We start from the raw sequence: 67,807 nt of genomic DNA on the forward strand, positions 1-67,807 counted from the left end.
AAAGTAAGGATCAGGTGGAAGATGGGACTAAAAGTCTCAACCTCGCCCAATTAAGTTGATAAGTGACTAAATAATTTTATATCATTGTTAAAAATCCTTTGTAAATAGGCCAAAAGTTTTGTTTTCAGAATAGTTCTTAATAAATAAAAAGTAAAAATTTTTCTTTATCGTTTTGCTCAAGCACTTTCATTTTTATAAATTCTTAATAACAAACTTCACTCAAGATAGCCTTAAAATAAAAATGGTCAATTAGGAAAGCTTATATTCTCCTAGAAGAAAACTTTCAAAACGAATATTATCGTAATGGCCTCCATCCAGTGCGCAACTGTATGATGAGGATTAATAAATGATTAATTTTGGACGATACCTTTGAATGAAAAGAGACCGACCATCAGTTGATGAAAATTATGCTACTCTTCAGAAAGGCTGCCAGCAATCTTCGACTGCTTTCTTTAGCTTGCAAAAGATATTTGTCTTGAAGTATTTCTTTTAGTAGTTTCTGTATCTTTTGACTATTTTATATTAATAAGTAAAAATTTCTTCAGGTAACTTCATTATTTCGAAAAAAGAGTTTCGTCCATTCTGTGCAAGCATAATCCTGAAAATTTAGTTTAATTTTTTTAATCTATCTTTATTGAAGTTTCATAGCTGAGGTTTTTACATATGCTAAACGTTTCATTAAATTACATGTGAGTTCGTTTGATCGTGAATTTTTATCCACCTGATTTATTGTAGAAATTTTTTGATTTGTGATGTTGGATAGAGCGTTGGACTACTGACAGGAAGGGCCAATTTCAATTCCCGAGAAAGGCTCTCTGGGCACCTGCAGCTCCACCCAAGCAATGTGATTTTTCGGGTACCAGGTCTTCCTGGGAAACCATAACCGGCACAGGGAAAGGAACTGGCCCCCCTACCCTGATGTGTGAATTTCACACGCCGTATAGGGCTTAGTACTGGGTGAAATCTATCATTATCTACCAAAACGACCTTCGGGTTGATTACTGTGTTTATTGTTTCCATAATATGTAAAATATATATGGTAAAAGTTTTATTGATAAGAACCAATATTGCGTCAGTGCGTAGCAAGTTGAAATATCATCAGTTCGCGTAAGCTTGCTTCTGGTAATGAAAAATGCTTTCTACTAAGGTGTTTCTTCCAATTGTGGAACAGGAAAAAGTCATATGGGGCTAACTATAGGTCATAAGAAGTCTAAGAAACACACTTTACGTTGATCTTAGAGAGATGTTCACGAATTAATGGTAGTTTACACGGAGTTCACTCCGCAGAAGGATGTCCTCTGTGCCATTTTTCGGTTAGAAGAGTCTGGGGGGCACTCAGTTGAATTGTCAATGTATATGATAGTGCTTTTAATGTTGTTCGACGATTTTCTCTCGCAATTGCATGAGTGGTGATAATATATTGACTTCCGTAAAGGCTAGTTGGTGGAGCTCCGGGTCAATCTTCCTTTTGAAATATAATGCCTTCTTCCTTTGAACCTTTTAAATCCTCCCCTTAAGACTTAAGATAAGACTTTCTTTAATAGCCCTGCATCATTATATATACCTTGAATAGCGATTTTTACCACAAGAAAGCAAAATTTAAATGCAGTTTAATACCCGTAAAGTTTTAACCCCATCGTTTTCATAGGCTAACTGAACATGTATCATGCAATTTAATAAAACAAATTTTTCGCAGGAAAAATTACACGAACAAAAATGTATTGTCGTTCTTCATTGAATATTTCTTGTAAACAAGTAATAACAGTGCGTAGTGTTTGAATGGTACCATTTTATTTAATTTACAAAGGTAATGAGTTGATAATTAATATAATTTCGTTGAAATTACCTGAGAAGTAATTCTTGGTGAAGAGAGATATTTCAATTTTAAATATTTCAGTTAGGGCCTAGAATCTGATAGTCGGCAGCAAACCCATATAGGATTCAGTTGCATATTTTACAAAAGAAAAATATTTATTGAATCTAAAAAATTCGTAGTTTTTTAGAGGAATCATTTTAATATTCAAACGTTTCAAAAGGGTTTCAATTTAATGCACTGCCCATATGTTGTTCAAATTATGAAAACCAAACGTGCATAAATTTTTTTAAAATCATTGTTTATAACCTTAAATGCTTAAAAATTAAAAATAAAACTCCGAATTAATTATATTAGTCTTGGAAAAACCTGCGGATTCTATGAATGTCTTAAAATTCTACTTCTTTGATTAAAATGTTAATACCGATGCCATGAATTTTTGGTGTCCGTTATTGCAATACTTTCTTAAAAGAGATATATCACGTAGTGATTTATAAATGATAAAAATGTTTCAATGAAATAACTTCTCGTCCGCACCACTATTGGTACCCTATTGGTTATTAGTGAACTATTTCATAGATATTGGAGAGGTTCAAATTTTCATAACAATGAGTTACCCTCGAAAGAATTTGGGTCGAAAAAAATTGAAAAATATGGCCTGTAGGGTGTCAGTAAGAAAACGGAGATGTAGTAATACGAGGGTCATCCGGAAAGTAGTACCCGTTCGTGCCGCATGAAGTGCTGACGACGCGAGTAGCCGCTGGACGAGGTCAGATAGCTTCAGTGGCTTGTCTGCCTTCTCTGAGCCAAGTTGCGTGACGCTAGCATTGCCTGTGTTGTTTCTGTGATTGTTTACAATGTTTAAAAAAATTGAGAACGCCGCCAGTTGTGAAGTGAGGGCAGTGATTAAATTCCTCAATGCAAGAAACGTTCGCCCATGTGATATTCATCGCCAATTAAAGGAGGTGTATGGAGACAATGTAATGGACGAGTCGTCTGTTCGGCGGTGGTGTCGCAACTTCAACATGGGGAGGGGGAACACACACGACGATGAGCGTTCGGGGAGACCGTCTGTCATTACAGACCAACTGGTGAGCTCAGTTGACGAATTCGTGAGGAACGATCGGCGCGTCACAATTGATGACATCTGTGAGCATTTTCCCAATGTTTCTCGAACAATTGTTCATGAAATTGTTAAACACCATCTGCATTATGCAAAAATTTGTGCAAGATGGGTCCCTCGCGTATCTCAATGAGCTGGCGGCGAAGGACTATGCAGCAGGAATACAGAAACTTGTCACACGTTATGACAAATGCCTTAATTTGCTTGGAGATTATGTTGAGAAGTAGTTTAAAGTATTCTCTTTCAAATAAAATTTTTTATGTTTGTTAATATTTACTTTTGTGTCTTTATTTCACGAACGGGTACTACTTTCCGGATGACCCTCGTATTTTAGGTATTTCATATTACCATTCACAATTTTTAAGAAAAATAATTTATCAGTACCTTCCAAATAATGACGCGTATTGAAAGCGATAATTTTACAAATGTAAGGACTGCATTTATCTGCATACATAGCCTGTTTTTTGTGTATTTCGAGAGAAAGTAAATTATTATTACGAACCAATTGCTTCTGGTATATACACGTCATTTAAAGGATTCTATTCATTCATTTCTAATTCATTTCCTGAGTATTTAGACATTTTGTACATTAGCTTAACTCACTCTTTCAGCGGGATAGTTTAAAGGAGCTGTTTATAAGAATATATATATATATATATATATATAATTTAAATCAATATACTTAACCGCATTCACTCGGGTAATTTTCCCTGTTGTCATAGGCCATTTTAAGATTAAAAAGATATGTGAAGAAAGACTTCTGATCAATCAGATTCACTTTTTCCCTTCTTATTTTATTATTATTAGTGTTATTGTTACAATTATTTTTTAGTCAAACCAATGAAATCAGGTTTTGGGCGGACACTAAATTAACATGGCTATGTTTGTTACCTTCACCTACCACAGCACAACCTGAGGCTACTTAAATTTCAATTCAATTTTCACATACTTCCTCACCCCCTTCATTCCAGCAAACATCTCCATCCATTATCTTACCCCTTCCTTGTTTGCATGATATTCTCCCCAACATCAAAGTATTCAATATTCCATTGCCAACCAAAATGCTTTGCACCCATTTCTCCTGCCTATTTATAATGTCTTCCTGCTGGTACCTCTCCTAGCACCACACCTAGCACTTCTTTGTTTGTTTTCCATCTGCCCATTTCACCTCTTTCATCCTTATTAAACTTCATCAGAAAAGTCTCTAAATCTACGACTTTTTTCTTATTTCAATGAATAAGTTTACGCACCGTTCAAAGCTGCACTCAAGTTTTTACGTTTATTTTCTTAACATTCATACTCAACGTCCCTGTCATCAACTCCCTCCTCTCGGTGAAAACTTCTTTGCCTAAAGAAATTTTGCTGCCCTAATATCTATCTTGGCCTAATGTCTACCTTGGTCCTAATGACTATCTTGGTCTTAAACACTTCTAAGATTGTTAAACTCTTTTACCTGCTCTAATTTTAGCCCAAAACACTAAACGTTAAACTTAACATTCTTCCATCTCAAAATTCTCCTATTTTTTTGGTTACTATGATGGTTATTACCGTATTGTTAAATATTACCCTCGATCTCTTCCCTGATTGAATTACAGGTATGTATGAACTATTTCTTCTCCTTATGTTAACAGTGTTGTCAGCTTAGTCCAAGCACTCGGTCTAGGTCTTTGAAGTTACTTAAGCATCATTTTACAAGGGATTAATGGTCATTTAAGAGCTTAGATCTAATACTTACTACAATTGGTTTCCTTTCAACATAGGATAGATATATTTCTTTGCCACAAATGAAAGACCTCATTGTAAATACTTTGTGTTTTGGTTATTTAATTATATTTTTGTAGAGCTACCCGCACGGTAATTTGGATTTGGAAAACATTTTATCAACAGAAAATAATAACCCGTTCCTTGCTAATGCTTATTTAGACACTGTTTCAATAAAAACTCGGTACCAACATCATCCCAAATCATCTCCCAATTTATAAATTTGAAATAACAGTTGGAATAGTTACTCGGGGGAATCCAGTCACGTGTTCAGTTGCCCACTTGGTGAAGTTAATACTCAACCCAATGCAAACTAAAAAGAAGGCGATTAATCATTGGATTTCCTCTTTATATCCTCGTGGCTTTGCATGAAATCTTTTGCTGGTTGGCATCACGCGCACATGCTCCACATTTGGCGTCCATGGCGCATTTGATGGGGTCTCCGGCGATCCCGTGCATTTGTTTGAAAACTGTAAAAGCCGGGGACGCCATTGTGGAGCAACCAACGTCACCTGAATGCGCACGGCAAGCGCACAATTGGAGGGAGCTCTGACGAGAGAAAGAGACCGATTTGCGGTCGAATTAATTGTTTCCTGCGGTGCGTGTGACATCTTTTTCACTTTTGCACGGTTACGAGCAAGCAGCGGTGCTGCTAAACAAAAGATTTTAAAGTAAAATCTTTTGCCGAGAGATAAATTTAGCATAAGGCTTTTTTTATCGTCTTTTTTTAGATATAATAGTAAGTGACCGACATAAGAATGTAAAAATATCATTGCAATGCATAAAAAAACTCTCTCTTAACCATCCCCTGAAGTGGTAAAATAGTTCAAAATAAAGTAGTTTACCCGTGAAACACATAATATTTTCTCAAACAAAATTGATCACCTTTGAAATAAATGCCAACTATCGTTGGCAGGATGAAATTTGTTGCCCTCGTGGATACAAAGGAAAATAGAAATTTAGAATTTCTAGAAACTGCGGGATTTTCCGCCACTGTTACTTTTAGTGGAGTTGGTCAAAGCAAATGATTTTTACACTCTGAAATTGTTGCATAGAAGTTTTGAATTGGGATAAAGGTATCATAGAAAAGCTTCGTATCAAGCAATTCCTTTCAAAGTTTCGCGACGTTTTCTCTACCAGATTTCGTAGATGTCTGATTAAATATACTTTTAAACCCCAAGTCTGAGCCATGCATTGCTTGCTGTTATTTCTATTTGAATAGACATTTTTTTCAACATTTTCCTCAAAACAGAACATTCGCTGGTTAACTTAAATTTTTGAATAGCTCCAATTTCATTAATTGTTTTTAAGATTATGTTTAAGTCATAAGTTTTCAATGAACTATTAATGAACATATTTAATATGTTGTTTCATTGATAACTTAATGTGTAATAAATATGTTTTACAGGTGTACTTTAATGGACTCCAGTATTGCGTCAGCGGAAGCCGTAGCAAGTTGAAATACATTTAGTCTGAAGAGGTGTCCTTCTGACATCTACATATTAAAAATACTCTGCCAGCTGTCACAATGACGTGTGGTAGGGGGTGTTAAGTCACCAGAAATACTACATCTAATACAACGACTCCACAGCCGCAATGCATTCCTTGCTCAGTGTAAATGGAACGAGAAAGGGGCGTCGGGGCATAATTCATGCAATATTCCTTACTGACTACACTAAAAACACAATTAAGAAATCCCATTAAAAATGGTGAACTAATATACGAGGGTTACTATTTATATTTTCGGCCTGATAATGAAAACAGTAATTGTTGTTGAAAATGGCTTTAATATTTTTCGAATTTTGCTCCATGATAATCAATACACTTTTGCATCAACTCGAACTAATTTTCGTAACACGTTTCCACTCCGATTGAGATACCTCCAAAACATTGTTTTGGAATGAATCATCGACTTCTTCAGGCGCCGAAAAACGTCTATCGCGCAATTTTTTCTTGATAAACGGGAATTAAAAGAAGTCATTCGGTGCTAAATCATGGCTGTACGGAGGATGACCCATCAATTCGACGTTTCGGCCAGTCAAATAGGTAGTTATTTCAGCCGATTTGTGAGAGCTTCATGATGAAGAATGATCCTTCGTTGTCGATTCTTTTTCCGCATTTCACCAAGCACTTCTGGCAAGCAAATGCTCCTGCATCATTCATAATCCACGGTTGTACGTTGCCCTAACGGTACATCTGCCAAATGTCAAGATATTTCCAAGAAACAGACAATCATTTGCTTCGATGTGCTTCGTGCACGAATCACTTTTGTCGGATTTGGCTCGTCTTGGAAGACCCCATTCAGTGGATTGCTGTTTTGTCTCGGGCTCATACGCATAGATTCAAGATTTGTCACCTGTGTAGATGTTATACACAGCTTTTGATGCACCACGATTGTATTTCTTGAGCATTTCTTTGCACCAATTGATACGAGCATCATTTTGAGCTTTTGTCAAATATATGCCGGATCCAGCGCGAACAAATTTTTTTCGCAGCTAAATGCTCATGCAATATCTTACTGATGCTCGTCATACTAATCCCCAAAGATGCCTGAATTTCAATATAAATAATATGACGATCATTATTTACCAGCTCTTGCACAGCATCAATGTGTTCTGGCAGAAAAACTGATTTTGGACGGCCTTCACGACTTTCGTCGCTGAGCGAACGGCGGCCATATTGGAATTCGTTATACAAGCGTTTCACAGTGGCAAAAGATGAGGCATTACTGTCAAAAGTGGAAGTAAGTTGAATGATATTCCTGTCTTTATAATCTACGTCGAAAGTCGTAAAAAGTCATCGCACGAATGTGTTAACAAGTTAACTCCATTTTTTCGCTGAGACAAAATGTTTGAGTCACTGTAAGCAACACAAGTTATGATCATTCGACAAAATGTTCTGAAAATAGCGTTAAAAAAGTAAAACTTTCAGATGAAAATGTCAGATGGCGCTAAAGGCACTTAGTGTTCTCAAGGCTCAACATATGCAAATAGCAATGCTCGTGCAATGAAGTCACCAACTATCAGGTAACGTTCCACACGAGCAGGGCGGACAATTGATATCCTATATTGACATCTGACCTTGAAACACGCTTTCCACGAAGATTTTCTGCATATTAGGGATCTGGGAAAATACATGTAGCATAGGTCTCAACTTAAGGGAGGAAAATTAAAACCTTCACATTGAGGTGTACAAGGTAATTGTGATTTCTGAGTTGTGTGTTGCAGAACCCATTGGGCATAAACATGTCTCACGTGAAATTTTTCTGTTACCAGCTATTGGTTAGCACAAGGTGAAATGTTCGTTGTTATTAATATTGGACAATCTTACCTGGAAACGGCAGCAAGGGTATTACTGTCAACTTCCATAAGATCAGTCATTGGAGCAGCGGGTCCACCTTCTTATAAAATTAAATGTCTTCCCCCTTTGAACATTTCCAACTTATTTATAGCGCAACTACAGAAAATATCCGATTCTCTATAAACCTCAGGTAGCATAAGGTAGGCCTTGGCAGAAAATTTGTTTACACAGAAGTAAAAATTATATTGAGCATTGCGTGTTACCTGCATATTCGCCATAAGAGAATTGAAAATATTTTAAACCGCAACGACTGCTGCTGGCGAAATACCAGAATAGAGTAAATAAAAATTTAATCACGTGCGCATGGTTGGAAAAGCTTATAATGAGGCACAAATTAAAAATTTTGGATAGTAAATTACATGGTTAAAAAATTCTCCTTCAGTGTAACACGTCTTTTTTGAATGCCATGATCATGTTGTGTTCAAAGTTTATCTACCCGTGAAAGTAGGCAACCCTTCTTACGTCTATGTATAGATGAAGTTTACTCTACAGGATTCATCGAATTCGATGACTAGCCGCCAAAGTTAGCGTGAATACAAATATAAAATTGCACGCCGTCAATGAGCTGGTTTTAAATCATATATCCTGCCCTTAGTTCGTATCTTGGCGAACAGATAAGGCAAAAGGCTTATTGTTTCTGTCGAATGCTAGGAGATGCCATTAGAATTGCCAGTAAATCCCAATAGAATTGAATTAAAGTTATGCTTGCAGGAGTGAAAATAATCAATTGGCGCCTTCTTTTTGGCGGAAAAAGGGTGTTACTCTTTGGCCATTAGCAGGTACGAGACGTGTATGACTCACTACGTCAAATTTCCTTACCTTCACCTGGAATTTTGTGAAAATTCTTCAACAGTATTATTGTTAAAATTTATCTCAAGTGTTGGACTGTAGCGGAAAGGAGATGTGTTACTCAGAAAATCTAAGGAATAATGAAACGTTTCATTGGAAAAATGTATGTTTCTTACTTTTTAACCCACTTAATAAAACATGCGTACCAGTATATTTTTATAAACGCTGGTACACTCTTATAATAATTAAAAATAATTCCTGTCCGCTCGAAGTAAATTTTGTTGAACAACCAAAGCCTAGTTTATTCAAATTCCGAAAGTCATTAATTGCTTACATGGTTGTAATCTATCTATGCATGAGATGGCATTGTGCAAAACAAAATATATGTTCAGTTCGAGCACGTACAATTAAGTAATTCACATACCCCAACATATGAATGTGAATAAATATTAATGTTGGTTTTCTAAAAATGGTGTTACAGTAGTTAAGAAATATCTGATCGAATAATTTGCCTTTATTAAAGATAAAAGCTAATTAGCAGTAACCGCAATTGAATAATGTAATCGAAACTTAAAAATGTTATAAATTTCACTTTCCATAGAAAATAATTTTCATGTTGCTGTAACCTAGTTGCTAATTGTGGCTCTGATACATATTTTCCCTCCAATGAGCTACCCTTCTTGCAATTTCCACCCAAAAGTTTCCAAAATTTCGGCCTAGACAAATTGGAAGATTGTGTATCAATCCAGAGCGGATCTAACCGAGATTAAAAATCGTGATTTCCTCGCTGTCTACGCGTCCAACCTGCATCTTGCACGTGACCTCGCGAGGGTTTTAAGAAACCCATTCCAGCACCCCTTTTAGACCACCCCTCCCCTTTGAGGAACCTCATTCTAACCGCATCGTCTCCCTTTTCTTCCGACCAGGGAGAGGCGCTTTGCCGCCGCTGGGGCGATTCCAGCGGAGACCACAGCGACCGCCCCTGGGCCCGCATCGTGAGCCGAGCGGAGGGCCAGAGGAGAGCGGTGCGGATCCCTTGAGGAGGAGAGAGAGGTCCACGCCGCCCGAAGGGGGAGAGGAGTCATCCTCGGTGGCGGGAGAGTGCAAAGGGAAGGGAAGGAATTGAAAGAAGTGGTTCCCGACCACCCTCCCAGGAATATTTCTTCCCCCGCCCCCATACCCCGTGGACGCTCGAGGGGTTGTTGCGGGAGGAGGAGGGGAGGGAGGGAAAGGAGAAGGAGGAGGGGGGTGAGTGAGTGAGTGAGCAAGAGCGGAGCAGAGGCGGAGGAGGAGGGAGGGGGGAGGTTTAGCGGAGCGGGCCGAAAGGGGAGGGAGAGGGGGAACCCCGAGTGTGGTTGGGGGTGGGGCGGAGGGAGGGAGGGCCCCCGGGGTCGGGGGGTGGGGGGCGGGGCCCGGTTGGCTCGCGTGGAATGAACGCGAGCAACTTTAGCCTGGGCGGGGGCGATGACGGGGCGGGCGGGGCGGCGGAGGGCGGCGGAGGGGGGCACTACTCCGTGCAGGGGACCGTGCTCATCGCCATCGTCGCCGGCGCCCTTAGCGTCGTGACGGTCGCCGGCAACTCCATGGTCATGATCTCCTTCAAGATAGACAAGCAGCTGCAGACGATTAGCAACTACTTTTTGTTCAGGTGAGACCCTTCCCCGTGCTCACAAGATCGCAACCGCACCTCCGGAATGGCAAATGGCTGCTAAGTGTTTTGCTACATTTATTTATTTAGGAAAAGATTACAAGTTGTCAGTTTTCAAGGTGGCAACATATATTCAATTTACTTTTATGAATAAAATTTCACATTACGTTTAATTTTACATGTATTACATCTATGAATTAAATTTTACATGCACATTTTTATTTCTTTGCAATGTTTCACGATAGTGAGTGGTTGTACCCAACGATCGAGTAAAGCGGTTAATTTAAAGTTATGTGCGCCACGGCTGCATGCATTATATTGATCCAAAAATGGGCCATAACACCTTAAATTTTCATTACTTTTCACCGCGATTTCTTCTTCAAATAAAATTCTGAAAATCTTCATAAAAATTCGAGTTAGTAAAGGAGGATAATATAAAATTAATATTATTATTTCACTACCAATATAAGATTTAACGGCTGGTCACAGGTCATGTCTTAAGATAAAAACTAAAGCGTTGACCAAGTAAAGATTTACATCCATATCGTAGCAGGACGAAAAAATTTACTCCGACCTCTATTTACGATCAAATCTTTAACAATTACAAAAGGAAAGAAGAGGGGATGAGATTAAATTAAAATTGTAAATGAAAAATGAAAATTCAATTGGAGGATTATTCTATTCTTCTATTGAAAATTGTGAGTCGGAATTGAAAACTCATTGAATCCTACACACATGTAGCATTTCCTAGGTTATACCAAGTTTAACTAAAGTCATCATTGAAAAGTTATTATTTTATCCATTAGACAGTAATTTTGAATTGCTTTAAATAAATAAACTTAATTTGTTATCACCAAACAATAAGAGCCCTCTTAAAAGTAACTGTTCGGTAATTAGAATCCATTTTATTAGTAACTGCTTTATAGTGGATATAATTTTGAACCTTTTGCTGTTATCACATTAGAACCTCTCTTTATATGAAAATATAACCTATTACACAATGCAATAATATGCTGACTACCGAATAATATGATAACCATTCAACTTTCATTTTAATTTTACAGATAATATTATGATCAATTCAAATCGTCACCGGCAACATATTCCATGTTTATGTGGCCATATCTTGCATGCATTCTTTCAACCCGGAATGTTTGATTTGAGCAAGATTACTAAATGCACATGTATGTCAACATTAATTGAGTCAATCTGCTTTTGCATAATCTTCATAGGTTACAATAGCCTCATTTTGTTTCATCTAGATTTAATTAAAAGATATCCACAACATATTCGAATGCATCTTTTTTTCTTTTTTATCTTGAAAATTATAATGATGTTCGTATTTCAAAGCATATTTGCTTGTATATGATCTCATATTATCATTAATTCATGCTTTAATGCATTTTTTTGTAAGTGATCTCATATTATCAGCAATTCTCTTTTGAATGATCTTGTGCAAAGAGAGTAGTATAGTTATATTCTTATAATAATGCTTGATAGTAATGGTCAATACTTATTTTATTCTTTGCCGCTACCATAAATATAAATGGATTTTTAATACTTTAAATATTATCAATTAATGCAATGATAATTAAAACTATGATAATCGTCAATAATTTTTGGGGCATTCATGTTGTCTCATTCATGTCTTTCAGCTAATGGATTCAATTTTAAACGCTACATTTTTTCCCACTGATTCCACTAATCAACCTACCTTTAGAACACCATTAGTGAAGAAAAGGTGATCTTCGTGCAGTGAATATTTGCTAACATACCATTGTCAGCATTATATAATTTTATAAAAACAATTTTTTTCATTGATTTGTGAACCGCTGAACATAAAATTTACTTAAAACATAATCCATCAATATCAAGTTATTCCTTGTTTATTCACCTTTTTATCCATCTAGAGTTTAAAAATCTTATACGTTACTCTGAGAATATGTAAGAGGTTTTGTTAATATTTAGGTAAGCTAAAGTTTGAAAAAGAATCCTTTTATAGAATAAATCTTTATAAATTACGTCAGTCACCACAGCACCCTGAAAGACTTTTGACCAACTATTCAGTAATTTCTGTCATTGAATTCCTTGCGAAAAGAGGATATGAAAGGTAAATAAAAGACGGTTCACGAGGGCAAACGAAAGAGTAGGGAGAAAAACTAAACAAAGGTACTTGAAAAGAACCCATATCCAATTGTTCACCGTAGTTCAACTAATAGCACATAAAAAAATAACGTCCACTGAACCGCAAGCCCTATTTCTAGGATAAATAACCAGTTTTTGGGGCAACAATGGGTCGCTCGTTCATTTCTCTTTCCTTGCTTTGTCCAGAGTTTGGCCCCGGAAAAAATAATAAGCCAACCTTCCGCTATTTCCTCCTCTTTGCCTCCCACTCCTCTCTGACCTTCCAAGAATCGATTTTTAAACATGAAATGAACATTAATTCCGAAGGATATCGAGAAGAAAATCACTTCATTCTTTTGTTTTGATTGGGGTCGCGGGTAAATGGACCAAATACGAGACCCTCAGTCTCCCTGTCCAGTCAGCAACAATCTCGAAGGAATTCGTCCTATGATGGGTGAATTCAAAAAATATCCAAATTATAAATGAATGAATTAGGAATGCATTCTACATTAAGGCGGTTTTTATTTAGTACTGAACGAGAATTTTTTATTTCAAAATTATTGACTAAAATATAGTACTTACTCAAATTGAAAGGATAAACGAGAGTAAAAATTTTATACAAGATATTATAAGCTGACTTAAAAAAAATAAAACGGACAGAAACTGCCTCAAATACATATTACGTATTATGGCTACAAAAATTTGCAAATAGGTGTATATTTTCAAGGAATACATTTACTGCAGTAGTAGTAGTATTTAGGAGAGGCGACCAACAGCTGAGGATATTTGCGCCATTAGGGATGACAGGAAAGGATGAAGGGTGGAGAGAAACCCGGCTTCAGCGTCAGCCTACTCTTGTCAAAAGGTACCAAGGAGTCCGCCGTTTAACGTCCCATCCGACGGATGTCGTACTCACTCAAAGTACTCTTCACAAAGCACCTCAAGATGGGATCGGGATACCACTGAAAAATATTCAACACCGCCACGATTTAAACCCAGGCCTTCTGGGAGGGAAGCCAGTACGATAGCCACCGCACCATCTCGATCTCCATATACACTTTCATAATAAATGAGATAATACGAGAACTCAAAGTTGAGCAATTTACGAATTCCCCATCAATACATAAGTCAGCTGGTGTATTTTCTTGTCATTGTTTTCTAACTGTTTTAAATGTATTGATACCGTACTGAGATCCTGAATAACTTTTCTTGGGGTGCGTGAATATTGGCCTTTTTAAAAGCATACTTGTCCTTTTAAAATATATGAAATGTATACATAAGTTCTGTTATAAATTTTTTCGCATGTTACTTCTGATGTAAGCTACATTTCTTGTCAACAAGTCATAGTAATAGTTAATCAATACGTAACAAGAGACGAGTTCATTATGCTCAGCAAAATAATATCGGTCGCAGAGTTAAATATAAGCTGGAAAAGTGTTAGGTTTTTTGCCTTCCCGTGTTTGGGATCCCTAATTTAATTGGGTTAATAGGTAATAAATGTGTTCCATGTGAAAAATAAGGTTTAATTAACTAACATTTATCACTTTGATATCGAAGAAGGTTAACCTTTTATCCCACAGTTTGGCCGTCGCGGATATGGGCATCGGGTTGATATCGATGCCGCTGTTCACCGTCTACACCTTAATGGGCCACTGGCCCCTCGGCCCCCATATATGTGACACGTGGTTGGCCCTGGATTACCTCGCTTCCAACGCTTCCGTGCTCAACCTCCTCATTATCTCCTTCGATAGGTAAGCCCACACTGTAGCGTATTAGTGGTGTACTTCCATTTCTGGCCTCATTAACTCCTTACTCTTTATTTAAACATATGTCATTGGCCTTGATAACTCCTAGATAAGTGTAAAAATAATGTGTATTCACATGCTAACAATTCTAATAAAATGTGAAAAAGATTGTAATTGTTAAGGGGGCCAAAATTGTTAATTAAAGGAAATGCATTTACAAAAAATAATGGAATTTTATTCAAATGCTTACGCTAAATTTTTAAATATAATACTTGAAAAATGCTTTCTAAGAGGGAATTATACTATATTTGTGTCCTGAATTGCCTAACTCTTAATATTCTTTCATAGGTTTTGCAATATTTTAGCGTTTTTCGATGATTGATCTCTTATGCATCAATGTAAATTTAACAGTATTTCGATAACCTGTGTCATTTCCTGGCCCTATTATTTTATGCCTTATCCTCTACAGAGCACAAAACTACTTATTATACTCTAGAGCTAGAGGATTTGATTTCCAATCGCTGAAATTAAAGATAATTTGTGTCTCCGGGAGCAATTATATCAGCGTCAAAACATTTGGCTAAGCAAAAAAAAAACACCTCTCACTCACGTTAAATTTCATAAAAAATCCTTAAATTTGATATACTATCTCAGCGATCAGCGACCCAAACCGAAGAATATACTAAATTCTAAAAAATTATGTGATTCCTTGCATTTAAGCGGACTTTTATTTATCGTTTTGAATGATTGTCTCCACAATTTATTTTGGGTTTTTAGTAATTTCTGTAGTAAGTGCATCAAATTTGTCATAAAAGTGAAGCCATCTTGTCCATCGTCATCTTTATCAGTAATTAGATGGTGGCATTTTATTTCTGCAAGCCATTCTACATCGCTTTTCTCCAATTCATTCAATTCATCAAATTAAGCCTCATTAGCTCCTTATGTATTCATCAACTTTTTTAAAGTTTTACAATCATAATAAAATAGAGAATTCATGTGTAAAGACGTGATAACATATAGGTCTCTGAGTGGATCACAAGGAAGTGTAGGAGAGGAAACACTAAATTTTAATTGTTAATCTTATAGTATTTTTTATTACATAATATTTGATCTTACTTTGCAGAGAAATTTGTTTTTCGTCATTTAAAATGTGATTATTAATATCCTGATGATGCTTTAATCATCAAAAGGTAGATCGGTCATACTTCAATTAATTGTAGTATAAAATCATACCATAAAAGTTGAAAATCACGTTGTTTTTTTAACTAATTCCAGTAGTTCAGAGACAGAACCGCGCCCTAAATTAGATAATATTAATTTTTAGGGGCAGTAGGTATTTAAAATTAGTTTCGGGCATTTAAGTAATATTTATTTTAATTTTTACTAAAGCCAAAAATATTCCCAAAGATGGAGGAGGGCGTTGCCTTCAATACCGTTCCTCCTGGTTACGCTTCTACGATTAACAATGTAGATCGATTAATATGAATATCTTTCATCTCATAGCGTCTAATGCTCTAATAGTATTAGACACGGTAGATTACATACTTACATGGTCACCCGAAGCGGCAACACCATTATCAAATAATACCAATATCACGTGGCCTATGGTCATTGGTAAAATACAGGCGTTGGAAACTCCGGAAAATAATTAGTATATACCAGTTTACGCATTTATATAATAGCAGGGTACGACGAATTCACTGGTTTCTATTACGAAATTTAGTGAATAAAGACGACACATCAGAACTTTCTAATGTACCCGAGTCTATCGCCAAAAATGCTGATACACTAGAGATAAAAAATGATACAACCGCTAAGCGTAGCGCAAAATTTAGTTATAACATTATTCCTATTAATTATTTTAAAGTCAGTGTCATCTTTGAAAGCCGTTATGGTAAACGATATTAAATTCTTTTTGAGGCGATTCAGGTGATTGAGAATCGTATTTTTGGCTCAAAATAACTTTGTAAGCTGGCTAGTTTTACTTGAAACAAAAAATGTCACGCAACCGAGTTCGTATCGCATTTTTATTGTCCCCAAATATTGAAGACTCGCTCTTACCTTTCCTTACTCTGCGGATGCAGTTTAATGGAAAGCCGTCTCAATGACTGACGGACTTCGTTGCCCATTACAGGTACTTCTCCGTGACGCGGCCGTTGACCTACCGTGCCAAGCGGACCACCGCGAGGGCCGCCCTGATGATAGGCTGTGCCTGGGGCATCTCCCTTCTCCTGTGGCCCCCTTGGATCTACTCGTGGCCCTACATCGAGGGCGAGAGGACGATACCGGACACTGAGTGCTACATTCAGTTCATCGAAACGAATCACTACATCACGTTCGGCACGGCGATAGCCGCGTTCTACGTCCCCGTGTCCGTGATGATATTCCTGTACTGGCGCATCTGGCGGGAGACGGAGAAGCGGCAGAAGGACCTGCCCAACCTGCAGGCGGGGAAGGGCGGAGGAGGCGGCGGGGGCGGTGGAGGCGGCGGGGGCGGGGGTGGTGGAGGAGGCGGCGGGGGCGACCGGGGCGAGGGCTGCAGCCGCAGGTCCAACTCGAGGTGAGCGAGGACGCGCGGGGTGGCGTGGCACACATCCTTCTCCACAAATGTGCATGCGTTCGACATAAATACACAGTATTTACACCCCTACGGACTTCACTTGGCGGAGCAATGCCATGATCAAGTCAACAAAGTAAAATTAACTTCTAATCATTACAAAAACTGTAATATTTTAATTTGAGATTTAGTTTTATTCCCACAGTTCCAACGCTGTACACCATTTTCAACGGTTAAGCATCCCTCTTAAGAGTTCAAGGTATAAGTATTCTCTAAATTGTAAAATACGCTCTCATAAAGGGTGGCTTTTTTACCTTGAGCACAGGGTGCGTTCCAAAAGTTATTGAATTATTTTTTTGAGGTAATTTATCGAGCAGATTTGCACAAACACTTAAAATTCTTCAAAGTACTCTTTCCTTGGGTCTTCTACACATTATTTACAGCGACTCTGCCATTCCCCGCACGAGCCCTGGAAGGCGTTCGAGAGTTCCCTTCGTAGACCTCTCGCTAGGTCTTCGTCACGGCTGATTGGATCTCTTCTATGGACGATAAACGGGTTCCTTTCAGGGCTGCCTTAATCCGAGAGAACAAAAGAAGCCTGCTGGGGTGACGTCAGGACTATAGGGGGGGTGGGGCAGCGTTGGCACCTGGTGTTTGGCCATGAGCTCGACTTGTAGGGCGTTGCGGCAAACGCCTTGGACACGAACTTTGCGCACTTTTTCCTTATCACTAAATCTTCAGTAACAATGCGAAGTATAACAGTAAACGACAAGTCCAGTTCATTGGCAACAATCTTGATACTCAATCGACGGTCAGAGTCCAACAATTGTTGAACACGAGCCACATTGTTGTCGGTTTTGCTGGTTGACGGCTGCCCAGTGCGCGTTGTTCGTCGAGGTTCCTCTTCCCAGTCCTCATTGAAGACCCTTAACCACCTCGAAGCTTGTGAGTAGAACAGAGCAGAGTCTTCATAAGCCTCACGAACCATTTGGTTAGTCTCCTCGAGAGATTTATTCAGTTAAGCACAAAACTTAGTAATCGCGTAGCGTTGCTCGATCGTCGATTCCATTTTTTTCGGTCGGCGCGCGGAGGTTTACAATAACTGAATTCCTGCCACTTTTAGAGGTTGAAGACAACTCGTACCGGTTAAGCGACAAAGCTTAGTGTTCCCCCACCTACTCCAAGTGGTTTGATCTCACCCCGACCAATAGGAGCGACGCGAGAAATTCAATTGCATTACTTTTGGGACGCACCCTGTAAATGTAGATGTACATACGTTTCAGGGAATCCCACGTCCACAACTAATTAAGAGTATTCATACATCATTCAAAGCTGACAGTACCCCTACTCTCAAACTATTGGTTGTAAAGGCGCATCTCGCCAACCCTCCCTTCCCTCAGCCAATTTCTTCATCTTCTGGTTGGATTTACAATCTATATCTTCAATTATTTGACTAATTTACTGACTTTTTGGTCGACATTTATGGTTTTTCCCTTGCACTTACCCCTTAATTATAGTTACAGGAAGGCTTTCTTTTCTCATTACGAGACCTGTCACTCTAGTTCCTCTGCTAACAGTCTTCACTTTCTTTCACATTATTCAAAACTTGCACAACCTTAGACACTCAACTTAATTAAGTCACTCGTCTGTAATACCAAATTTCAAAATCTTACAGTTTTCTCTAGTCCTTTACCGATAATTTCCACGTTTCACAGCCATAGGTCATCATGCCCCAAACATAAGCCTAGATGAAGTGTTATTTCACGCCCATTCCAGTATTTCTGATAGCGAGAAGCTCCTATTTATCAAGGAAAGCTCTCTTGGCTTGTAAAATTCTGTCCACTGTTGAGTTCTGTTTTAAATCACCCATCCTACTCCTAAGCTAGCAGAAGGTTTTAAAATCCCGTCCAAAAACATATCCCAAAGTTCAACTATGTTCTCTACTATTAGAGCCTACTCAATATCTATTTTGTTAGTCTAAAGTTTTACAAACAGGACATTTTTACGTCTAATTACATTATTCTTCTAAATAAATAATTACTTTTATAATTTCAAGTATAAAAATCGGAGTACAGGTCTGATCGGATGAATAATAGGATTTTCCTAACGGCGGAAATACAAGTAATATCGCGTAATACTCGCTGCCATTGTAGGATAAATGAAGTGGGCAATAATTTATTTTATTAATGCAAGCTTTTCTCTTAATCTTTTGAACAGTGAATGCTTCCAAGACGTACATGATTATTACATTCTAATGACGCTGGATTTTATGCATCAAATCTCTCTCCCTGTCTTTCAGATGTTCAGAATCATGTTTAAAAATGGATTCAGAAATTCTGAACTGTTAACTGGCAAAACAAATTATCGAAGGTTATCATCATCAAACCATACTCATCTCTGCTCGTTCTAAGTGCACTAAGAACGGTTAATCAAACACTACGCGTAAATATCGAGCATTGGTTTCTTTCGTGGCAACGAATACCCCATATTCTTCAATTGATCAAATCAACCATGCAAGTATTTTCACAAATGGAAATAATTAAACATTTTTCATTTTTCAAAGATGTCATTAATATTTTCATCCTGCGTTTAAAAGTCGTCATAACGAGATTTTAATCTCGTAAAAAGGAAATTACTCATTAAATTTTTAAAAACGAAGTTAAAGAGATATATTGATTTAAAATATTCAATTATTCACATATTTATCAACAATTAAAGATGCATATCCGTTAGAATACTCAGTAAACCTAACTAACAACAAATTTAATCGAAATCAGAAAAAAATTCGGTAATTCATTTTCTCTGGAAAGAAATAGCTCAGTTGATACTTTGCGTCGTTTTGGATACATAGCTGTTATCCGTGTTTTTCTACGGAAACGATAATCTTTCTGGATCGCATTGGCTGTAAATTGAAATACGATCGTCTTTCAGGGAACGTGATCATTAAATTCTCCGTAACGAGAGGCAATAACTCAAAATCGTCAAACATTGATTTTTTTTGCTTTTACGTTAATGGTTCCTTTTTGGTCTTTTCGTTGGGGCAAACGGGGATTAAAAAGTCCCACCAGATATGGGAAAGGGCGTAGAGCTTAAAATGGCGCCATTTTTCACGAAACTCATTCCGGGAACCACATTTATGGCCGTGGTCCCCTCACTCTCATTTTGGCAATCGTGATCATTCATTTATCACCTCTTTTTACTACGCGAATGAGTGCATTTCTTCGCAGTAATCTTTACTTCTAATCAGCAGTTCATCGGAAACATAATTTAGAACAAATAAGGCACAGTTATCGGTCGTTTATTTTTTCCGGACAATAAGTGGTTAAATCCTGGACGCGGGCAGGTTGACTTGGCGAGGAGGAAGTGCTCAACGAGGTGGGTTGCTTTCATTCAAGGATATATTTCCTCTTTGGAGAAGAGAGATGAGAGATACTGGCTCAAGTTCAAGAGGGTTAATATAACAAAAAACCAATATGCTGTGGTTTTTTGCGTTCTAATTTGGGCATATAATTGCTGATATCACTACTCTAGCTGCACATATTTACCTGTACACCGCTACAGAGGTGCAAGACATTAGATCATCAGTCTCTGAGGAAAATTGTTTCTTTGATCATTAAAAAATGTATATTAGTTTGTTTTGGAGTAGTCTGAGTAGCTGTGTCTTATAATGTATTAATCGTCGTCGTGAATTGTTATAAGGGAAAAGGATTCCTTATATCAGCGAATTTTATTTGACATTTTTCGTCTTTCCGTTAGGTTACTGTATAATTTAGTCTTGGATGAAAGTTTCTTGCAAATGCGCATCCACTGCATTTTAAATACTCCCTTATACAAATGTTCAGCCTTGGTATTCCTCTTGACCTCATAAACCATAGAAATGGTATTTTCAATGCCCCACTTACACCGCGTCAATTATTTCATCTCATTGAAACCAACACATATGGGAGACTTGACAAACACTCGTATTCTTCCTCACAGGTCTTTTCCTCACATTATTGTCTTTTAGGTAATCCACTCAATTTTTTAATAAAATAAAATTTCCTCCAAATAAGTGCATAATTTCATTTATTTTAGGATGAAACTGCGTAACATCTTTGGGTGCCAGGCAAAAAGCAAGGGATATTGTATGTACTTAGGAAAAGGAATGTGAACGTAAAGAAGCTTATTTTTCTTACTCAAGATAAGGCCCTATCAACAATTTCTCATGAGTGTAGTGAAAAAAGTGATTAATAAAAATCTATCTATATATACTTGTAGATAAAAAATGTTACGCTGCAACGAAACTTAGGTCGTAAATAAAACTATTTTATTTGCACAAGGCAAGCGAGTGAAGTATTTCCATCATGAAGGATTTCTCCACCATTTTACGCATGACAATGTGTTCTTTATTATGGGGTCAAATTTCGTAAACATATAAAAATTGTTCGAAAGGGAAAGGTTCGGAGGCTTCTTTGCTTCGTCACTAACGGTTTCGGCGGGCAAGGTTTTCAATCTAACGCTTATCCATGCTGACCAAATTTTATAATTGAAACATTCGCATCGCCAGAATACTTCGGTTGCACTGGAAAAAAACATATCGGAACAAAACAAATGAAAAATTTCCGACTCTGCTACATTTAGAGGGAAGGAAATTGTTTTTGGGGACTATTCCCATTTTTGTTTTGACCCTTTCAATCCGCGAATATTTCAGAAAACATTATCTCATAAGTTAGGCACTCTAACACCGGCTGAAGGCCCACTGGCGTTCAGCCAATGTTAAAGTGACGCCAGGTCACCTTCACAGCCCTCAAGAGTAGAGCTCATTAGGGTGGGGATTGAGGAGGTACGCTCTTTCTTATGATAGAGGTCCTTTTATGGCAGAGAATCCCACTCAAATCACCAAACCCACTGTTTTCCCCTTTCACTGAAGATGAACCCTCTTCGAGTTTAACAGAGAATGGCGTTTTCTAACTATTTATCTGGTACAGTCGTTTGTAGAACAAAAAATGTGATCTATTTGTCTCCCTCCTATTCTTATACCCCAGACCTTTATTCTTTGTTATAGAATTGCGTTCGAAGCTGCTTAAAGGAAATCATACTGCTATTTGAACTTCGCCATCGATTCTGTTTGGCCTACGGTCTCCTGCTCTGAGTAGGTAAATCCTGTTACTGGAATTAAATGCACACGACCGCATATAATATCCGCTAGCTTTCTGATTCCAATTTAGAACTTATTTTTGTAATATGTCTTCATTTAGAACTATCATTAGCAAAATTAGTTTATTTGTAGTAACTCTTCAGACTATCTGGTATCCTGCCAAACTTGTCTCATAGTTTTGTTCACATTGTTCATTGACAACAATGAAGAGAGGAAATACTTACTAAGTCGTGCTACAATAATCGAGTTTATTTGCGTGCTTTATTGACATTTGTTTACAGTTCATCTTTGGTCTTAGAAATCTTTTCCTTTCTATATATTCTCCAATAATGGCCTTCAGTAAGTAATAGTACCTCGGGATACAATTTGATGGCGGAGCGTATTCAATCATTCGCTACATTTTGCGCTTGGGCCGAGTCACTCAGCAGGGGGCCACCGAAAAACCGATAGAGCCTAAATGAACGCTCGCAGGTGATTGGCGCTTGGAGCTTGTTGAGGGTCAGGCCCCCTATCACCGAGCCTGCGCATTGCGAGCGCGCTGCGACGTACAGTCACGCCAGGAAAAAAATGTCCCCGAAACTTTTTATGCAAAACTTCCATAGACAGTTAATTTCCCTCTTTTGCATTTAAGTGTCTTCCATGACCTTATTTCTCAACCTACTCTTCAAAGTGTTTCTTCATTTGTCACTCTCTCCGATGTTATTTTCGTTATTCTTCTGATGTGCCACATTTCCTACACCTCTAGTCTTCTTTTCTCAACCACCCATATCGCCCACGCCTCAAATCCGTTTAAAGGTAGACTTGGTGCATAAGTTAGAATTTCTCGCTTTCTTATGTCTATAACAGTACAATTTGCCTTTGATAGACCTTTTTTCAAATAGAAAGCCTTCATCGCTGTTAATATTCTGCATACTATATCCATTTCGCTTCTTCAATCACAGGGTGGTCTTGCAGCCTCTACCGAAAAACTTTTCCACTTGACCCAAAATTTCTTAATTCCTAAAGATTATCCCCCCCTACTTTGACAACAGACTATAACCTTAGTTTTAATCGCAATGTGTTCATTTTTTCCATTGCATGAGTACCCCAAATACTTTTCCTTGTTCTTTTTAATAGCCTCCTCAATGTATGCACACGATTTCTATTGTTTAAAACGCAGTAGCTGCTATGGTGAGGAGAACAAATGCCTACCATTTCGTGTCACACTAATCAAGTTTTATTTACGTGCTTCATGTTGCTTCAATGTGAATCTTCTTTTCCTTTTATACTACCTTAGGAAGATGTTGACCTCCATTTGACGTGCACAAGTCCCTGATCTCTAGCCTAAGGATGTACTATATTGACTGAATATTCTGCTTGCTGCACGCCTCGACTCTTTGGAAGTTCAGTAAAAACCTGGGCAGAATAGGGGCGCCCGATACGATCTTTGGTCATATAGGTCCGCAAAGTATTCTCCTAATCCCCTGCGGGTATCCACAGCCGATAATACCCTACTACATGTACGTCAGAGGACCATGGCCATCTGGTTTGATCGAGGGGACAATATATTGCAAATCCTCGTATTGGCGTATGAGCATTCCACAAATTAGCGTAGCGATAACCTAGCAGAATCCTATAGACCTTACAAGCATAGATACCCAATATCACTAGTAATTTTATAATTCCATTGCAACAATTTCAGAGTGTAAAAATCATTCGCCTTGACTGGGATACGAACCCAGATCCCTCAATATCCGGTCGAGTGCTTTAGCCACTTAAGCTACCGAGGCGTCCTCTTAAACTCTGAAATTTTAGGGCTTTTAAAGGAACAAGATGTTGTGACGAAATACCGTACATACAATGTCACAGGCATTCGTAGTCGTGCGCGAGGCGCCACAGTCCACGAGGTTAAAGCCAACTTTAAACACTTATGGTGTTTTCACTTTGACAAATTCCAAAGAAACTGCGGGAGATGCCGCAACAGTAACTTTTAACGGAGTCATCCGCTAATGTGCATTTCAATGCAACAATCCCAGTCAAGGCGAATGATTTTTACACTCTGAAATTGTTGCATTGAAATGCACATTAGCGGATGACTCCGTTAAAAGTTACTGTTGCGGCATCTCCCGCAGTTTCTTTGGAATTTTATAATTATTACATGAACTAATAAAAATAAGAAATTACAGTACCTGTTTTACATAATAGCCGGATGTGAAATATAAACGGTATCCAAAGTTATTGAATGCCATTATTTTTCGTCCAGTCCTAGTTGAGAATATGACCATCGGGTGAACCATTGTTTCTTATATTAACATATACCAATATTTCTGTGCCTAAAGTGTAAATTTATCCTAGGGAGAGGTGGTCGAAGGCATGTCTTTAATTTTTACCGAGCGAAGGGCAGCTGTTGGCTCGGCCATCCTCCATGTCTCCAGTGCGAAGCAAAACTCTTCAAGAAGGGGGACTCGACCCGAGGTGCGCCCCACTCCATGGTCTCGTTAATGCTGCGGCCCTGCATCGGCCGCCGTCGCAACGCACGAACGTTAGCCACGGCCGCCAACGGGTCGAGGGGAATCCACTGAACTATTGTCGCTCGCGAACCTGGCCTTTGACGTGCCTGACGCCTCGAACATTGCATTCAATTTATTGGGCAAGTTATTCGCTCCTTCGGGGAGCCCGGACTAACCGGCAGTTAGGAACTTGGGCGCGCGCGGACGCGCCGTGCATAAGATGCTAAACAGGGCGGTGGTTAGGTGGAGGGGCTTGGGTTAGGTGCGGGGGGGGGGGTTGTGGAAGGGCGATGGCTGTGGGAGGCGGGAACTTTTTATTCCTGACGTCGGAGGCGAACTTGGTGCTCCCGAGGGTCGAGAGGAGGGGATGGGACGGCAGGGTGTGGGGGGAGGGAGGGAGGGAATGGGGGAGTGAAGGCGAGGGAGGGGTGTTCCCCGCACACCGCCCCAGGACCACTCGGGGGACTTTCATACGAGTGGAATCCTGGATAAGGTTCAGGGACCCACGGCCACCCCCTTCTTCCCCTTTAGTCCCCCCCACACCCCTTCCTCCCTGCCCTCTTCCCAAAGGCCCTCGAAATCTCAAGGGGTTGGTGGGTTCCCAAGTTCTCTCGCGATGGCCGAAATTTCCAAATTTCCATTCCTCGCTCTCCCTCCCCCTCTTCCCTCTTTCTCTCTCTGTTTTTCTCCGATATGATTTCCGACAGGAGAGATTCGCGGGGGTAAAGGGAAATAGCGCCCCAGTGGCTAACACTTTCCCTTGTTTATTATCTGTTCACGCACTTTTCTGTGGAATCAGTATGCAAGGAAATACGTATGATATCTGTAGTATAAGCCTATCATCTACTCGTAAGAAGAGCATTAGATAATATTAACCATGTATGTGTCAACCCTCAAATTTGCATCTTTCGAGAAATTATTGGAAGTAAGAAGAGAAGCATTAGCATTAATGTAATTTACCGAGGTATAGCATTAATTTGTTCAATTATTAATGTATGTTGTTGATTTAAAACGACGCAAAGCCATGGTCTTCCGAATAACGCATAACTTTCAAAGCAGAGTAAAACATGTATTTTCTCTTGCCCGATATCATCTTCGTCTTCGAGAATTTTCTGCCTCCCTTCATTCCGTTTAAGGTAGCTATTCTTTCTTTACCTCCCTCTTTTTTCCCTCGGGATTCTCCCTTTTATCACTGCCTCGAATATACCATCACAGCTTAATCTCCCTTCCATTCTCTTTTTCTGATTCCTTTGAATTTCCCCAAACCACTATCTCTCTTGACCTGCTATGCCCTACACTTCGTCTGTCTCCTCCTTCTTTCTTCCTTTTTGTCTTCATCCTCCTCCGCCTTCAGTAAGACCCCGACCAGGGTCATCTCCATTCCTCAATGGCAAGTCCTGGAACAATGCGACTTTATTCTTGCGTCAAAGTTTTCGCGAATCTTATCGTCTTTACTAAGAGTATCGTCAACACCTTTCTTTTTGCATATTCTTATTCTTCCCAAACATTTCATTTATGTCCCCAATACAACACCCAATTTCTTCCAAAAAAACTCCTCAGATGAGCAAAGTGTTCTACCAGAGGAGAGAACTCTTTAGGGGCAGATATGCTGTGATTGGGAAAAAATATACCTTAAGGGGTGGGTCAGTATTTTTCCCCAATTCGTTCTAACTTTTCGGGACGCAGGGCAGTGTTTGGCGGGTCGCATTTTGAACGCTGCCCACGAATTCTCAAACACAATCCAACGTAAAGACTAGAAAGAGGTAGGGAATAGGGTAGGTCACGCAAATAAACTCTTAGATTAAACAGTGTACGATACATTTTCGAAGCATTTCGACAGAGTTAAGTGCCAAAGTCTTGATTGTAAATGATAGTTGTTAAATCCGTGCAATACGATATTTTTCTGCCTAAAGCTATGGCAAACCATTTTCATTTCAACGTCTACCTTCTCTTATGGCACTTTAAATGCGTGTTTTTCTTTCTTCTACTGTTAAATTCCCTCCTTGCATACGCCTATTTGTATCCAACTCAACCGCTCCCCATATACTTACTCAGTCCATATGAATTAATGAACATACCCTCAAATGCTGCCTTTGGAAATACAATCCCGTAGAGAAACTCTCGTTCGGAAAACAATGCTTGGAGCTACTACACAGAAGTCGTTTTTTCTATAAATTGAGACGCGTCAGTAATTTAATGTAAAAAATTTACCGCAAGGGATAAAATAATTCGGGAGGGTATAAACTCCCTCGCCCGATTCTCGGAAAACGGGGGAGGGGGGAGGTAGAATGTTGCTCGGAGAATTTCCCCGCTTGACCCCTTGTTTCTCCCCCAGCGACGAGGCGGCTGTTGACCTCGGCGAAGAGTGGAAGAGGTCACGCTCCGAGTCCAGTACGGGCGGCGGCGTGGGAGGAGTCAGCGGTGGCGCCTCTCTCCTGACCGCGGCCACCACGACAACCACGACGACATCTCTTGGGGGCGGGGGCCACGACGACCCGGATTCCTTCGTCTGCCGGTGCCCCCACCACCCGCAGGGCCTCCCGGCCTACACCCCACCGCCGCCGCAGTCGTTCCCGCCTCACAGATTGCAGCCCTACAACCTCCCCTCGCCCGTGAGTACTGTCACAATAAAATCGGAACACGTTGGAAGATGCGGTCCCGTCCGCGAAACAATTCTCTATTTGAGAAGAGTCCCCTCGGAAACTCCCCGCTGCGTACGGCATGAACGGGAAGGTTTGCCGGTACCACCAATAGCTTTGAAGTGGTTCCAGTCGCCATTGAAATCATAACCGGCCAGAGAAGCCGATCGCGGTTTTTCTTTTGTTTCCTAGCGGTCATTGCTGCCAGCTTCTCGCTCCAACGGATAGACAAGAGTCTTCAATCATTTATTTTCTATGTATTAACAAAAAATATGTTTCTCCTCACCACAATGGACTTTGAAATTCGTTGGCGGGCGAAAAATTCTACGCTCCACTCTCTCTCTCTCTCTCTTTCTCATATATCCATTGAAGCTTTGAAAAATATTTTTTTTTCCTGTTAAAATCCATAATTTTTAGAGCGGAAATTACATTACCATTCTAGTACTCCTGCTACTAAAACAATTTGTAACCCAAGCGAAACCTCAGAAATCCTTGAGAAAAAAAAAAGAAACTTGAACAACAAGACGACATTCATGCCCAAGGTGAACTATGAACTCCCCAACTTAAAATGTATTTAATTAGAAGTAGGGAAAAGCAGTGCAATTATTTTGGTATCATTGGAGTCATATCTTAATTTATCTTTGATTTAATTTTTGCATATAATTTTGATTTGTCAATCATTATCATACATTCCCAAATGTACGACGCTTATCTTATCTATAAAATTATAGCCTTAAACATTTTGCTTCATTTTTTGTGGCGTGCATTCGTTAAAATGCGTAATACATGGATCAGGGGTTGAACGATAATATTTTTAGTAATTAAATGATTCATTTCATTGATTTTTAACGCGAACAGTATGAAAAATTGATCTAATTTCTCAAAAATGTAGTTGTTCGTGATATTGTAGTTCGAAGTCTGCATTCAAATGCACAAATTTAAAGTTCAACCTGAAATCATTATGATGGAAGAACAAAAATGTTTAGCTTGGGGTGAAAATAGCAGATTCGATGGAGAAAAAAGAGTGAATGAAAGGATGGTATCGTATCTACTCCTGTGGTGGGAGACTGAAAGCAGGGGCCATTCATTACTTGGCCATAACATCATGATGAGATAGGCGCGGTTCCACCGACTGATATTTGAGAGACCTATCACGTGACTGACCATGAATTTTCATTACTAATTGATTGCTTTTAAACATTAGTCGGTGTAGCCATACATATTCATTGAACAGGTGTGACATATTTCGGTTGGACCGTCCGGCGACTTGGTATTTAATGACATTGATCTCGAATGGTTATATTCATAAAAAAAAACCCTCAAATTACAAAGTGAGCCATGGTCATGTGTTGATTGATTTTGTTACTGAAATCCTTTTTATTAAAGAAATCTCTTTATGCTCATTGCCAGGATTCTTCATTGCTCGGTCAAAATTAAATCTAACCAGTAAACATTGATTACTTACACTGGTACTCCTATATTCAGAAACTAACAGTGATTTATGAATTTTAAAATAAAGTTACATCTGTCATTAAAATACCTTTAGGATTGGTTCAAGGAAAATCCTCTGCCAAAATTCAGGTTTCGTCGAGGAAATTCTTTTATAGGACTCGGGATTCCCAGATTTTATTGGGAGTGTAGTCAAAACTTGTTCTGAAGACCTCAAAAGGCAGAAAATACGAATCCGCATATTTTTCTCCGAATATAATGATTCTCATTTCACTATGTATTGTCAGAGTAAAAATTGGAACTGAATTCTAAGTCCACCGAAATCCTCGGACACTAAAATTGAAAGAAATATCACACCGGGTTTACTCTTAATTCAGCGTCAAGGTCTTGTGACCTCTGAACCCAGGGGTAGTTTGGGCGTGGCAGGCATCCGGAGTCCAAAACCACAAAAATTGAAATTCATGAATGAGGGAGTGATGGGGGGTGGGGGGGGGGGGTTAAGTTGTCTCCCCTGCCTTATTTCAGCTTCCGGAAGGACACTGCATTCGGACAGCTGACTTGCTTCATGAATTTTAAATTTTTGTTGACAACAAATGAACAGTAGTTTTTTATAAACTGCAATCCCTGCCCTTCCAGAAAGCCTTGAAGCTCCGAGCGTTTGAATTAATTTCGGTACAAGAAAAGGTGTGTAATATTTTAAAATTTCTTCTATAATAATTAGTATTTATAAGTATGCATTCAAAAACATGCTTCTGAAAATTTACTGAAATTAATTTATGCGAATTCTTATATTTAAAATATATTGGATATGGATTTTGAAGTCACAATACATTCAATTCTACTGCGTGCAATGGCCTCGGTGACATTGAGCCGATGTTAGAATTCGCAACAGCGAATTATCTGGCGACAAAGAGTTACTATGTCCTTCAATGAATCTTATTCAAGACCTCAGAAGCAAAATCAGTATACTCATAAAAGCCGTTTCCTATTGAAAAGAAAAAAACCATCCATGGCAATTGTAATAACGTCAATCCTCACTGCTCAGGTGTCCTGGCTAGATGAAGGTAATTTTAAAAATCTTATTCTTGCATTAATACTTGATGTGAAATTTTTAATCGTGTTCATGTGCAAATACATTCTCATGGAAACAGTTTTCATGCGTTTTCCAAAAGACATTTTATGGTAAAATAACATTCTTAAAATTGTTCAGAATGTGCTTTTACATTTATTTAACCCAAACCTGTATCCTTGATCAGTGAAAACATCCCTAAAAAATTAGCTCTGGGAAAGGAATGGCGCCGATATCTTGCGAACATGTGTTGAAGATAAGACTAAAACCACTTCGTCAAATTGAAGTGGGCACTGCTGACTGACTGGTACCATATTGTCCTGCAAATGAATTTCCTGCAGTTCATTCCACATATAAATTCACGAAAAATCATTCAGCGTCTTATATGGTCGATAGGAGTGTAAATGTTAGCCTTTAGGTACCAAGCAACTCAATGCTTCTATATTATCACAATAAAAGCGGAATTTTCGTTAACCGTAAGATAATACCAAATAATAAGCAATTTTCCCGTTGTTGAGAAAGTTTTATTAGTAAAATTGGCTTTACATTGAATTGTCAATTATGTGTCACCTAACTACATTCTACTGATATGTGTATAGTCGTGTGAGACTGATTGAAAATAATCATTTCAAATTTAGATGAAACCAATGCAATAATCGAATCGATTATTGTATGGCGTTGTGTTTTTCTAAGGGAGAGTGGTGTAAGGGCGGGATGTCTAGGGAGAGGTATGGAAAATTGCAGAATGAATCCAACAATGAGTAAAAAAGGAGGGATGATAAAATTGGAGAAAGGCAATCGAAAGCATCCTTGTTGATCGAGTGTACTCTATTCATGTCGTGTTGGATTAATTCCAAGCATGCCGTTCAAATTGAGGAGCGTCTTCTATGCCCGTACGCCTCGTTCGCCGGGATACTCCAAATGCGAGCGTCGATGTTCACTGCCGTCCATTCTTCCCACAGAGCGACTCCGGCGCACCCCGGAGGGCCCTCCCCTTCTTCTCGTGGCGACGGTTCCGCGAGTGGCTGTGGTCCTTGTGGGACCCGGACGACGAGGAGGACCCTGTGCCGTGTCCCGCACCGCCCCTGCCACACGGCGTGGCGGAGAGGTCGAGGAGGCCACGCGGGAACATCCTCGAACAGCTCCGGAGTCACTTCTTAGGGAGGAGGGGTCACAGGGGCAGGAGACAGGTGAGTGAGTGATGACGGTCGATTGACCGGTGCCGGTCATGGGTCATTGAAACAGAAAGAAATATGGGCTCCAGCCGCGGGCGAAAGGGTGAAATCGTACGGTACACCCTCCGCTATGTTCCAAGGTAGTTTTTGCATTCTCACGCTGGCACAAAAGGGAAAATATCATTAATAGTTTGCCTGTATCTCGTAAAGTATTGCATGACCGCGAAGGATAAATGCAATTGTCCTTTTGAACGATTTGCCTGCTTTTTATCCACCTCTTGAACTGAATAATATATTCATTCAAATTAATTGGTAAAATTATTTTATACCACGATCAACGTTATCCGTACATTCCATTCAGGATACTGCATCGTCTGATAGCGCTACTAAACGTATTTAAAGCGTTACTCGGTAATTAATGACTTGCATCAATTCATTCTTCTTTATATAAGTCTTCCATTTCGAATACAAATAGACTGCAGTCTTCCATTCTCCCTTATCCAATGCCATTTCTTTAGTATCTTCATACCTCCCCTTTTAAACGTCCATCTACGCATATTTCCAAGGTCTGTTCCGAATAAAATTAGAATAAATCCGGGGAAAAAATGTATTGCATATCAAAGAAAAAATTGCTAAAATTCTTTACGAGACCACACTTATGTATTGACACATGAATGTCAGTGCCTCCGCCAGTTATGGTATGCTTACTGTAAGGCATCAACAGGATCCTCGTTCAGGCACCTCGTCAATGCCTCTTTGATATAATCCAGTGGTCCAAAATGGTACTCAAAGGGGTTGTACTAGGTCGCACACAAAGGCCCATGCCTCGTCACCAGTAACCACCTAGTCTGAAAAATTCGAGTCACTTTCGCCGTGGACCAAGAGCTTCAAGGAGATTGTCACACTAGCAGTCTGCAGACAGCACCTTGGGGACCATCTTGGTACACCTTTCTCATGGCTAAGTCTTCTGTAAGAATGCAACACACTGTGATTTTCTGAATAATGCACTCTTCTGCTAACATCCTGACACTTGGGGGTCAATCAGAAGTGGGTATGTATCTCACTTTTTGCACATTCTCATTACACTGTGTTGTTGATGGGTGTCCGGAGCATTCTTCATCGTCAACCTCCTCGTTACTCTCCCAGAACAGCCTGTGCAAGCAGATAACCATCACTTGGGATATTTTTCCGTCTCCATAAGCATCTCTTTCCATGGTCATGGTCTCCGCATTCGATTTCCCGAGTTTAACACAACATTTTATCGCATATCATTCCTCCATGTCAAGTGGCATCGTGAATTCGTGACGTGACCGTCGAGCAGGGGTCCAGTGTAGCAGCAATCCGCACAGTGTAAATGCCCACAATTAATTAATGTGGGTCACGTTGCTTTCTCAAAATCTTCCATAACCTTTCCCACCATAAATCACTCCACTCTAGCCATCTGCATTGGAGGCAAAGAATCATTCTGCTTACATTTTGGACAGTCTCTGTATTCTATGTATCTCGGTCTCCATTGTGGTATCTTTCTTTCTTGAATAATTCAGGAGAAAATATCTAAAGAGAATAACCAATTTGATATCATACTAAATTAAGTGGTCACTGATATCGGTATGATGAAGGTAGTTTACCCCCGCGACCCTTGTTAATGGTCTATAGGCATGAGTTATTTCAAGGTGATGTTTAACTTAATTCTTCAAACTACACGAGCAATATTAATTACAGTGCAGGGTCTTTCTGTAGGAAAACATGTGTATTGTTGTTCCATGGAGATTGTTCGCTGTATGTGTGTTTGTGTTGTAGAGCCTAACCTAAATGTATTTTCATATTGAACTCGGCTGGAATCATCAATTCATTTCTCAGGCGAACTTATCTCCAGTCAAAGAAGCTACTGTAAAGTGGGCACAAAATATTTCGGAGCTTATTTTTGTTACAGCAATGCAAAATTTTAAATTTATGACAATTCATTAGACCGATCATACCCCACAAACCAAGAGCAAGGAACCCGCCTCTGTTTGGTTATCCTAATGGGTCTCTTTACCGACACGTTTCCAAAATATACCATTAAATCATAAAGCGAACATTTCTGTTTTGACAAGTTCCAACCCAGACATAAACTTCGGCCAATTCTCCCTGTATGACTCACATGAGCCATTTCTTTTATACTGCGGACTTTGGAGACAAAGCCAGCAGTAAAGGTCTTCGGAAAGCACCGCGTAATGGGCCTTGCTTCCTTCATCCGATGGTATATTTTCGATGTTACAATAATCTTCGCAGAAAATTATGTATGCATATAAAAACATAGTCAATTCAATGATAGTCTGGATGGAGAAATTTAAACACAAAATCAGCCGAAATCGTTTAGGTGAGTTGGAGACATCGGAATTAGTAGAGTAACACGAGGTTCCCCAAGTTTAGGAAACCGTAAATGGCTTCTCTTTAGAATGCATAACTTTCCTATTTCGATTCATGGTTCCTCACGCATTAAAGCGGTGGCAAAGTCACTAAAATGGCTGCAGTTGGTCACGAACACCGTATTCTGTGACCTTTTCCCCAGAGCTAACAGTGAAGTACCACCTAATGACTCAGACATCTTCATCTCAATCCCCACAGCCTCTCAAACGTACCAGGAATTTCCCTTGGGCCCAATAATATGTAAACACCACTCCCAGGACCCTATGATGCCCTAGACTGGACCCTTGTCCGGAATTCTCTCCTTCCCCACTTTTGGAGCCGGAGGAAGCCCCCGCCCAACCTAAGCTGTCCGCCTGGCCTCACTGCTGTCTTCCCACCCACCCTCAGGACACTTCGTCGGGCGCCTGTGGGGACACCGTCTCCGAGCCCGGCTCAGCCACGCCCCTCTCGGCCGACACCCCCCTGGCATCTTCCGTCTCGAGGGCGACCTCCCTCAACGTCCTGCGGCCCTTTGACCCCTGCTGCCCCCCGGCGACCCCCACACGCCTCCCGCCACCCCCACCCCCCCGGCGCTGCGCGTCCACCGACTCCGTCTACACGATCCTCATAAGGCTGCCCTCGGAGGGGAACGAGTCGTCCTCCGGGGGAGCGGCCATCCGGATGCTGCCCGACTCGGCGTCCGCCCGCGGAGCCCACCTCCTGCCCACCGCCCCCTCCGCCTCATCCATCCCCGACCTGAGCCTGCACCCCAGGGGGCCCTTACAGGCTCGGAGGCCCTCGTCGGCCCACCCCACCCCGAGGCACTCGGGGGCGCCGAGGGGGGCGGCCGTGGTGCCGGCGGCCAAGACGCGGAAGAAGAAGAAGACTCAGGAGAAGAAAGCGGAGAAGAAAGCTGCGAAGACTCTGTCCGCCATCTTGCTAGCGTTCATCATCACGTGGACGCCCTACAACATCCTAGTTCTGCTCAAACCGCTCACCGCTTGCACCAAGTGTATACCGCAGGAGCTGTGGGACTTCTTCTACTACCTCTGCTATATCAACAGCACGATCAATCCGGTGTGCTACGCATTGTGCAATGCATCCTTCCGAAGGACATATGTCCGTATACTTACCTGCAAGTGGCATAATCGGAACAGGAGTGCGGTCAACAGGGGCTTCTACAACTGAAAACCCTTCGGTTGGGAGGAAAATGAAAAGAAAGATATAAGAAAGAGAGAGAGAGAGAGGTTTAAATTAACTCCAGGTCAAATTTTTTTTTGTGGGGTTGGAGCCTCTTTATAAAATCATCGCAGAATCTAAAACAATTCTGTATTTCTGATTGTGCGTGTGTGCGAGTGCTATTCTTTTTTTGCAGAGAATATCCTTTGGCGGAAACCATCAAATTAAAATACATACACACACTTAGGGTGAGATCGCGACTGTAATTTAGTGGTTCTTTTATTCTGCGTGTGAAAAAGTGAAAAAATGGGCACCCATAAATCTTTAAAAAAATATATATATATATTAACTCCCCAAAATCTTACCTACCTCCCTGAGAGGGTATTATCATCCAAGTGTTTGGTATTTCAAAAGATGAGAAAGTTGCATTTGCAGTTCATAAAATTGCATGGGATTCTGCAACCCCAAACATGAAAATCCTGCACCTCACCCCACATGGTGTCTTCTTGTAAAGTCCTCAGCATTCCCTTTCAATGTTCACATGGTCTCTCATTCCGTTCCCATTTACTATTCCCCTTAAAATTCCATTCCTTCAAAATTCCATTTCCCCAAGACCTAAAAATCCTCTTCAACCTTGGGAATTGTATATTTTTGGCACTTTGCCCCAACAGTTTCATAGCTTTCAAGTGGTAATCACCAAATTCAAACTCCATTATATTTCTATGATGGATGAAACAGGGCCTCTATTCCATAACAGAGAACACTAAAAGAGGACTGCGGTCAATGGTTGAGAGACTTCAATGAAAAACGTTACTCATAGGTTATAATAATAATAAACACAAAGATGATGAAATTATGAAAGTAACTGTGTAACTTATACCTTCCATAAGCATTTGCTAGCCACTCGGCCGCTCAAATATCCCTTTTTATTAGCCTTCAACCACAATGCCGAGCGGTGAGTTTGCTTTAGACAATGAAATGGTAATATCCATGTCAACAGCATAAAGATGTGTTAGCACTAGCAGTTGAGGTGCCATCCTTGCTGTAACTCACATTTAACTAAAGCTGCTTGTGGACTTATATACACAGATATATTTTTTAACGGTAAAATTCAATTCGGATTTGAGAGAAATTGAGTTTGGCATCTAATTCAGAGGTTGTGAAATATATAGGGTAAACAGCTATTGATTAACAAAAGTAACTCCCTCTGAAACAGATGGAATGAATGTGCAGTTGCTAATTAAATGGCAACACAGTACAATGCTATGAACTTTTCTTAGTGATTGAGCAGTTTAAAACATGAGCTATGGCACATTTATCTAAATTAAAGTACATTCAAGATGCGGTACCCCAAATATTTACTTAATTGTGGGCATAACATTATAAACTATTGAAAAACTGAGTGCAGCATTGAATGAAAACTGCTGTTTCATATGTGTCGGAAATTGCATATTAAATTGCATTTTATTGGTGAAGATAATATAATACTGCCATGAAAATATATGTATTGATAACTGCTATTCTAAAAAAAATAGGCTTCATTATATTTTTAAATTTAGTAAATAAGGAAAATTTAAAATATCTTTTGAAATAAAGTTTTCACTTCAGTTTAAAAAAAAAATCATTTCAGAGCCACATTTGGAATGACCCTGGGGAAATTTCAGCTTGTTTATTTGCTGCAACACAATTATAGCATTGATTTTATAGGAACTCAGAAGTCCAATATTTTTTAACAAAAACCATTTATTTTCATAATGTATAAAAATGTAGACCATAGGATCTGATTGGCCTGAAATATACTTGTAATAAAAATATAAATCATTTATGTCCAATAATCCATACATTTTTCTCAGTTTGGTACAAAATAGTTCATTGAAAATTTCTAAAGAAAAATGAACCGTTAGAATCTCATGAAAGTGTTTATTTTTTAAGTACCTAGTCTCTACTAATTTTCAAAATTTGAAACAGTAATATTTCTAGGCATCTACTCTTGTGAATTTGCAAGAGAAAAATAAAACACTGCTCTGAATGAAACAAATTTTTAAATGCACGTTAGCATTTTTTTTTTGTTTTTTGGCCGAATTTCTTTTGGCTAAATGCTCACTGGCATAGTTTCTATCTTCCATAATGCCAATATAATTTATTATTACTATTTAAAGTCTTTAAATTACCCAAGCTCAACCAAGTACCTGCTCATGTTGTCCTACCAGCTGAACTTCAGTCTTCCAATGTTCTTAACTCAAAACATTGAAAAATCAATGCTCTCTCTCATAACTCTGTTTTAATCACAAAGAGAAAGATTATTAGTCAAGTGCATTCATTCTGTCAGTTTTTCAACATTTCAAAATTAATTCCCATGAAGTATTACATGATCACAATTTCATCTGGAAATCCGTTCTTTTACCTGTGTTCTATTTGGGCAAGTGTTTTCACTCAGCTTTGTATCTCATTTGTGAGCAGCATAACAGTCAATGACCATATTTTGACCTCTCAACAATTTTTTTTCAAACAGCCTGTAGTAGTAAGTGGAGGTGGATCTACAAAGTTTGATTGCTACAAAATGAACTCTATTATGTCTTGCTACCATCTAAACAGATTAATGAAAGGCCTACATGTTAGTGATAATCATAGTAGTTCCATGAAATGGAAGTGGTATTGCTTATGACCAAAATCCATTAAAACTTTGATTTCTGTGTCACTAAATTATTGTTCTTTGAAGTATGTATGTAATAAGATCCTGAGGTCAGGCATCAAACGTACAATTAGGAAAAAAAACACCACAAGCATTGGATTTTAAGTCCTAATGTGATTTTTAACAATTGTGTGGCATTGTGTGTCATGCCCAATCGAATCATACAATTTTTTTTAATGCTAATGAAGGGAAAGCTGTCTAAGAACATGAAACTCAAATTTAAAAACATTGAAGCTCCACAAAATGAGACTGATTAAAATTATAGCAGAGTTAATGAATTGGAGGTTTTGACAATCACATTTGAACAAAAAGCTTTCAACCTCAGCAAATCATTTCCCTTCTTAAGGTCATAAAGAACACCAATTACTTTCCAGTGAGTTCACTTCAGCCACTCAAGCCCAAGCAATTCATAAGGAAGGAACCAAATGTGTTTTTAAAACTCTTCTGGGTGAGAATCCAGAATATTTCCATTGTGGGACTGTTTTGTAACTGCCTGCAGTTGTGGAGTTGGGGAATTTGAGATTTTATGAATACAGTGTAAGAATACGTGGTTAATAATGCCAAAAATTGTCGCCGTGAACTCTAATTAAAATGACAATAATGGTTGAAGAGTCAAGGATATAGAAATTACCCATCCCCTCCCCTTCCTCAGGCATGAGGCATACATCAGATCTAAATTTTTAAGTCTGACTGGGAACATTAGCATTCTAAATAAATGAATACTTAATAATAATTTGTTGCTTGAACCTGCTAATCAGCAGAAGCTCAGCGAATACTAAGTACTTCAGTGGTAGTGGACTACGATCATTGAACAAATGACTCGAGCAAATATTCACTCCAACTATGAGCTTTTTTTAATTCCTTTAATGATCATTTTCTTAAACCATAACTTCACCTTATATTTCCTGAAGTCATCACCAAATAGTTAATGTGTGAGGTTTATGGCATCAGATTTGTCAATTTTTAATTGATTACCAAATTATTACACATATTCTCAGTTAATCATGGTCATTAATCAGCAAAAAATGTTATGAAAAGAACTACAAAAAAACAAGTCAAGAACTTACTTGTAAACCTGCAGGTATGATTTATGGTGAAATTTGTATTTATCACATTTCATTTCAATGATCATGTTGGAAAAACACTCATCTTGGAAAAAGGTACTGACTAAATAAGTATCTTCAACAATTAATAGTTACATACTTTAACCTAATATTCATTTTATGGAACTAATATCAAATAATTATGAATGACGAGTACAAGAATGAAAAAGAATTCATTTAAAGTGAGCAACTCCTCAGAGCCTACAGTAAGCAACTTCCTATTTACCTGTTGAAGTATCAATTGACACAGTGATTTCAAGAGTCATTGCTTAAAAATCATTCGGTAAAAAAATGAATTTTCCAAAGGTTTAGTTTTTAAAGATTCATTGCTACCTATTATATTCCTCATCCATAATAAATCTTACTACTTATTTCATTGACTTAATTTCTTGTCAACACCCAATTAACAGTCCTCCCTGATTCACATATGAATCTTGCAGTACAAGGGAAGACATTTTTCCATAAATGAAAGTTCCAAATATAATATTACTTTCCTCCATTTTTGCAGCACCTACATGCTTTAGTACAGGCTCCTTGAGTAGCACAATCACATGGTAAAATCTACATGCATAACATTGCTCATGGAAAATGCTAGACAAGCAGGCCATATACAGTTAACAAGAAGATGAAAGTGCTCAAAATAGCATTGGATCACAATTTTAGAACATGATATTTAAATTTACTGTGCAGTCCAAGCACCTTAAAAGATAATATTCATTTCATTATCTAGACCTGATGACTTCTGACTCAAAAGGACTCAAGAAACATAAAAAAGATCTATAATATCAAGTTACTGCAAGAAGTTCTATTCTATCAAATAAAAATATTATGGCTCAAATAAAATGAAAATTGTTAGATATGTTGTACAATTTTGCCATTTCTAATTACTCCAAGGCATTTTTAAGAATTTAGATTTATGAAGGATGAAATTTTGTTCTGACAGGTTGAAAACCTTTTCTTAGGTTGGATTAACATTTGTGTGTTTAATGAAGCACACACATGAATATAACTGCATGTTTTACTTTCAATGTCACTATAAGTAATCAGGAACCAGAAAACTGAATTACATTTTTATCAATGGTCAAAACATTTATACTTTTAATAAAATGTGATTCTCATCAGCACAAAGTTTCATAAGAAAATATTTTACCAGTGGCACAAGAAATCACAACATAATGGAATAAAACAGCTAATCTTACAAATGTCATGTTTGTTCTCCAAGATTTAATTTTGTGTTATGATTATGAAAGTGGATTTTTTAGTGTGTCTCCATCAAGGAAAATAAATCAATAATGCTTAAGAGTATTTGTGTGTGGACTTGGCTGTTTCTCATTAAAGACAGTCTGTTTCTAAAGCAGTTTACTTACTTATGAGAAAGCCAAGATATAGTGGTGATATACAACACAGGGATAGTCATTCTGTTTCATGTGAAATCTAACTTCATAATGATTTAGTATCAAGGGAAATGAAGAAATGAAAAGTAAAAAACTGGTAAGAAGAACAAAAGCTAAAAAAAAGCAAGTCATCCTTTGTACTTGTCTGTGAACTAATGTGGAATTTTTGTGTCTCCAGTGTTGAGCAAAGCTGTATGTGTGAATGTCTTTTTAAAAAAATTCGCTGTTCCTTATGTCTATGAAAAATTTGCGCATTCATTTGAGGTTGTTTGCCAGTTAATAATAAAAGTATTTGTGTCATGAGGCCTGTTGCCAACCTAGCAAATCTGCAAGAAAATAACTTTATAACTTTCAATTGTTCCCAGAATCCTCTCTTTGTTTAAAAACATCCACTTGACATAGCAAAAGTATTAACTTATCCACTGCCGAAATTAAAAAAGATGTTTTACATGTAAAAAAAACAGTGGTAACCTTGACTCACACCATTAAAAAAAAGGTTTGTGCACAACATCCATTTGGCAACAGAATGTATGTTTGAAGCTTACATATGGTTGCATTAGCAATTGTAAAGTTGAGTAATTGGTCCAGCTTAGATTTGTCTGCATTTATCATGGAAAATGACTTAGAATGCAGGAGCTTTGTTATTTTAAAATACTTTTAAATTGCTCCTTAAAACAACATAAATAAGTGTCTATAGAAGAACAGTGGGCGTCCTATATTAACCTAGAAAGTGTATGTTGCATTCCCTTTCCTATCAAGCTAAGCTACACCCAAGGATGTGGGCAGGCAGCAACACATTGGGTTGTCTAAAACAACATACTATAGACAGTGTGACTGAATGGATAACTGAATAAGAGTGAGTGGTTGAATATAATTTGTACAATGGTCATATTGGTAGATGTGTTCCTGACTAGAGTGCGAATTAGTTTGAAAATGAACGCACTGAACAAACGACGCACACTAGGTACAACATTTTGTAATTAATACATAAAAAATGAGTTTGTAAAATGATGTTAATAAAATTTTTCTTTAACATAATGCATAAAATAGACTAAATTTAACAATACCCTGCTAAAATATTGTTAAGACAATAAACATTTCCACCTTTCCTTTCCTTGCCAAAATGGTCACAAAAAGTTGCAATTTCTGTGGAGAATGCATGTTGTCGAATGACTCCAAAAAACCCTGCAAAACACAAGCACATTAAAAATTCTAACTGCTTAAAAGAAGCCATATATTTAAAGTTACCAAAAATAATATGTACCTACCTAAACAAAGCAAACTTGCACCTCTCCTGGCAAGTGAGCATCTCTCTTATATTCATATCCCAATTTTAAAAACTGAACTAAAGGTGCATTTCAACTTATATTACCTATCTATTACAGTGTTATATTCCATCATTTTCGTCAAATGAAAAATAAGTAGAAATATATCATATGATTGACACAAAGTTTAAATAATAACCAACAATTGTTTTAGCTAAACAATTAGAGAAAAACCTACTTAAGGTACCAATTAAAACATGGAATGAACAGAAACAGCTTTAAAAATACGCCATCATGAACTTCATAATTTGTTGGCTAACTGAAATTCTGTAGTAAATTTTAAGTAAAAAAATCATGTAAACTATTGATACATGTAATAGAGATTATTTTTAAAATTAACTAATCAACATTTCAACTCAAAGCATGTAAGCAAACCATTGCAGGTGAAATGGATTGGAAGTTAAAAATTTCAAGTCAATTATTTCTGCACAAGAGGAAATTTGTTCCATCATCCATATTTCATACTTAACCAGCTCACCTTGAGCTCTTGCTTTGGTAAGACACACATTTACACAATTTTACTTTCCTATGCACCAGCAATTTGTATTTGTAAAAACACAAATGGACTATACTATATATACTAGGTACAGTCGAGTACAAATTAGATGCTATCTAATTTGTACTTAAATTCTTTAAATGTGCCTAGTTCTATCATTGAGATCCCAAAGATCTACAATAACCTGTTCGATATTTAAAAAAGATGAGGATAGGTTACTGTTGGAATATTAATTAATACTGATTCAGAAATAAAAAATTTCAGTCACTAAAAATTTTATTTCCACTAAATATTAGACTCCTTATTCTTCCAAAATCCCCTAACCATGCTCAAATTTTCAGTTTCTTTTTCCAGGTTTGAGTTTAAATCCAGATCTCATTGATCTCATCTGATCTCAAAACAGCATCTGACCCTAAATCATTATGTACCTACCTAAATGTGGCTAAAATGAAGTCAAGGTGTATGCTTTACACTCAAGGTATCCCTTTTTTATATTTTAAAATAGGTAACCATAATATTTTTGGGGGTTCCAGAGTCATTAATGAAGTCAAACTTTGGCCAAAGGTAACCTAAGAGATTGTAATGGCTACTTCTGTGCCATGGGGTTATATGGAAGACAAATGTCTAACAACTAACAAGAAACAATTCAACTAATGGTAGGCAGCAGAGCGAAAATATATGGAAACCAAGAAAGGTTATTGGATCATTGAAGAAATAAAAGCAAGTCAGTAATTACTTCAGGGGCTCCCCAAATTTTTATAGGTAAGTTTCATTGCATCTCTTAGCAAATAAGCAAATGTAAGTTGTTTATGAGAATGCATGCTAAATATTATACATTTATCATATGATTCATATTTGAGCCTTTATGCACTAAAAATCCTATTGCAATAAGGTACTCTAATATTTTCAGTAGCAAATATAATTTCCATTAAGTACATTTTTCATTGTTGCTAAAAATGTCACCTGAACTAGGAATCATGAAGACCTTTTCCTTGGTGGAACCATAATCTGTATTTTCCTCAGCAAGCAAAAGATCTGTGGTTATATTCCACAGTTATATGCAGTCCTGGTTTGGAGGTAAAATTTACTTAAAAACCTACGTACTTTCTTTGTTACCCAGCCCTGACATCCTTCAATACTGCATGCTCTTTCCTCTAAACAAAAGCATGAGAAAATAATAATAAAAAGCAATATAAAGCCACAATTATTTTAAATAATCCAAGTATTCAGGTTCTTTTCTCAGATCTCCATTTTTGATCCCCTTCTCCCTCACTCCTCTTCCAGTTTCCTCTCCCACTGCTTCTCATAGCTTATATTTTTACTGGTGATGCATCTTTCTTACATTTGTCTTTTTTTACCGCATGGATTTCATCTTTCTTATAATGCCTCTCTTCTCTCTTAGGAGTATTTACAATCTAGGTTTGGAGGTATTTAGAAACTCCCTTCATTTCAATACAAGTCTTTTAAAATTATTTATAAGGATTTTATCATATTATTTCAATGCTGTAAATGATTTCACTTTAATCCTGGTTTTAAAATAATATTTAGTCCTAATATTAATTACTGGTGACAATCCTAACCCTAAAGGTGCAGTTATGCAAGCCAGTAAACCTAAATTTGGGTCTTCACATTGAATAAGGATTCCTTTGGCAATATCTTCTGACTTTTCTGCAATATCATTTATGTACAGGTATGATCCTTGATTTTTGCAATTGCTATTGTCCGATTATAGAACAATTAAATTTTACTTAATTCAACTGAAATTTTGCAATTCAAGAAACACATTTGATTTGCTCTTATGACATACAGCTACTTTATACCTGTAAAATTCATCTATAGAATGTTCAGAACTTCTCATTGTCATGGGCCTTATTTTGCCCATTGCATTTGAATGTATGGTATCTTAAAATTTCTTCTGCTATTCATCTTTTTTCCGTCACTTTTGTCACGTAATTCCCTTGCATACTTGCAGAGAAATCATCAAAGTTCTCTCTTATGTCAAGGTTCATTAACATCATTTTAAATAATAACTTCCACATGAGCATGGCCTAATATATCACACGCTATAACTGCACACTGCTTTCACATCTTAAACTAATTTGATTTAGAGTATATTTCTTACATATTGTAACAAGATTCCATTTAATGTTGTCCATTTTTGTCATGTTCGCAGTTTAAACAACATATATATTATTATAGGCTCCCAAAGCTGTGGGCGAAATGCCCTATCCCTTACATTAGCTTTATTGTCTGAACAATCATATTGAACCCTTCACCAGTTGATTTCCCCAGCAAAGCCAAATTAATCCCTAGATTAGACACATGTAACGCATTTTCAAATTGAATTTTCTGTCATATTTCCATTTTTGTAACCACAATTTCTCCCACCATTCCCTTTTTTCTCAAATTGTATTGCCATAGATTTTCATATAACTGTCAATTTTCTACACAAGTCTTTGCATAGACTCATATGTTGGAATGCACAAGTCTTTAGGTACCATTTATTTCTCTTATTGTGTCCCTTCCTGGACATCACATTATCAACTTTGCATGTCATTTCAATCTTTGGTGAACTTGCAGGACTTCTGATGTTGTGGAAGGGTTTGAGCATTCCGATGATCCCTGGAGTTGAGCTGGCAGGAACAATGATGACTGCTCTTTGTGGGGTCATCCTGTAAGATAGGTTAAGGGTAGGATTCAGGTGAAAGGCAGTCCTCATTGAGCCTAATCCTCAGGTGACAGCAAGGGTATCTGAAATCATTGGTTTGGTCATTGTAGTGATGGTGTCACATTAAAAATATTAATGAGGAAACCACCACAATTATCACTCCCAAAATAAATATGGATTGAAACAAAGAGGAAAAGAAACCTGGCAACCACAGGACGAGGTACACTGGGTCATATATCATGCCCAAAGGAGAGGTGAGACTAGGACAGTGTTTAACACACCTATTTCTTTCAAATCTGAATCAGCAGCAGAAGACAACCAAACCAGTTAAAAAGGGGGTATGAAACATTTAGGACAATGGGTGTGAGGTAAGGTAGTATGATTTAGGAACAAGAAATAAGGATGAGGAGAAAGTGGTTGAGTTATGCAAGAGATGGAGTTCAATCATCATGGAAATTTGGTTAAACATCAGAATATAGGAACATGTAGGTGGAGAATGCTTAGGCCTAATACATGTGAATCTCTTTGCCATGGAAATGAATGTATGTATTCATATGTTTTTCTTTTGACAACATCTATAATGGCAAGTGCTGCTCTTGGGTGAATAAAGATGTCTACAATAGTTTAATTTCTAAGAAGTCTACAATAGCAATGAAAATTATCATACTGATAATAACAGAACCTCTAAAAACCAGTACCAAACATTTGTACGAACTAAAAATGCAGCACTTGGGCCTAAAAAATATGGGTCTCATTCTTTTTAATATGTTAACCTACAATGCAAGAAAGCTCAATAAAATGTCACTATTTCAAAAAAAACTTTGCGAATATCTGTTAAAGCATATGTTCTACTCTGTCAATGAATATCTACAACTATAATTTGCAACTTTATGATTTTCTTTGATGTATCCTTTATTCATATAAAAATAATCCTTAGGCAAATTAAATTGATTGATTGAACTTGTATCAACGCATCTTTTTTCCATACCAATATAGGTGCATGATTCTAGTGAGTCATGCTGGAAAACACTCTAAGGAATGTCTCTTCTTCATGAGACAGTATTTGGCATTCAAGGCCTTCCATTTATTTTTTATTTAAAGGTGTACCATTTAAGGTGGGTTTTTGATGGACTCAGACTGAACAATGATACATTTATTTTCCTATCCTATCAAAACAAAAGCTGAAAGCTAACACAACAATAAACTAATTTTCAATCCTGAATTCTTCCTTCCTCCCTTCATTCCATCCAGCATGCGTGTCCTTTTCATACCCCTTTCTTGCTTGCCTAATGTTCTCCCTTGTTCTTTCCTGTGCCAATTATTAATTTTTCTGCCAAATTTTAACAGTTTTAGTTTCCCTTATTTCTTGCTGATAGCACTTTCATCATTTTGTACTGGACACCCATGTCAACCTCCTCTTGTGAACTCTCCATATCTTCAAACTGCATCCTTCACCACCCTTCCTTTGCCCTAATAGTTTTCTGCCACAATTTATTATCCATTTATTAGCACTCATTTTTTCGTAATTCTTGGATTCCACCATCTTTTCTTACCTATCTTCTTATTCATGCTAATTAGCCTCTATTGATGTATGCAAATCCTTAAATTTGTTTCTTGGGAGTAGTAGATTGGCTATTTTTTCAGACATGTGTCCATAATATGCAATTTTATGCAGGAGGTGAAATTTTGTCTCCTCATTATCTGATGACGAGCATATTAGATTCCTTGCTATAATGAAGCGTTGCTTATCACGTGATCATTCATACAATTAAGTCCTGACTACATCCGTTTCCCTCTGAAGTCATTGTAATTATGTTAAAGTCTCTGGAAGAATTACATAAGTAGGTGATGGTAGAGTTCACCAAGTAGTAAACACAGATCCAGAATAAATAAAAAAAACATAGGGCTGGCACAATGGAGCACATGAATATAAATAGATAACTCGTAAAAAGACAATTTCAGAAAGTTTTTGTTTTCAGCCTTCTCCTCTGAGGCCTCCTTCCAGTCAGACTGGAAGGTTTTGGGCAGGGGGAAAACACACTTTTGCCAGCAAGCAGCCTTTATTAACGCAACGACCAGAATATAAAGGTACCCTATCCTGTTAAGGTTACTATGCATGAATGCAGGCTTCTCTTTGACCACACCGCTTGACTTGATATAGGTAGGGTGGTTTCCCATGGTGGCATCATTTGAGGGAGGAATAGGATTTGAGTACTTCTATTGGGAATAAGAATAATTTAAGTCTTCTGGTGGTGCAAAATTGCTTATAACTGGTAGGTTAGGGAATCGTTGTGATGCTGTGTACAGACAGAGAAAAGCTTCCTCTACGCAAGCAGACAGGCATACACATTAATTAGACTTAGGTCTTTTGTTGGTTGCCTGTCCAAAGAAATTAAAGAAGGAAACACAACATAGTTTATTAGCAGATGTGCAGATCTCTATAAGTTAATCAATATTATTCAATTTGCCAATATTGTAATGCGTAGTAATTGTGTGTCTGTGTGTGCTCTGTCAATGTCTTATCAATAGTGATGCAAATACTGTGGCTTGTTGTACATAACACAAAATACACTTTTAACAGTTGGATGAATTCAGCACTTGACCACACAGTGGACATCAGAGAAATAGGAGTTGTTGGGCCCGATTTATTTTTAGACAAGCCTTGTTTGCGTCATCTAACGGATGAATGAAGATTATTGCTTCCTGTGGACACGTCAACATAGTGCTCAGTTCACTGCCTTAGATTTTATGTTGGATAAAGCCTGGAAACGTGTGTTTAATTCGAGGTTCTCTGAGGATGGGTCTGGTTCATGTTGAACTTTGTCTGGAAACTAACGCCAATCGAAATGTCTCCTCAATTACTTTGCCATCACTGCTCTCCCAGTCCATAACGAATTCATGACACACACTCCACAAGTGTACGTAGATGCCCTCAAAATGTCATCTTTTATGGCCTTTTCTTACTCAGGAATTTCTTATGGAATAATGGCCATCTGGGTAATATCATTCTCATAAAAGCTCAAGTATTTTTAGTTCAGGAAGTGTCTTATCAATAGTAATGCCAATACTATGAAGTCATGAACTTATTCTCAGTATCTGGGTGTTTTTTTCTAATTGCTTAACACACACAGTGTAAACTTGTAGGAAGTGCTCCTATCTATGGCATTAAAATCGAAGAACCAGTGAGCATAACCGTCTCGTTCGACTGCCTTTGTCCAGCCTTTTTCTCTCTTGGCGATCCAGAATGCCTCCACTGGGACAATTGAGCCTTAGTTTTGACATCCTATCGCCAAACCCATGTTTCATCACCCGTTGTAACACGTTTCAGTAATTCTGCATAGTCGTTGACTTCATTTGGTGACTTGTCCTGAGCAAATTCAAATTCGCCGCTGTTTTTGTTTAAAATTCAACAATTTTGAAACAAATTTTGCTGTCTCGCGTTTCATATCTGAAACATTCGAAAATATTTGTTTGGCATGAGCCAATGGACATGCCAAAATCATGAGAGTCCTCTCTGATTGTGATTCGGTGATCATTCACGACCTATTCTTTCACTTTTGCCACATTTTCTTTGGTTGTTATGAACCTTTGGGGATTCCTGTGTTTCCTTCTCCCGGCCGAGAAAAATGCTCTGGTTTAGGAGATATTGTGAAGTATTTTGTGTTTTTTCGTGTGAGATGACGACTGTGGTGACGTTATTGGGCCCTGGATCCTAAGCTAGGCCTTGAGCATGGGGTAAGCGAAAGGCTGAATATAGAGGAAAGAAGGATTAGTGTTTGTGCCAAATTTTAGAAAAAAAATGTTCTGGGGTAAGAGATATTGTGAAGTACTTTCTTATTTTTTGTGTGAAAGGGCGACTCTGGTGACTGCACTGGGCCCTGGATGCTTAATTAGGCAATGGGTTTTATGCCTACGTCGTGATAGAGTAGGGAGTGCTGACAGTTTTTGGCAATATTCAAGAAAAGTACGTCTCTAGTTGAGCAGATATTGTCGAAAACGTTTTCGTTACTACCTCTTAGTTTTCGCTATAAAAGACGACCTCCCGCTTGGGCTAACTTCAGTGTAGTTGTCTTTCTAGGGCCGTGTATCATATGCTAAAAAACTCATCCCGGTCTTACAATTGCAAGTGATTACAGGGAGTATCACTGAGTATAATAAGTCCATTGTAGTGAGATTACTGCAATGGTTTAGGGGATTTACTTAGTTACTTCGTGAAAAAATATTTACGTTGGCATGACTGAAAAATCCAGAGCTCCAACGGCCGGTAGATAGTCGTAGGCTAGGTCTTCGTGGGCCAAGTTCAGTTAACTCACCCTGGAATGAGAGAGAACCCATTTTCTGATGCAAGTTAGAAACAGCTCGATTTTGCCATACTGGAAATGCTGTGAAGTCTTCTCTTTTGCCGTCTGGACTTCTTTCTCTGTGATTGAGGTAAATTTTACTAGTCTAGCGATCAATGTAGATGAATCTACCACCTATCCAGTGATAAATTTCGAAACCACCATAACCTCGATAAAATTCGAAACCAACAGGTACCTATACGAAAACCTGCATGACAATGAAGATATATACTGCCCCCTTTTCAGTGAATGCAATCCTATATTTCAGGCTCCATCTTGTTTACCCAGCATTTTCCCAACTCGAGGGGGACACACCAGACCTTCTTTCATGTCAAGGTTTTCTATGGGGAGGGTGTGTCCTTCATATAAAATACTTATTCATTAAAATGAAAGCATATTTTACCATTTTCACTCATCTAGTTAATAGTAATTTTCATTTAAACCAATCCCTCTCTCAAGGCTAACTTAAAAGTTCTTTCCGCAGATATCCCTTTGTCCTCCAAAATATATATTAATGTAGAATTATAATTGAGGTAAAATGTCAGTTGAAATTTGCTGGTACAACATTATAGTGCATTGGCTGAATGGTTTGGTGCACTGGTCATACATATTGGCTGCAAAAAATACTATCACAATATAATTGGGTTGTTTACACTGATAAGTGACCTTTGGAAAATTTTCAAATTAAATCTAATAATTAGACTTCCTATTTTTTGTGGGTAGAAACTCTTTACCTTCTTGCCCTGCAAATGGAGATCCTTGGATCTGAAAATCAATCAAGCAGCTTGAATGTATTATTTTTTTACATAAAATTTCATGGTGGTGTTTCATCCATTTTACTTCAATTTATTTATTATTAATCAATAAAATTAAATTTTTTGTTTTATTCAGAGAATAATAAAAAATGCATTTTTGAATCCTAATGATTCTTCATGTAAACTAAGATCTCTGTATAAGTTAATTTATTTCTGTGGAACCATTCCTTAAAGAATGTTGTTATTTTTAGGAGTGGTAGTGTAAGTATGGTGAATGACTCTTGCAAACTACTCGAAATAGACTCTTATAGTCAGTAAGGAATTTGAAAATTGTATGACAGATAACAGAATTCGTGTGCGCTGTGGCTTTCCTAATGTTTCATTTGCCTCCCACAAACTATTACCCTGACTATGCCACTGCAAGTCACACATGAAATCTCTTATGAAATTGGCTTTGAAGCTAGTATTAAATAGAATATAATAGGTAGAATTGTGGATTAGAACATAGATTAAGCTAAGAAAAGTAATATGCATTTAAACCTTGAAGGCTTACTTAAGCTTTTAATCTCATTTTTCTTATTAGCTTTGTCAAAGATATATTTAATGACTCAATAATTTTCTACTCAACTGAGTTATGTATGTATGAGCTTCTCAATGAATCAGTAGATGGCGCTGGAGGAGTAAAACTGGGTTCTGAAGCGCCAATATTTAAATATATGCCAACGGCCCTTACTTTATGAATATGCCTTCTTTAATTGAATGCTAGCTTCATCAAGTTCTTGGATATAGGTAAAATTATAAGATTTGAAAATGCATTTTTGTTCATCCCCATGATACCTTGGCTGACCCCTTCAGACGGTACTACTCGCCAATAATATTTTGCTGTTTAGCAAGTAAGTTTCCTTTTTGCTTTTGACTTGTGATCCATGATTACAAAATTTCTATTGGCCAGATTAGTGCTGCATTGCACAGGGAATGTGAATAGAGGGAAGCAAGCATTAACTTGAAATGTCTTGAAAATTCTAAGAATATGATTGCTGGTAGTATTAACTGTTCAAAACTGCTTAGAAATAATTGAAAATAAACATTTAAGGCTTTTTATTTCGAGAGATTTATAATGGACCACTTATTTTTTTGAAAGTTGCATGTAATAAGGGACCCAAAAGTTTACAGCCCTCAGTCCTGCGATATTTTTCCATGAGTATAAGCATCTTCAAATGATAAAATATGGAAATGAAGTGATAATAAACAGTGATTTTTGCAGAACATAAGACCCATTCACCTGGTGTGTTTCCCTTATCTCATTGTAACTTACAATCCAACTTTGAATTAGGTTGCAAATTACTGTAGAATTCTCTGGCTGGCCCCTTTTATATTCTGGACAGCTTCCATAGGTTAGCATATGGGTGGGGATGTCTCTTAGGTTGTTGGGTTGCGTTAATGGGTTGTGGTGTCCAGTGAGCCTCTTTTCCAAAACCTCTCTTTCCCCTGAAGTACTCCAGCTATATTTAGGATTGGGTTCAGTGTGATTACCCTGCCCTGATTTCTGAGAATCAGAAACAACTAGGCATCTTCACCCCATTCAGGGAATTTTCTTGAATTTTTAGCTTTCCCTCATAAGTGATTAAGGTGACTGCTCCAGCTCTTCCCATGCTCATTCACCACCCAGAACACATGTGGTCCACCGGTGTAATTTGCACAGGTGGTCATTTTCTGCCTGTAGAGTGTACCCTTAATCTTCCAGTTCATCATCAAACTCCTGACAAATGACCCCTCAGAAGAGGCAGAATCCGATAACAATTTGGATGAAACTTCACAAAACATGCTTGCAGTTGTCACCCTATCAGTAGCTGTGGAGGTGAGCTCCCAGATGCATTTGATTTGCAATATTGTGCCAGTATGACTCAAGCAGTTTTTACCTCCGAACCTCACCTTGGTATTTTTGTAGAGATCACTTTGTTGGTAGAAGGATCCATTTCACTTTTCCAATAGTATCTGGGTGGAATGGAGCTGATTATACAGGTTGTATATGGCAGAGAAAATTTTCGTGAGTGGTCATTCCTTGAATCTCTGAGGTGAATATAGCTTCATTGTCAGACAATCTCATCTGGGACCTCATGTGTAGATTATTTCCTCAATCATTCTATCATTGCTATAGTGGAGCTTTGCTTATTTTCTATACCTCACTCCATTTAGAAAATGCCTCTATGACAATGAAAACTTAGTGCCCTTTCAAGGGCTTTTCCCAAGGCTATTGCATATATTAGCTCATTTCATGGCTCCAGACATATATTGACTCTCAGATATCCTTGGCATTGGTCTAGCAGTTGTGAGCATACATAGGAATGAACTAGTGCCCTCATGTGACACCATAGTGATTAGTATGTAGCATATACAGAATCTCCTCTTTGGTACTGCTATTTTTGACCCCCTTTAAAAATGACAATTCCATTTTACTTTAACTGTATGGTACCTTTTCAGGTGTTTTAATCACCACAGTCCAAACATTTATCACCCAGGAGTTTTTCGACTTATTGTATTTTGATTATCTTTGAGACAGAGGTTATCCTAAGTTATTAGTGAGTTCACATGCCTTCACAGGGACAACAAACCAAGATTCATCAGGCAAAGTCTAGCCTCTGAAAAGTTCATTCACCTCCAGATACATTGTTCATTTTGTGACTCTTCATATTATTTTTTGAAACCTGTTTCCCTCATTTTCCTTTTGCTGGTGCTTTTTCTATGTTTTATCATTTTTTCCCATTCCATTCACCTCTTCCTCTTTCTCATCTTCGTTCTTCCTTCTAATTGCTTTCCCTTTCTCTCTTCCAAATTATTCTATTTTCTTTCCTCTTTTCTTGTTTACCTCAAACCATTGGTTTAAATGGAAGAAGGGACCATTTGGTCTCAAATTGGCCCAAATAAAGACCTCTTATCTATCTGTCACCCTCACCACCATTATTTGTTCCATTCTTTCCTTGCAAGGATATTTCTTCGAGGACATCAAAGATCTCCAAACAATTTGAGACAAATTTGTGATAGACATTGGACTTGTACACTATTTGGTGTCATATCAATCAGAACACTGTAAGGAAAATGACTGTAATGTTTTTTATTATAATCTGTGGAGAGTTAAGCTGATACTTTAATTATCAAATGCTTACTTAGAGTCAAGACAATTGATTAAGAGCAGTGCCCTTAAAAACCCTTGGTATTTTCTAAAATAGGTCCCATTGTGAAAATAATGGCAATCAATCATGAATACACCCTATTCTTTTGCGATGGTGTCATCAACAAGGCAATCAAAGGTGACTCATCATAAGAGCCATAAGGTTTCTTCCATGAGTATTACACAGCACATGTAAAAAAGGGAGTTAGTCTCTGCCACCTAGTTCATCTGACATAGAGTTCATATGGCAACCTTGCGTTTGATTTGCCACTTCGGAAGTACATACCAACCTCTCTGCAGGGGGGCTGGACAATTGCTTCCAAGCATGCACAAAGGGTTGGTCCTACAGACATTTGTAACTGATGGTAAATTTTGTTCCATCAACCAATGATTGAGCATTCTTGGTTTCTTTTCACTGGCATAAAGTAATTTTATGGTTCCAGTAGATTACTACAATATTTCTCATGGCAATTGACAAAGAGAAGCCCCTGATCCTTGATTATTCCAAAACCATAAAAAGAAGTGTCAATCACATGTGAAAGAAGTACTCCACCCTCTAAAATCTGAGGTAAAAGAATAAATATATTTGGTTTCCTTCTGGCTAGATTCCTCTGCAGTAGTTAATGGTCAGTTGTTGCTGGCCAGTGTTAAAATAGTGAAACTTTTTGATGCTAAATACCAAAGGCTTCTTTTAAGTCTGGGTGCAGCATTTTTCCACCTCTGTCAATGCTTGTAACACTGATATTGGCTCATCTATTCCTTCTAAACTGGTATGGTCATATGGCACTTTGCCTGTACCGTGAAGCATCATGTGACAGGAAGTCTTTTTCTGCCGGTCATTTTAGGCACCAACCTCATCATCATCAATCTATCCCTTCATGTAATAAATGTAATCAAGCTTTACTTAATGATATCATTCCATATTACATAAAAAAATTCCTGGTATTTTTCACAATTATTTTAGAATACCAACAGTTTTGTCAGTGGACTGTCATCAAGGTACAAGAACATTGGTGCCCTCTCTTACATGTGTCTCAACTGTCGGTGTGGGAGGGAAGGGATAATGTGGTTGAAAGGAGGTGGATGAGTGGGTAAGGAAAGTATGTTATGAGGTGGGGAGGAGGGGTCTGGAATGACCATCTCCTCACCAATAAAGGAGAAATGATTGGGCAGCGTGGGGAACAGTGCTTGGGATTGGGTGAGTAAAGAGTTGTGAGCCCAGACGGATGACTCCATTTTTTTCAGGAAGGGAGATAGCAGTGGAGAATAAAATTCATAAACATGGTCTTTTAACAAGCACTCATTATTTGTCTAATGGTTAGAATGGGTCAAAAACCTTTCGCAGCGTGAATTGGGAAGTAATTTCAAGTGCACATTTTGTTTTTGGGAAGGAGATGATGGCCTTGAATTTTGCCAAACACCTTCTGGGATGTCATTATGGAAGCGATTTCAAACTATATTTCTTGTATTTGTAATGCAAAGTGTTACATTGGATGCCTTGGAGATATTGGAAATTATAAAAGCTAGAAATTATTTTTAAATGACCACGTTTATAAATGTAATTCATAGTTGCGGTTCATTTTCATCCCAGCCCAAAATTATGAGCCCTGAATCTAGGCTAATAATAATTTGTAACCTCCCTCAACATTTCCAACCATATTTTCCCACACTGCCTAGTTGTTTGGTCCATTTTGCTTTCATTCTTATCATTATTCCCCCATCTAAATTCATCCCCCACCCTCCCTGCTCTAATCCCTTTTCACCTCCCTGCTCACTGACAAGTGAGGCATATACATCCTAAGGACTATAATATCAACCTATAAAATTAAAAAGTCTCCATAATTTTATCTTGATGAGGGTTCTATGAAAAGTTTGACCTCAGCATGAAGCTGGCAGGACTCTTTCAATGAAAGTAAGGGAATATGTTCAAACATGCATTAAAAGAAGCTCAACTAAAATTTCAGCCATTTTTGACACTTATTGTTTGGCAATCCTTGATGGGGATTTTTGTGAAAATAGAAAAAACTGAGTATCTAACTGCCATCAAACATTTATTTTTGAAATACAGTATGCCTACACAAATCAAATACATGTTGGATGCTGTGAATGGGGACTCTGCAGCATCATTTACGATCATGAAATTTTGGGCCGCTGAATTTCAATGTGGCCCCACCAGCTAGGCAGATGATAAGTATTCGCATTTTCATACAGGTAAAACAATAATGGAAGAGTGTTATGCATCATTACTTGACAAGCTAAAGGCAAATATTGCCAGTAAATGACTACATTTGAAGAAGGAAGTCTTTTTCCTCTAGGATAATAATACACCTGCTCACACTTCAGTGATTGCCATGGCTGAAATTCACCACTTGCACTTTGAGTTGGTTGACCACGCACAGTATTCACCAGATCTGGCCTCTACCACTTTTTTTCCTGTTTGCTAACCTTAAAGTTTTGCTTGCAGGACTGATTTTCATTCGGCGAGGAGGTTATCGCGTACATAAATATCTTAGTGGAGAAAGACATCTCTTTTAATTGGAAGGGTCAAAAAATTTAAGAGCATCACTAGAAAAATTGAATTTACTTTAAAGGATATTGTTGAAAAAAATATCTCATTTATTTGTTAGGTCTGGAACTTTTCAGACTACCCTCATGATTTGCTGAAGCTTCCGATAGTTAGTGAAGGGATTTCTTGTTTTAATTTTTCAAATAAAGAATCGTAATAAATTATTAGTCTTAAAAATCCCTGAAGTTTATTTATGGGCATGTTGCATTCTAAATAGCACTAATAGTTCCCTATATTGGATGGATCTCCTCAGAATCTGTTAAAAACTCCAAGTATTGTACTTCTGACATTTAAATTTCCTTCAATGTGTCTTTGGTGTGCTTTATTTTAGTCATGTTTTTTCTCAACAGATTTCCTTGCTCTTCTTTTTTTTCCTCTTAATCAATATGTCTAAATGATACCTTTACCCCTGAGAAAATTCTCCATGGTGGACACAATTCTTCACTGGTGGACAATGCCTGGTGTGGCTCTGGCTCACAATACAGCTAGCTACGTGCATGAAACAGCTCCTCATCATGTTTATAGTCCACCGCTTATGTCTCCTTATTTAATGTTAACTGTTTAAGCTTGTTAACTCCTGCCTGTGCGTACATGCTTCTGCCTTTGTTGCCAATAAGTACCCTATCTTTGCTTGGAGTATAGCATTCACCAAGATATTCATGTTAGATTGATAATTGTTGCCCAAACATAACTTTTAATGTTTCAAATGTTGCATAATAGAATTTCCAAGCATCATTGCACTCCTGCTACTTCAGTTTGTTTAGCACTCGTTCCTATGGATCACTCACATTTCCAAACTTGTTCAGACATATCATTTGTGATTTTTTTCCTTCAAGTTAAATAATATATTATGCATAGGTTAAAAAAAAATATCCCCAAAGAAAAAGCCGCAAGAAGACAGTCATATGAGAATAAACATAAGAGTAGAAATGTAAAGTAAAATCTTTATAAAGCGAGAAAAAGGTGGGAGCGTGGCTGATGTCGCATACACATACAATCGGTCTACATTAGCAATTTACACTATTCTCAAGTTCATGAACAAAGTTAGAAAGATAGATACTTCAAATGGAGTGACAAAAATATCTATGCAATGGTTTCGTATTCTCGATGTTGCTTACATTAATGATATGTGGATAAGTGTTTGTTTATATGTATTCATAAATACACACACATACTTTTGAGATTATGATGGATAACCTTTTCTCATTCTATTTTTTATTAACTACTGTTGGGTAATTCAATTAATTAAAAGTATTTTATGGTGTGAGGGTATGTGGTAGTTTAGTGCGTAAAGCACTTGACTACTTACCTGGGGGCCAGAGTTGGGTTCCATGTGACACCTCTACACAACTGCAGCTTCACCCAAGCTGTGTGATTTGTTGGATAATAGATCTTCCTGTGAAACTACAGGTGGCACAGGTACTGGCCACACCTACCCAGATGTGTGAATTTCACATGCCCTTGGGCTTGGTACTAGGTGAGCTGACCTATCAAACCAACCTTCAGGTTGATTACTGTGGCATACAGTGTGATGTAAAACAAACTTAAATGAAGTTTAATGTTATGAAGTCAAAGTACCTAATGTAAATTGATGTTGAAATAAGCATAAAAATTTGCTGCCATCAGTTAGTTCACTCCTGCCTAGTTCATTAGCTTGGAGGGGTATACATTTAGGTGGTTACAAGCATATCTAATGTGCAAATGTTTTTCATTCAAGGTACATGGAAGTCCTCTGGAATCTTCTGGTGAAATTTGCTTCAGCTGCCCATTTTTTCAAATTGTTTTTGTTTCTAGCTGAGAAAACTGTCAAAGATCTGTCTAAAGACTGACTTAAACTGTTTTCGGAGGAGTCAAATGGATCTCATAAATTTAAACTCAATTATGGAGTTCTAAGTTTTTTTGCATAAAGTGGCTTAAAAGATCCTTTTCCCTAAAAGAAAAGGTAATGGGAAGTGTTTAAGGATATACTATCTCCTGAATCAAGAAATTTCTCATCTCAGTGGCAAATGAAATCTTGCCTTGAAGTACCTTCTGCTATTCAATCTGGCAATGCTGCACTATAGATTTTTCCTCTAAATTATTAGATGAGAAGTCTGAGTTTTGGCATGCAGTTTCTGCTTAAAATAAAAGAATACATCAAATTAATGTGTAAATTCATATATTCTCGTCAAATTGTATCAATGCTTAGATAGTAGTCATTTACAAACCAAGAGTAATAAACAGGGCTGCTCTATACATGTTGAGATCTTTTGTTTCTTACTTGCTGATAAGTAGAATATTATTTCCATTGTGTAGGATAATTATTTGCGAACCCTATTGTGCATTTCTATTGACTCATGCTTACTCAGCTGCCCTTCAGGAAAAGATTTCCCAGCCAGTCAAGCAAATCACTTAGCGTACATGTTTCTAGTTAGTTTAAATTGAGCTTTCCCATATTTTATTTTGCTTGCCTCTCACTGATTGATATCAATAGGACTCCATTCTTTTTAGAATTAACTGAATGTTTCAACTATGTGATGATGTGCCATAATGTAATTTCATTGCAGACTTGATGATTTTTCTATATTTCATTAATCAGAGTTCATGAAACAAGATTCCCAAACCATAATGACTGCGTTCAGTTTCATTCTCTTGAAATGTTTCCCAAAAAGACCTAAATTGGACGTAAAAACACTAAATGCAGGTCATCTTTGGTAAAAAACAAAGTGTAGTTTTGGGACAACATTATAGCATACAGTACTACTGCATCAGCATTAATATGGTGCACTGGGGGTACAAGTGTTTTTGACCACAGAATTAATGAAGAACTCCTTTTAATTTTTCAATGTTATTATATCACGTAATGACATTTTGAAGCCACTAGTCTTGTCTAAAGGTCTTTTGTTACCATGAAGTGATTGACGAAATCTATGATGTTCCAATTTAATGGTCAATATTACATGTTATAATTGAATCGAAAACTAACTCAAGCAACAGTTACATTGGGAATCAGAGAAGTTCACATAAAGTCTTTCTGGGAATACTTAATTTATTTCTCATGATTGATGCTTAATAACCTCTGAAGTGTCAGGGCATATAATTTTAGTACCTATTTGAAAAATCATTAGTAGTACTCTTTTCTCATGTATTAGTAAGGTACCTGAACAATTATTTTCTTACACTTCTCTTCTAGATATTGCCAATTCATTCAAATTGCATCCCATATTTTAAAACCTATCAATCCCTCAAAATCTCTCCTTATTTGCTGTAAAATACTATCTAGGACAACATATCCTCTGCATTTAGTGGCAATTATGCTTAATTTAATGTAATGTGGCTTCACTTCCATCCACGGGTATGCAGAGGGGTGTAATTTATGTACTGCCATTTTTGCAGAAATGGAAAATTATTAGATTTTAGTTTTGATATGCTTCACATGCCACCATTGAAATTTGTCACTTTTCACAAAAGCTTGTTTTGTAAGTATTATTTCAGGGCAGAGAGCTTTCAGACAGCAACTTCTATTGTATCAGGAGCTTATTTACAATTAGAATTATTTTTAAGATAGTTATTTACTGGGTAAGTGCAGATTTTAGACGAACCACTTACTCCTGCACTTCGTAGACCCGACCAATATAATACAAAATATTTACATCCTATACAAAACGTTTCAATAACTTACCTCTTTAAGTTCTTCAGCTCCATGTACTTCTACCTCCCAAAATTCCATCTGCAATACCCATTTTCACCCACCATGCGTAGGACTTCATTGTTTGTTTTCAATCCCATCAATTCCATTCTTTTCCCCACCCAGATCTCAAAAACTTCTTTTATCACCTGAATGGTTGCCAAGCTATTCAAAACTTCACTCCATATCAAAGTTTTCACCAGCCTTTCCTTTACATTTTTACTTCCGGTGCCTGGCACCCACTTCTCTTTGTAAAAGCATCTTTGCTTAATACACTTTTTCTTTTGATCTCCCATCTACTTTGCCCACCTTCTTCTAATACATTTCTTACATAGCTTTGTTATTTTAAAAAATGGACTTTTCTGCAAAGTACTTAACTCATAGAGCCATCTTTCGGTACAAGAAAAACTGAGATAATCAGATTATATCTAGATACAAAGTGTATGGAGGCATTGCTGTGCAGTTCTTGTCAGGCTCATGGTATTGTTTCAGTAAATCACAAATGTAACTGCCAGGGCACAAGAGCCTATTTTAAGACTAAATGCTCACCATGCAGAGCTCTTTTAGTCAAAAGCATCGCTATGGAGGGGGCATGCCATCGTAACGATCATCAGAATAAGCTTTTATACTTGGTATAGGAGATTATCCTCCCCATCTCCCTGCATTTTGTGTATATATATTCTGTGTTCCTTTTGGCTTTTTTTCATTAACCCAAGTATGACTTGCTGAGTTGAATATCAATAGTGTATGAAACATTTTATTTTTTGAAAAAGTGTTAATTTATTTATGAATGCTGGTAGCATCCCATTTAAAAAGATAAAACAGGAAAGACAGTAAAGGAAATGTAATTTGGAAACATCATCATGAACAACAAGAAAGGAGTATCGGCAGGCTTCAGAAAAAATTGAGTGAGGATAGGGAGCTACATGCTGTAGCTCCCTATCCTCACTTTATACAACTCTCAACACTAGTGGGAACAAATCAAAGTAGGGATATCAAGGACCACAAATGAAACAATAGGAAAAGGAAATCATGGATTACAGATGAGATAATTAGAAAGGGCATCATCCAGAAGGCAAACATTACGTTGGAAAAAACACACCAGATTGATTGAGTGAATGAGGAAAAGCATGCGTGCAGCTGTTTTATTATTTTGTATTCATCTGTGCGGTTGTCGGGTCACTGCCAAAGGAGGGATCCTTGTAAACCCTGAGTGTGTGCGTGAATGCGATTCACAAAGGTCTAACACACCCGAGTAATTGAGTGATTGATTTTTTACGTGAATCCGTTCTGTTTAGCTACGTTTGTTTTATAACTTGGCTTGCATCTGTGTGACTGGTGGGTCACTGTCATAGGAGAGATCCTTGCAAACCCTGAATGTGTGTGTGAATGCAACTTACGGGAGTGTTGTTATTCCTTAACACACCCTAGTGATTGAGAGGCTGTTTGTTTTAATTTTATTATTTATTTTGACTTTTAAGTGTGTGATTCAGGTATACCCGGGTCACTTTTTCTTAAACACACCCTAGTGTGTGTTCCCTGTCCCACCCCCCTTACCTGTAACTTTGTTTTACCCACCTCCTTTCAACTTTGTGCCAATCAATTTTACAGTCTCCGCTATTCCGTTTTCATTGAAATTTGATGGTTCATGGTAAGGTATAATATATCATCTGTGGAAAAATAAAATTTTAGATGGAAGTCAACTAATTTCTGTTGCAAAATTAAAATTGTGTAAAAAAAGTATATTTCCGCTCTCATACATTGCTTTGTGACATTCAATAACTGTTCATCCCCCCATATTTTCTCAAAAATCTTCTATGACTTTCTCTCATTACTACCATGTGTGTCCTAAAAATCAACAAATCATGGAATTTCTTTCTGCGCCTTTCTCTAGTTTGTACTTTAAAAGCAAGCAGCTGATCTGCCCCTTCTTAAACAGGCATAAAATTATAATGCATTCCATAGACTTTTCTCAAGCCTTAATTTTTGCATTATTTCAATTAAAACCATACTTAACACTTTCCCTCAGTTTCTCAGAAGACTGATAAGTTGATAATTCCTGCGTTCATACTTCCCTATACTTTTTTTACAATGGTATAGAACAATGTACCCTTGTAAAAAATGTACAACCATTAGTTTTCCTTAGGTCAATGATTTGCACAAATGAGTGTAACACACATATATCAGGACAATAAGTTTCATATCTCACGCAGCTTAAGTTGTTATCAAGTGATTCTTAATATCCTTAACCCTGCCTTTAACCTCTTCCTAACACTGCCCATCCGGACTGCCCATTCCCCACTTGCACCTGAGCAGTCTGAGACATGTATAGGTTGTGGATGAGCCTCCTGTCCCTCCAATCTATTTGTATTTTCTGCAATATGCTCATTAGTTTTTCACTATTCACTATATCAAATGCTTTTTTGAAATCAACGTACCTCTCCCCTTCCTATACCCAAACTGATCATCCCCTAAGTAATCATTTGCCCAACTCTCTATCCTTTGGTTGATGATCCTAAGAACAACTTTAGCTGCATGGGATATAAAAATTATTGTTCTGTAGTCCTCACATGATGTAGCCTTTACCTTTTTCGGAATAGGAACTAAAACTGATCTCACAAAGTCTTCCGGCCAAATTCCTTCCTCATAAATACTATGAATCAGCCCATATGGCCTCTTCCTACCACATTTTCCTAAACGTTTCAATAGTTCTACGGGAATGTTATCAACCCCCATGGCCTTTTTTAGTTTCATCGCCCTTAATGCCCTTTCTATCTCATCGTCGAGTATGCCTGGACCTAAGCTATCTTAATCTACGTCAAGTTCCTTTTCTATGCCTAACCTTGTTGGCCTAAGTTCTTTACAATACACTGCTTCTATGTATTCCTCCCATCTTTCTTGGATCTTTTCAGTGCCAACTATTATATTACCTGCCTTATCTCTAACTGTTAGTATAGATCTTCCCTTCTTACTTCCTGATAGTGATTTTACCTTGCCTTTGATTTAATTTGTTGCCTGTCTCAATTTATCTAAAACTCTTTGTACTTCATTTTGCCTAATTTCCTATATTTTACATTGCTTGTTTAGTTAAAGGAAGTATGGGGAGAGTTAAGTGATCATCAGATGCTTGTTCTCTGATGGTTGCGGTTAGGCTGATTAAATAGCTATCATTGTACATCGAGAAAGGTGGATAGTAGGAAAGGGTTGCTCATTTACAAAGTTAAAAATTTTTGTGGAGAATCATGAACTATTCAAAATAATGTCTGCATTTACTCATCCTCTGGGATTGGAATCTGGCCAAAGCTTTGACTGGACTGATATGGATGGACTTTTACCAGCATTTGCAATGCTTGGAAAAATGGGGATAATTTGACTGCTCATTACTACATATCAGTCTTATTCCCAAAAACGGTTTTGTGTATTTATCAAGAACTGGTTGACAAACATACATGCACATGATAATGCCGTGATTCTTGTATCAGATACAGATCCATGTACAGACTTTTACTTTGGTTATACAAAATCAGGTGTCATAACATTCAAACTTTACCAAACATAGCACATCTGAAATATTTTCCTTTTAGCCTGCTGTAAGTAGTAAACCCTGAGGAACTCATGTTGAATTCTTACTTTTTTCTTGTAGGTAATTTATGTTTATCCTCAAGCTATCCTTTCTTTGGATATCCTATTTTGTATGGTTACATAATACCCAGTTCCATTTTCAGCACCTTTCCATTCTCTTGCCTTAGTCACTGATACTTAATCTCAATTGAAAAACAATGCGAACATCGCCATGTTCCTATCATCACAATTTATATGTAATAAAATGAGTACATTTGTGGTATTCCTAACAACTAATCCCTAATCAGTAAACAATATTCTTCCATAATGATATTTTAGTGGCTAAATTTATTGAAATTCTGTTGTTAAATAAGTGATAGAAATCAGTTGCAAATTGTACGCAATTTATTAAGGTCACTATTATTCATTGCTAAAGAGCAGTTCCTTGCGATTAAAGGTAAATTCAGATTTTTTTAGGGTATCTATTTTCATTGAATTGCATCGTCCCACTTATCAGAATATGAAATCACCAATTCGACCCTTTTTTATTCATAGCCACCAACCACCCTTTTGCATCCTGAAATTGAACTGATTCAGTACTATTCAGAAATTGACTTTCGTGTGTCACCAAAAGCCTTAGGACACCAGACCAGCTACAGCAAGGAAAGTGAAAGAATGATTTTCTTTTGGCAAAGAATAGACAAATTATAATGGATCTCCAGATACTAGAGGGCATGGAGTTGGCCCATCTGATTTTTTGAAAATATACTTTTTATTGTGTTGAACTCGGCTAGGTCAGAGATATTTAATGCAATGTATTCCTTCGTTGATTTGAACATGTATTTTTACCTGTACTTGTACGTAATTGAATCCATAACATGTATTTTAATACCTTTACTTGTCAAATAAAGTTTTTATTCAGAATAATTGAAATATTTTACTTATGGCATGTTAAGATTGTATTTCCACCTAAAATGATGTTCACAAAGATTGATATCAATTGGATTTTAAAAAAATTTATATTTTTTAATGCAGCAATTTCTAAGCGTAAAAATCCTTCTCATGATTTTTGCATTTTGAAATTGTGGCATTGAAATAAAATTTAGTGGATGGCTATGTTAAAAAGCTACTGTTGCAGCAACTTCTGCAGTTACTTGGAATTTGATATTTTGTTTGTTCTTTAAGCAGGGATTAGATTGTTACTACAAGCTTGATCCTGTTACTGATGTGGGTGAATTATAACTGGTTGCTTGGATAGAAATCGAAGTTCACCAGATCCCCCAATATAAGGTTAAAATGGTTTTAAAAATGACAAAATAGAGTACTTACTAAGCAGAGGAATAAATAATCTAAGATTGGAATACAAGTAGTTATTTGAAAGTTCTAATGAAAGAAGTTATTATACAATGAGGGGGGAATAGGAAATAGCCAGGGGATAGATTGAATGATGAAAAAAATTAAATTAAAAGACCTAGTTTTTATAGAGTGAAAATAAGCTTTAAAAAAGGTAGGCTACACCAGGAAAAGTAAAAAATATATTGTCCATAACAGTGAAGAGTAAAGTGAAATAAAATACGAAAATGAAGTAGAAATAACAGTTAGTTTGAATGAAAGGAAAGGTCAAGTCCCAAAGGGGATGGATGGTTCTTCTACACTAGTTGAATAGAAATAACTAATGCAGATATTTTAAAAAGAATAGAGCAAAAGGTAACAAATGAAAGTTAATGGTGGCAAAGGGTAAAATTATGTCCAATGTTTTAGAATAGGTAGAAGGAAGAAAAAATTTACCAAGCCCAGAAGAGAAGGAGGTGGAGAAATATTAGTGCTGCAAATATCCATGAACTAACAGATGGTCAGTTCTAGGACGTTTGTCTGTTCACTCTTAAACTAACAACACCACATCCATGAAGACTGCTCAATAATTTAGATAAAAGAAAAGGCAGAGTGTTTTTGGGGCGTTTCATAACAATCATATGGGAGGTATTGGGCCAGAAGGTTTTGCTGGATCAGTATTGAGAAACATCCTAGAAAAGGCAAGTGCCACATTATGTTGGGATAATTTTATGTCAACTTATTATTAGAGAAAGCTCCTAGGGTGTATTTGAGTGGCGAGATAGAAATCAAGCAATTGCGCAGGGGTGTGAGTACTACTGAAAAATCTGCAAATACCCAAGAAGGAACTGGAGCGTAAACTGATTGCTACCACCCAATTTGAACTCTCCCAGTATGGAATGCAGAAAATAGTGCAGAGTGGCTTTCAGAAATTCGTCACTTCCAAAACAAGTCTAATGCGATAGGCACTGCCTTACCATCCATTACATTTTTATCGCTGATGTTTTCACCTCAGAAGTTAGTTTTGATGAAAAATTTATCATTAGATTGCAGTGAAATAATTATCGCACTTACCAAAACAAAGAGTCTATCGCCATTATACTCCTCAGTGTTAAGTCCAGATTAGCAGATCTAAGGCCTTCGCAGGTTCCAACCGCAGTATGAGACAATGTTGCTTAGGAGTGAATCACATTAAGTCAATATATCAATTTCAAATACGTTGGCCATTCATCAGAATGCATGTATTTAATTGATCTAAATAATACGATGTAAAAATGAACATTTACAGTGAATATCAAGCACCAGGTTACGAATGAGTCATAGTGCTGTAGAAATGGCCAAGAAGTGTTTTCCCACGAAAGGTGATGTGTGAATTTCACATAGGACCAAACTCAAATACAGGACAGACTTTCCAGAAATAGACAAGTATACTCTCTGTGAATTAATCACACAATGTAAAATACTCAGATCTTGTTTTTTTTAAGCATAGCAGGATTCATGCAGCCCCCTTTAAATTATGAATTAGCAAGTGGCTATGAAACACCACTTCAAGCCATTCATAATTCATGTTTAAGAATGTGAGTCAACCTGAAGACTGGGACCCACTAAAAACTGCATTAAAGTAGCCCCTCTGTCATTGCAACTGAGTATTCTTTAAAGACTTGACAATTGTATTCTTGAAGTGAAATTTTTCGAACTTATAGTAGGTGATATACTCGGAACAAATGAGCAGTTTCATCCCTTCACAGGACTCATTCCCCAAAAGGAATGAGTCCAAAAATTTGTCCCTTAATCTTGGTGATTTAGAAACTTTTACAATCAAATGATACTCATAAAATGTAATCTAATGCAACAAATTACCTTAGGCAGTTCAATTAACTCTTGACCATGTAAAAAGGAACACATTGCATTCATCAACTGAATGTTTATTCAGGCACAATAAGTTTCAATTCTTCAGCATCAGGTATTGATGATGGTGCTAGTTGCTGATGTTGAAACTTAAATTCCGAGAACAAATACATTGTGTTCCTTATTTCATGAAAATGAACTTCCGCATAGTTAAGCCAGAGACCATCAAAGTCAAATGTATTTCCTCCAATGCAATTGACTAACTTAATTAATGCACAAGGAAGAATCGAATAACTTTGTTTCCACAGGATAAAATTTTTATCGTTAACTAGTTTTGAGACTTCATAGCATCATCTAGACTGCTACAGTGTAGCAAAACTAGTAGACAGTAAATATTCTATCCTGGAGAAATTTAAAGTTATTTCAATTTTCCTCGCACATTATAATGGAATTCTATAAATTATCAATGTCAACTATCTCTCAGGCTTAGCTAATTAATTTCCTGTCCGTAATTAAATATATTAATCTATGAGGACCAAATTAAAATGGTGAATTGACACACTTCCTCCATTAAACAATTGCTTTTGGATTGGATAGTTTCAACTAACCTGTCATTAAAAAACCACCTTGGAGAAAAAATCAATTCTCTTTCCTAAGCCTTCCTCTAGAAAATACTTACCTAATACAAGTTCCATCAAATAACATGGCTTCCTTTAATTTGATTCCATATATGATATATTAGAATATGAACAGAAAGCATATTCTTCTTTTGAAATAGTATTTAACTCTTATTATTGTACCAATCAAACAAATGCTGCCTTTCACTAAAACTTCTCAAGAATAATGACTAGCACATAATTAAATGGCTGGCACCTAGTTTACTTATTTTGTACAAGTGACAATGAAAACCATAAGAATAATACCTACACTACCAGAACCTCTAAATACCTGCACCAATCATTTCCATTAATATGCAGCACTCGGGCCTAAAAATATGGGCCTCCTTCTTTCTAATAAGTTACGTGACAATGTGAGGAATCTCAACAAAATGCCATCATTTAAAAAAAATGCGGAATATCTTTTACAGCAAATGTTCTACTCTGTCGATGGATATCTGCAACTATAATTTGCAGCAGTAAATTTTCTTTGACCTGTCCTATATTTGTACAACAAATCTTTGGACAATAATAAATTGATTGATTGATTAAACCATTTTACTCAATTTGGTTATATTATACATTTACTGTGCTTCAGCTCTATAGAGATTATTATAGTGACAATGATAATGCTACGGTTATAATCTAATGTAATATTACAGTGATAATCACAATGGAATTGAATTCTGATGGAAATAATTTTGAAATAAACATGCGCACTATGATATACACTATGGTACTATGACACTATGGTAAAGTTGTTCATCATTGTTTTGAAGCCATAAAAGCACCCCTTTTATTTTTAATTAATGAATCTTTGATACAAGGGATTTTCCCATCCCAATTAAAAGAATCAAAATTATTGCCCATTTATAAAAACCATGGCTGTGTAAATGATTTGAACAACTACAGACCAATAGCCGTCCAAAATACATATGCTAAAATATTCAAAAAAGCCATGTATATGCAAATAGCATCTTATCTCGAAAAAAACTTCCTACTTTCAAATTTTCACCATGGATTTAGATCTGAAAGGTCTACCACAACTGCCATATGTCAGGAAATCGACAGCATACTTAATTCATTAGATGCTAAACACAAAACTCTTGGAATGTTTTTTGACTTGTCAAAGGCTTTTGATAATGTAAACCACAATAGACTACTAATTAAACTCAATAGAATAGGATTTAGAGGAATTCCTTTAAACTGGATGAAGTCCTATATTCATAATCGCACTCAGAAAGTAGAGTTATCAGTTGATGGGTCAAAATATTCATCCGAAGCATACCAAGTTAACAAAGGTGTTCCACAAGGCTCAACCCTTGGGCCACTCCTCTTTCTGATTTACATCACTGACCTACCTAACTGCTTACCAAATAATGATGGAATAATACCAGTGTTGTACGCTGACGACACTAATGTAATAATATCAACACAAACATATCCCAGCCTTGTGGAAAAATCTAAATCTGTCATACTTGCAATAAACAAGTGGTGTACAGACAACCTTCTAGACTTAAATGTAAATAAAATTAAATAGTATACTTTACACGCAATAAGAACTTGTCAGATGATCTGCTGATAAAAATCAATGACCAATCAATTGAGCATGTGACAGAATGCAAATTTCTAGGTATTTCTCTATGTGCAAATATTTCTTGGGATACTCACGTATAAGCCCTTCAACACAAGCTCAGTTCAACTTGCTACTTATTAAGACACCTGTATGAAACTACAAGTAAAACTGTACCACTCAATTTGTACTACGGGGAAATTTATTCAAATAT

The 67,807-nt window shown here is 37.4% G+C and overlaps 1 protein-coding gene across 1 annotated transcript; it reads left to right on the forward strand.

The window, feature by feature from the left end:
* The first annotated feature begins 10,276 nt into the window (after positions 1 to 10,276).
* Positions 10,277 to 34,715, forward strand: mAChR-A (muscarinic Acetylcholine Receptor, A-type). The gene is made up of 7 exons (XM_071598993.1): positions 10,277 to 10,494; positions 14,199 to 14,369; positions 16,498 to 16,819; positions 16,895 to 16,923; positions 26,882 to 27,158; positions 30,666 to 30,893; positions 33,678 to 34,715. Exons 1-7 carry the CDS (start codon positions 10,277 to 10,279, stop codon positions 34,455 to 34,457), a joined length of 2,025 nt encoding a protein of 674 aa, XP_071455094.1. The 3' UTR covers positions 34,458 to 34,715.
* Positions 34,716 to 67,807: the final 33,092 nt, after the last annotated feature.

The sequence above is a fragment of the Hetaerina americana genome, unplaced genomic scaffold (assembly GCF_022747635.1).
Source record: "Hetaerina americana unplaced genomic scaffold, ioHetAmer1.1.p SCAF_10, whole genome shotgun sequence".
In the NCBI taxonomy this organism is placed as follows: Eukaryota; Metazoa; Arthropoda; class Insecta; order Odonata; family Calopterygidae; genus Hetaerina; species Hetaerina americana.

Coding starts and splice junctions, on each gene's coding strand:
- mAChR-A (XM_071598993.1), top strand. CDS start 10,277: ATGAACGCGAGCAACTTTAGCCTGGGCGGGGGCGATGACGGGGCGGGC. Junction 10,495..14,198: donor AGCAACTACTTTTTGTTCAG/GTGAGACCCTTC, acceptor TTTATCCCACAG/TTTGGCCGTCGCGGATATGG. Junction 16,820..16,894: donor CCAACCTGCAGGCGGGGAAG/GGCGGAGGAGGC, acceptor GGCGACCGGGGC/GAGGGCTGCAGCCGCAGGTC.